Source organism: Tachysurus vachellii, chromosome 24, assembly GCF_030014155.1.
Source record: "Tachysurus vachellii isolate PV-2020 chromosome 24, HZAU_Pvac_v1, whole genome shotgun sequence".
Lineage (NCBI taxonomy): Eukaryota > Metazoa > Chordata > Actinopteri > Siluriformes > Bagridae > Tachysurus > Tachysurus vachellii.
Genome location: NC_083483.1, coordinates 11,912,178 through 11,984,266, shown reverse-complemented (window position 1 = coordinate 11,984,266; position 72,089 = coordinate 11,912,178). Strand labels below are relative to the sequence as shown.

General features: G+C 38.0%; 3 protein-coding genes and 1 long non-coding RNA gene across 5 annotated transcripts; all 4 read left to right on the top strand.

Annotated features, from left to right (window-relative positions):
- The first annotated feature begins 22,215 nt into the window (after positions 1-22,215).
- Positions 22,216-29,364, top strand: LOC132839847 (cytolytic toxin-alpha-like). The gene is made up of 12 exons (XM_060861044.1): positions 22,216-22,272; positions 22,992-23,087; positions 23,813-25,302; positions 25,610-25,729; positions 26,074-26,162; positions 26,476-26,662; positions 26,744-26,857; positions 27,246-27,347; positions 27,464-27,552; positions 27,687-27,885; positions 27,967-28,080; positions 28,283-29,364. Exons 2-12 carry the CDS (start codon positions 22,997-22,999, stop codon positions 28,322-28,324), a joined length of 2,637 nt encoding a protein of 878 aa, XP_060717027.1. The 5' UTR covers positions 22,216-22,272; positions 22,992-22,996; the 3' UTR covers positions 28,325-29,364.
- A 15,485-nt stretch (positions 29,365-44,849) lies between these two features.
- LOC132839854 (uncharacterized) lies at positions 44,850-59,953 on the top strand. Its single transcript, XR_009647767.1, has 2 exons — positions 44,850-44,920; positions 59,134-59,953. It is a non-coding gene; the product is annotated as an uncharacterized LOC132839854 (long non-coding RNA).
- Positions 47,511-54,817, top strand: LOC132839848 (neoverrucotoxin subunit beta-like). Of its 2 annotated transcripts, XM_060861047.1 has the most exons (9): positions 47,511-47,575; positions 48,989-49,102; positions 50,397-52,126; positions 52,442-52,498; positions 52,772-52,801; positions 52,932-53,020; positions 53,136-53,331; positions 53,414-53,527; positions 53,830-54,817. In XM_060861047.1, exons 2-9 carry the CDS (start codon positions 49,012-49,014, stop codon positions 53,878-53,880), a joined length of 2,358 nt encoding a protein of 785 aa, XP_060717030.1. In that variant the 5' UTR covers positions 47,511-47,575; positions 48,989-49,011; the 3' UTR covers positions 53,881-54,817. The 2 variants fall into 2 exon arrangements, with proteins under 2 accessions (XP_060717030.1, XP_060717029.1); XM_060861046.1 differs by lacking the exon at positions 47,511-47,575 and having other exon boundaries at positions 48,543-49,102.
- A 4,799-nt stretch (positions 59,954-64,752) lies between the features above and the next one.
- On the top strand, positions 64,753-66,588 carry LOC132839785 (cytolytic toxin-alpha-like; the record flags this gene model as incomplete). The annotated part of the gene is given in 1 exon segment (XM_060860946.1): positions 64,753-66,588. A coding segment is annotated over 1 exon segment (1,800 nt), but the record flags the coding sequence as incomplete, so codon positions are not given.
- Between the last annotated feature and the right edge of the window lie 5,501 nt (positions 66,589-72,089).

The window sequence follows — 72,089 nt, the reverse complement described above, 5'->3', positions numbered from 1 at the left end:
CATCTTCATTTCATTTCAGAATGAATAAACAAGCTAAAGAGATTGCATTTTTATAATAATATAACCACATGATTAGATTTATCATTAAAACATGAATGATACTTAACCACAACAGGACAAAGAATATTTGGGATCAATCCCTGGAGGCTTGAGACATGGTGTGGCTTTGTTCTTCCAAGGGGTTGTTCCAGTAGATTATGTACGGTATGTTAAATGTGCTTTTATTTCATGACATTTTGAGTGAAAAGCAATATTGAATAGTTTTGAAATTAATTAGTCGATTAAATGTTAAAACTATTTCTTTCAGCTTTGAAATAAACTTGCAGACCGGGCCGAAGAACCCTCATGACATTGCTCTCCAGCTCAAACGAAGTATGAACTCTGTGGTCCTTAACAGATGCATGAATGGGACATGGGGAAATGAAGAGACGGCCCCAGGAGGCCCATTTGTTGGAGGAGCAGCTTTTGATATCATCATGGTTATTAAACCAGAATGCTATAAGGTGTGATATGGAGAAAAGCAATGAGAGGGTAAAGAATAGTAATTTGTTTTAAATAAGCTTACAATTTATTTGTTCAGGTGATGGTGAATGGCCTGGAATACTGCAAGTTCAAGCACCTTATACCGGTGGACAAAGTGACTACACTTAACATTAGTGGAGACGTCTTCATGAACACCTTCGGCATTACTAAAGTAGGTCATTTTTATCATTTTAACATGATTACCATAAAACATTTGTGTCTTTGACAATGTTATAACTAAAATGATTTACAACAATGCTTTATGATAAATATACTAAAAGGAGTTTATACTATACTAGTATACTGAAGGGAGGCAAACTCAATACATAGAACTAAATAAACCGTGTCAGCCACAGAATAGTGTGGAATCAATAGTAAAAACTTGTTAACATCAGTGATTAAACAAGAACTTTATATTTAGCTACACATTTGTAGGACATACTGCTGTAAATGCAACCCTTTTAAAATGACAAATGTCACAATTTACAAAATATATAATTGCAATATAATATTTTAGATTAACATCATAACAAACAGGAAAATTAAGAGGTGATTTCTTTTAGTAGGTGGATGATATTAATCTGAAAGTCACCAATCCTGCCAATATCTGAGGATTTGCATCTTCCCCAAAACCACTGATTGATGGATTTTTATATTCTGCTCAGGTATATCACAGTTACAACAGTTTATGGACATGATTTGTCCTTGTATTAATTTTTTTTTCCTATTGAGCATTCTTATGACAAAATCATATTTTGTTGCTTATTATTGTTAGAACGATATATATTCTTTACTACAATTCTAATGTACCGTAATTACAGTAAATGATACACATCTTTTGCATTGTATCTCTATATGAAGACATTTTGATGCAGAAATTAGAGCAGTCTATGGCTAAAATAATTGTATGATTTCTGTTTCAAATGATGAGCTGTGTACTCTTTTTATCTATATAACTATATAACTATATATATATTATAGAATAGATATATTAACAATATATCTATTCTTTTTAGATAAACCCGTTAAACAGTAACAGAGGTTTTAGACTAAAGAAAAAAACATTGTGGAAAATGAACATATGGCACTGAATGTAATGCCAAAAAGGTTTCAGCACATCCCTTTATACTATCACCAAATACAATTTTGAAGTGGACACTGTTTCCTATTTAAAGGTGGGGTGCACGATGCTTGAAAGCCAATGTTGCTGGGCAAGGGGATATTTTTATCAATAGATGAACTCAATGAGTAATACTATAGTAACACAAATGTGTTTTTGTAGTACTGTGTGTTGTACCGTGAAAGGTTTAGCTCCGTTTCACACGGAAGTAGTTCAGTTCTCTCCAGCACTGGAAAGCTGATCCTATTTTAACACGGGTCCTGCTTCTTGCCTTATTTTTTCATTTTTAAGCATTTTGTTGCTTTTCGTTTTTATCTGCAATTTCAATGTTTTACTCGCTTTCTGCTAATGTCACACATGCCCACTGTTAGCATGTACATGTTAATCATTGAGCTCTTTTTGTTAATTAATCATTTCATATTGTCTTCATCCACTTTATCATTTATATTTTATATGTTTCTCTGCAAACGTGAACTTTATTTATTGTATTTTTTTGTATATGAGTCGTATTTATTTGTTATGTTGTTTCTTTGTGTAGTTTCACGGTGCTAAGCAAACTACAGTTTAATGGCGCACTTCGCGAGCAAAATAAAGAAAGAAGCACCCGTCGGAAACTCTCTGTGTCTCTTTTATGGATACCAATGGGCAGCCACAGTGAAACTCGTCGCTTAAAGGAACCACGCATCCGTTACATCGCTGCTGTCGTCGTCTTCAAGAGGTTGCAACTCTAAAGCACGGCCATTCTTCGAGTCAGGCGGCTGGGTGTCGTGACGTCATTGGAGAGCCTTAAAGAGCAAAGGACGGCGGGTGGCGGTAATTGTCGTTTCTACGTCGCAGATGCAGCGAGAATTTGAGTTATAAGAGAGTTTAAGATCATATTGCATTCAGTTACCTGAACTGTTTTCTCCCCGATAATGGAAGCTGTGAATGCAGAGGAGGCCGTGGAAGATACTGTTGTACGAATTGTCGAACAAATAAGTGAGATGTCACTCCCAGCAGTAGAAATAAGCAACCCACCTGCGCAGCAGATCAGATCAAGTTCACGTGAAAGAAGCTTGACAGAGAAAGGTCTAGAGATGCATGAACAGGAAGCCAAGAAGCAAGAGAAAGCTTTCTATAAGGCTTATAACTTTTGGAAGGAGACTGCAAAAGAGACTAGATCTAGACTGAAAATGTTCTGTTCACGTGAGAATCTTGAAAGAATACTGCAAGACATTCAAAGCAGGCAAAACTCAGTCTATCAGCACTATGAACCAATACTGCGTAACAATGCTACATCTCCAGACATTGTCAATCGCATGGATGCTTGTGCTGCACTGACCGCTGAGATCAGTGATCTTGTGAGTAAACGGCTGGATACAATAGATGAAGATTATAACGAAGTGCTTGTGAAGGAAAGAGTGAGACAATTGCTAAATAAAGATGAGTATGGATCTGTCTTTGGATTTACAGTAACAAACACAGTCACTTCAGAGTCATCACATGGATCCTGTAATCAATCAAAGACTTCTTCCACGATCTCAAGTAAACGAGCTGATGCAGAGGCAGAACTTGCAGCAAAAAAGAGAACAAGCTAAAGCTATGCAAGAAATCCATGATCAACAATTGAAGCTTGATAAGATGGAGAGTGATTGGAAGCTTTGTGAAACTAAAATGCTTGCAGAAATAAAACAAAGGGAGATCGAAATGCAGCTAAAGCTAGAAGAGAAAAGAAAACAGTTACATCAGTTACAAGTAGACAAAGACGTAAAGGTAGCAGCAGCTCGTGTCAAGGTGTATAACGATCTCGAAGGCGTCATTCAAGGCAATAATGAAGAACTAGACACTAGCACTCACATTGGCTGTCACAGGACAGAACCCACATTTCGACTAAACCCGGAAGCTGAATTGTTCTTACCCCAGCAAGCAGTCTGTGAAGAGCATAAAGCCCAGCCATCTCAAGATAATGTTGCTCTTGCTCAAGCGATAGCAAATTCACTAAGCACACATCGACTGCCTGTTCCTGAACCCACCATCTTTGCTGGCGATCCCTTGAAATTCATAGATTGGAAAATGTCCTTCATGGCCCTTATTGATCGAAAGCCCCTCCCACCTGGTGAAAAGATGTTCTATCTTAAGAACTACCTTGTTGGAGAAGCTTGCAAAGCGGTGGAGGGATATTTTTACAGAAATTCTGAGGACGCATACCAAGGTGCCTGGAAGGTCTTGCAAGATAGATATGGGAATCCATTCATACTGCAAAGGGCTTTCCGAGACAAGTTGATGAGATGGCCCAAAATTGGGGGAAATGACCCTCTCGCTCTACGAGACTTCACAGACTTCCTTCAAGGATGTGTTGAGGCAATTCCTCACGTTAAAGGACTAGCCATTCTAAATGACTGTGAAGAAAACCACAAGCTGCTAAAGAAACTTCCCGAATGGATTATACGCAAGTGGAATCGAATTGTGGTGGAAAAGCTTGATGCGTCATGCGACTATCCAAGTTTCAAACACTTTACAGAGTTCATGCAAAAGGAAACCAGAATAGCATGCAACCCCATTACTTCCCCAGTCTTCATGAATCTGAAAAATTTAGATGAAAGGTTTCCCAAGCGAGCTAAGGCTCTCAGTACAAAGGCTGATGCGAAAGATTTCAGCTCTAAAAGGCTTGAAACATCCAGCTTTAAGCCAAAGGTGACTTCCTTCATCTGTAAAGATGAAAAACACAACATTGCTCAATGTCCTACATTTGCAGAAAGAAACATTGAAGACAAGAAAACTTAAAAAAAAAACTTCCAAAAAAGGTGAAAAATCACCTCTGCTTCGGGTGTCTCAGGAAAGGGCATATTGTTAAAGATTGCAAAAAACGACATAAATGTGGAACGTGTGGCCGAAATCACCCTACCTGCTTGCATGAAGAAAGAGATAAAGCGCCTTTGAAAGCATCAAGGAAAACTTCCACAGAAGTTCAAGCAAGTCAGGAAGTTCACAAAGTCATGGCCCATGTACTCACACAAAGTTCTTGTGCTACTTCCAGTATCGTGCCAGTCCTCATTTCTACAGTGGAAGAGCCACAAAGAGAAGTCCTTACTTATGCTCTACTGGACACGCAGAGTGATTCATCATTCATTTTGGAAGAACTTCTTGATGACTTAAATGCAATAACTCAACCAGTGCAACTTAGACTTAGCACTATGACAGCTGTTGACACCATCACTGCAAGTAAAAGGGTTCGTGGGCTGCAAATTCGAGGGCTTCAAGCAACAACTACAACTCCATTCAACTACACCAAGCATATACTAGAGACTTCATTCCTGTTGACAAGTCTTATATTCCAACCAAAAAGACAGCACTGCAATGGCCTCACCTCAGACATCTGGCCAATCAATTGCCACCTCTTCAGAACTGTGAAGTTGGACTTTTAATTGGATATGACTGCTCATCAGCTCTAGCCCCCCTCGAAGTCATAATAGGTGGTGAAAATGAACCATTTGCACAAAGAACTGAACTTGGCTGGAGTATCATAGGCCTTTCTAATCCACACCTAGACAGACAGGGAAATCAGAGATTCGTTCATAGAGTTGCGGTGAAAGAAATACCAGTCCCATTACCCAACGATGTTTTGAAGATCCTAGAGTCTGATTTCAACGAGAAAGGTTATGAAGATAAAACTGTGTCCCAAGAGGATGTTCGTTTCATACAGCATCTTAGTGCCAATATCAAACAGAAGGATAATGGACATTATGAACTTCCTCTCCCTTTCAAGTGTAATGGCCAACCCTCACTGCCAAATAACAAGCGGCTAGCAGAGGCCCGTTTGCAGCATTTGAAGAGAAGGCTCAAGTCTAACAAGCAATACTCTGATCATTACAAGGCCTTTATGGAGGAGATCATTAACAAAGGTGATGCTGAACTAGCCCCAGAGATACCTGAAGGAGAGACTGTATGGTACATTCCACACCATGGGGTGTACCACCCTCAGAAACCAGATAAGCTGAGGGTTGTGTTTGATTGTTCAGCTAAGTTTCGTGGTATATCTCTAAATGACACTCTTCTGACTGGACCTGACCTAATTAACTCTTTAGTGGGAGTACTATGTCGCTTCAGAAAGGACCTTGTGGCAGTCACTTGTGACATAGAAAGGATGTTTCATCAGTTTCTTGTCCCTCCAGACGAACGCAATTTTCTAAGGTTTCTATGGTGGGAGGGAGGAGACTTAGAGAAAGAGCCTCAAGACTATCGCATGACAGTCCATCTCTTCGGCGCTACATCATCTCCTGGGTGCGCAAATTTTGGTTTAAAGTACCTGGCACAGGAGCACAAAGCCAAACACCCATCAGCCTCAGTGTTTGTTGAAAAGAACTTCTATGTAGACGATGGTTTGACCAGTGTTCGTTCTGTCAATGAAGCCAAAGAACTGATCGTTGATGCTCAAATATTGTGCAAACGTGGAGGCTTACGGCTTCATAAATTCAACTCAAATGAGGAAGATGTTCTCTGCTGCATAGACCCATCAGAAAGGGATATCACATCTAAGCCCCTTGACTTAAACCTTGAAGCGACACCAACAGGACGTGTACTTGGAATTCAGTGGTCAACAAAAGATGACACTTTCAGATTCAACATCAACTTTAAAGATCAGCCGTCAACTCGCCGTGGTATCTTATCTGTCATTGCTTCCCTGTACGATCCACTAGGGTTTGTTTCACCATTCATTCTGCGGGGAAAGTGTATCCTGCAAGAATTGTGTAGAAGAGGCAAAGGATGGGATGATCAGCTTCCAGATGAATTATGTTCACGGTGGGAGGATTGGAAAGATGGTCTTCAAAGGCTTAAGGAAGTTGCCATACCAAGATGTTATCACCCAACTGCTTTCAATAAAATCATCAGATCGGAACTGCACTATTTCTCCGATGCAAGTAATGCCGGATATGGAGTTTGCTCTTATCTCCGTTTCAAAAATGACAAGAATGAAGTGCATTGCAGTTTGGTGATGGCAAAGTCCAGAGTTGCACCTACAAAAATCACAAGTATACCGAGATTGGAACTTGCAGCAGCTGTCGTGTCTGCAAGAATGAGTGTCATGCTGAAAACAGAGCTTGGCATGAAGATTGACCAAGAGTTCTTCTGGACAGATTCACAGGTTGTTCTGGCATACATTAATAATGAAGCACGAAGGTTTCATGTATTTGTTGCTAACCGTGTGCAGCTCATAAGAGACATTACGGATCTGAGTTACTGGCCTTATGTTAATACAACAGAAAACCCAGCTGATCACGCCTCTAGAGGGCTTCACGCCTCTGACATCTCTTCATCGAATTGGTTATCAGGACCCTAATTTCTGTGGGAACAAGAAGTAAGTCCAACACCGTACACATCTGTCAACCTGCTTGTTGGTGACCCTGAAGTTAAATCACTCCAAACATTTGTGACCACAATCAGCAACAGTACGGACATTCTTAGTCGTTTCAGCCGATTTTCTTCTTGGTCAATGCTTCTAAAGGTTGTTGCAAGGATAAAAAGGCTGGGATCAAAACAGAAATTCCCCAGCGATCATGTGACTGTCGAGGAGCGTCAGAAAGCTGCTGAAGCAGTGATTAAGCTTGTGCAGCAGGAAGCATTCTCCAAAGAAACAAGAATGATTGAGAAGGGGAACTTTCTTCCAAGTTCTAGTGCATTATACCACCTAGATCCTATTTTCGACAAAGGTCTTCTTCGTGTAGGCGGAAGACTGAAAAGGTCATCACTCAGTCCAGAACTAAAACATCCGGTGGTTCTCCCAAAGGAGAGTTACATCACCAATCTAATTCTGTCACATTACCACACCAAAGTTTGTCATCAGGTTCGAAACCAAACTCAAATGGAGCTTAGAATGAATGGATTTTGGATCATTGGAGGCAGTAAGTCAGTTGCTAAGCTGATACACAAGTGTGTGCAATGCCGAAAACTTAGACGACCAACAGAAGAACAGCGAATGGCAGAACTTCCCAAAGAACATGTTGAAGTATCTGCTCCCTTCACATTCTGCGGCATGGATTGTTTTGGGCCATTTGTCATAAAGAGAACTCGCAAGGAATACGAGATACGGCCTAATATTTACTTGTCTATCATCTCGCGCAGTTCATATTGAGATGATTGAAGATTTGTCCACAGATGCTTTTATTAATGCCTTGAGGTGCTTTATCAGTCTTAGAGGAGCAGTACGCAAACTTCAGTGTGACCATGGTACCAACTTTGTGGGAGCCAGAAATGAGCTCAAAGAATCAATGAAACAATTTGACCCCAAAGCTCTGGAAGTGTTTCTCTCTGATAAACAATGCGAGTTTGTATTTAATGCTCCCTCTGCATCTCATGCTGGAGGCATCTGGGAGCTTCAAATTCATACAGTGCGAAATGTACTCAATGCCACACTTGCTCAGTGCCCAGGTAGGCTTGATGATGCTTCACTCAAAACATTGTTCTATGAAGCAATGGCCATAGTTAATAGTCGTCCACTAACGGTGAATAGCATTAATGATCCAAATTCACTTGAACCTCTGATCCCAAACCATTTAATATTGATGAAGGCTGATGTTGCACTTCCACCTCCAGGAAAATTTGTCAAAGAAGACATGTATGCTACGAAACGATGGCATGCTACATGTATGCTACGAAACGATAGAGTCCAATACTTGGTCGAGCAGTTTTGGAGTCGCTGGAAGAAGGAGTATCTTCTTAACATTTCAACACGCCAAAAGTGGCATACTCCTCGCCGAAACCTCAGAATAAATGATGTTGTAATCATCAAAGAAGATATGCTCCCAAGAAGTCAGTGGCAGTTAGGCAGAGTGATTGAAACTGTCAAGGAGAGTGATGGATTTGTTAGGCGAGTGAAGGTACAAGTAGGAGCAAGAAAACGTGATCAACCATCCAAGCCCACAATCATTGAAAGGCCCATCCAGATATTGGTGGTGCTTCTTGAAGAAGAGTGACTGTTAATGGTTTAGGTGATGACCTCACATCAGACCAAGTAATTATTTCTAAAATGCTTTCTAGTCATTACATACATTCATGAAACTGAATAGAGGTCATGTAAAGGTCCAGAATCATGTTCTGATTCATTTTCAGTTTGTTCTGTTGATTCATCATTCCATGATTGGTGGGAGTGTAAATGGCCGTATATGGTTGTGTCACTTTAAATTTTTCTTGAGGAAGTTACATGTTTCAGCGTGTTTTTTGTTAGGTTATGCAGTAGGGAGAGTAACGCAGAAAAGGTAATTAGATCAGCGGAGAGGGAGGAGCGAAGATTTATGTTCATGTACAGTCCATGTGCATATATGTGTTTTCCAGTGAGCAGAGACTAAATTTTGCTTAATTTCATCTTAGTTCCCTTTGGTAAAGCGGAGCGAGGTATGTGATGTCGACATATGTTAAGTGTTATAGTTTATTTCAAAGTCCTATGAGCGTGTTAGCATGTACATGTTAATCATTGAGCTCTTTTTGTTAATTAATCATTTCATATTGTCTTCATCCACTTTATCATTTATATTTTATATGTTTCTCTGCAAACGTGAACTTTATTTATTGTATTTTTTTGTATATGAGTCGTATTTATTTGTTATGTTGTTTCTTTGTGTAGTTTCACGGTGCTACGCAAACTACAGTTTAATGGCGCACTTCGCGAGCAAAATAAAGAAAGAAGCACCCGTCGGAAACTCTCTGTGTCTTTTTTATGGATACCAATGGGCAGCTACAATGTTGGCTTTGTAGAAATCTATACGGATACAGATACAGATAATGTTGTACTCGCTCATCCCTAATAAAGAATATACCAATACAAATGTTAAGATAAAATAGACAGAGAAGTTGATCATATGGAAAAGTATTTGAATCATTAAATAGAACATGATTGTCTTTTGTTTTGGTGTTTCGTTTAAATATTGACCGTGGTCTATTTTAGTTATAATAAATACACAGGGGCGGTTCTAGAGGTGGTGTCAGCGAACGCGGGATAAAAACGGACCCAAATGCAGGACAGCTTAACAAAAACAGGGATTTAATAAATAAAAGACACAAAACAGGGCACAGACAAAACCAGACAGGAGACAATAGGATTCCGCGCTGCACGAGGCAACGCGGCTCACTTAAATAATACAGCTAATCATTAAACATAAGGGACAGGAGTGCAGAGGCGGGGCAGAAAAGACAAGGGCGGGGCAGACACGTGAACATGAAAACATAAACAAAAGGCACATGGCCAAAGTCCAGGCAGAGTCCTGACAGAACCCCCCCCTCAAGGCGCGGCTCCCGACGCGCCAAACCGTCCTGATTATTCAACTGGACATTGAGAGGAGGGTCCGTCAGGCCACATCTGGGCAAGCCACTCCCAGCAATTGTCCTGCAAACAGACTTTTTGTTCCCAATAATCTACGGTCCCAGGTTCTCCAGGGGTGTCATTGCTCGCCTTTGTTTTGTCACCCCGGTGTGTCCCGTACCCTGGCAACCATTCAACAGCGTTTCTGGTGGCCCACCCTCCGTCGGGACGTCCGCCAGTTTGTGGGTTCATGCACCACCTGTGCTCAACATAAGAGCTCTCATACTCCACCAGCTGGGTTCCTTCGTCCTCTTCCTGTCCCTCGACGACCATGGTCTCACATTGCAGTGGATTTTATTACTGGACTACCTCCCTCAGCTGGGCAGACCACCATCCTCTCTGTAATGGATCGGTTCTCTAAGATGGTGCACTTTATATCATTGCCCAAGCTCCCTACTGCCAAGGAGACTGCTCTGCTCCTCCTCCAGCATGTCTTTCGACTGCATGGCTTGCCTAGAGACATTGTCTCTGATCGTGGACCCCAGTTCACATCAGGATTTTGGCGGGAATTTTGTCGGCTGCTGGGAGCCTCAGTCAGCCTGTCATCGGGATTCCACCCCCAGACCAATGGTCAAGTTGAACGCTGTAATCAGGATTTGGAGGCAGGTCTTCGCATCTTATGTGCTGAGCAACCTGAGTCCTGGTCCACCAAGTTGGTATGGGTGGAGTACGCCCATAACTCCTTGCCCTCCTCAGCCACAGGCATGTCCCCGTTCCAGGCTGCTTATGGCTACCAACCACCCCTTTTTACTTCCCAAGAATTCGAGGCTTCTGTCCCCTCTGCTCTCGCCCTAGCCAAGCGTTGTCGTCACACCTGGAGAAGAGCCCGTGAGGTGCTTCTTAAGTCCTCGCAGAACTATGCCCGGTGGGCTAACAGAAACCGGCGTCCGGCACCTAAGTACCGTGTCGGCCAAAAGGTATGGCTATGCACCAAGGACCTCCCCATCAAGGGGTCTTGCCGCAAGCTCACACCTCGATTTGTCGGCCCATTTCCCATCTCCAGGATACTCAACTCAGTCGCTGTACGTCTTAAGCTTCCTAGGAACTTACGGATACATCCCACCTTCCATGTGTCTCGCCTCAAGCCCGTTCAGGCCTGTTCTTTGGTTCCCTCCTCCAGACCCCCTCCACCCGCCCGGTTCGTTGACGGGGGCCCTGCATTCACTGTCCGTCGCCTCCTACGTTCCAGGCGTCGTGGGAGGGAAATACAGTACCTGGTCGGAGGGCTATGGTCCTGAGGAGCGTTCTTGGGTACCGGCTCGTCACATCCTTGACCCTGACCTCATCGCCGAGTTCCACAGATTGCATCCCGACCAGCCTGGTCGGTCGTCGTGAGACGCCCATAGGAGGGAGGGTACTGTCATATTCTGCCTGCTCACTCGGCTGTGTACAGCCACTTCCGGGGCGGCAGCCATCTTGGCTGTGGCACTTCCGGGTTAATACCTCTTTATACTCCGGCAGACTATTTAAGCACGCAGCCAGCGGACACTCTTTGCCAGATTGTCTCATCGTGTAATTATGTTACCGCTCGAGCATGCCTTTTGCTACCTGTAAGTTTCAGTTTTGTTTTGACCAATTTCGTGTCGGATTTCGGCCGGGTGTGTCCCAATTCGTGGATTTTTCCTTTTTTGCATTCTTTTCAGCCCAGGCTCTGGATATCTTGTTTGGATTATTTTTGGATTATCTTCGCAGGACTAAAAGACCTTGTTTGGATTATTCATTTGTTTTTTACTGTTCCTGGACTCGCCCTTCTTGATTTTTCTGTCAGGTTTGTTTTTTGTTTGTGGAGACCTGTTATCTTGTTAGGAGCATTCCTGTTTTTGCCCTGTTTTTGCTGTTAGCCCTGTGACTGATATTCTGTCTTGTATGTTCCTGCTGTTATTACCGAACATTCTGCTAATTAAAACTATTTCATTGGAAGTCGTATGCGTACTGCATTTGGGTCCATTCCCCCCTACACCCTGACAGGTGGGGCCATACTGCCAATACTGCCAAATCTAGTTACGAATTGTAAAACTATTTACCTCCTGATTAAATCATGTTCACAATATACTAATTATGCACATTGAATAAATAGTAATAAAATTAAGGTGGCACATTGTCTGAACTTTATTTTCTTGGTCAAAATAAATGCATGTTATTAAACTTAATGTCTTCTTTTTTAAATGAATTATAATATATTGAGACAAATATCTTGAAAGCCGATCATAATCCCCTGCTTATAAATCAGGCAAATCACACAAGTGAATTATGTCCTACAACAATTTATGTATTAATAAATTAATTAATTTATTTGTTTAAGGTATTTAGCAGAAGTCTTTATTCAGAGCTACTTTTATTTCTCTTTTATACAGCTTAGCAGTTGAGGGTTAATGATCTTGCTCACGGACCCAGTAGAGACAGTATGGCAGCGATGGTATTTGAACTCACAACATTCCCATCAGAAAATCAGTACCTTGACTACTGAAGATTTCTTTGAATCAGATCCCCAAAGTTTTAGATGAGCAAAAGTATAAGAACATATATATAAATTCTAGTGAATTACACTTAATATTTGGTTGCATATCCTTCGCTTGGAAGAAATTGCTGTTGGTTCCTTCCTTTGAGCCTCTTTCAGTTGTTCATTGTTTTGTTCTGAAAGGTTCAACTGAACCCCAAGATAACAGCAAAGTAAGTGTGTCTCACGCCAAATGCCACCTTTTGTTCTTGAGCCCCATGATGATTTGTGCCAGTTATGGAAAGTAACTTCCATCACGACGTAAACAAACCATACAATGCAATTTTGCTAGTCATTTATTCCTATCAAAATGTGACAAATAAGACAGCAGCATTTCCAGGGCTGTCGCCAAAACAGAATGGGGGCGTTTCATTTCCATAGGGGGTCACCTTTTTATGATCTGAGAAACAAACATTCAACTGTATTTACAGTGGCGGTTCTAGGATTTTTCTGTAACAGGGGCCATTAAGGGGCCACATGTTACATTCAGGGGCCAAGTACAGGGTACATTCAAGCACACAAAATAATTTATTCAGTACGGAGCAAATACATTTCGGCAGTCATTCCTTTTTCAAACGCTCGAGTGCCGCCAATTGTTTGGGGGTGGAATTGCATCTGTGATCGTTGTAAAAAATTCTCCGGTTGCTCTTCTCGTCGACGGATTGAGGGAACGGGGGCCAATCAGGGGCCAATCAGATTTCAGCAGGGGCCAGGGCCCCTGTGGCCCCACCTCTAGAACCGCCCCTGCGTATTTATTATAACTAAAATAGACCACGGTCAATATTTAAACAAAACACCAAAACAAAAGACAATCATGTTCTATTTAATGATTCAAATACTTTTCCATATGATCAACTTCTCTGTTTATTTTATCTTAACATTTGTATTGGTATATTCTTTACTAGGGATGAGCGAGTACAGCATTATCTGTATCTGTATCCGTATCTGTTAACCATATGAATTATCTGTATCTGTATCCGTACTCGGAGTGGGTGGGGCCTAACCCTAACCGGGACTTGTCTTGAAATGGGCGGGGTTTTAACCGGTAATAATTAATTTGTAATATTTATAACACTAGCTTACTACCTTTATGTTTTTATGAAATACAGCAAAAACGTGTCAGACACTCAGTGTCTGGTTACTGGTTAGAGACAGTTGAAGGTTTAAAAAAGAAAAAAAAGAGACGCAATGCGAGTCGCATTCTACCAAGAGCGAGACACAGCAACACAATACATCTGTGTGTGTAGGGGAGGGGCGCTGTGACTAGCCTATCACAGAACGCTGACACAATCAGCTACCCAATGATGATTTTCATTCAATCCGAGCACAGATATTGACTCGTATTACTCGTATAATGCAGAAGTGCTTTATCCGTACCGGATACTCGTTTCAGCCGAGTATCCGGTTTATCTCTATTCTTTATTACTCATTGCGTAGTATTCATCAAATAACAGTGAACACAGTGCCATCTAGTGGCTTTCTTGAGTAGTAGTATATCAATAGTATATAAGGCACAAACGATAATACTGTAATAATAAAAACAATGCTAGATTGCAAAAAAAAAAAAAAAAAGTATAGCAGTCAAGCAGTGTTGTACTAACAACACAACTGATTAAAATAGTTGAAGGTGGCGGGTCTCTATCTTTCCACTCGTGTAGACACTTGTGTGCAGGGCTCTCAAGTTTTGAAGACAGGCAAGCGTGACATCTCCTCCACAACCCCCCAATATCCAATATTATAATAGTAATAATAATAATAGTGGAGTTGTAGTATATTAAGAATCACTGACCGCAATTTAACCAAATACAAATTATTTGTTTAATTTCCATTTATTAATTTGTGTGTGCGCGCGCGCGCGTGTGAGTGTGTGTGTGTGTGTGAGAGAGAGAGAGAGAGAGAGAGAGAGAGAGAGAGAGAGAGAGATTATGACTGATGTTTATTGTAAGTGTTTGTTGCCTTTTTGGACTCCTTTATCATTCGTAATGTTGCTCCCATTTAAAACAGTTCAGCACAAGCCCAGACATTTTTAGGGTCATGATTGAGGACAATGTCCCGTCCAGAGACAAGCTGTTGAGGTTTTGTTCAAACCGACCATCGAAAATACCCTCTCTAATGAATATGTGGGGTTTTTTTTCATTGGTTGTTGCGTTAAATCTTACCCAGATAGTGCTATTTTCTGATTGGCTATTGTGTAGCCTCTTTTTTTTTGATTAGCTGATACTGTAAGTGTCAGGCTTGACTAAGAACTGAGACGCGCTTGATTCCTGCCCGTTTCCATAGAGACAGCGGTGCGGACTGATACATTTTGGGCGCTGCGGCTTATTAAATATACGATAAATAGTCAAAAAGTTTTTCTGCGTGAGAAATATGATGTGTGGTGGGAGAGCGTGACAAAAGACCAAAATGAGTGACTGTCACTCTCAATGCATGATACTTGACAGCCCTGCTTGCCTGTGAGGTCCTTCTTGAATGCCAACTGTACGTGTGTGACTACGTGTGTGGCGCAAAAAACCTTTGTGGTCTGTGAATACATGGTTGATTTCTCCAAGATGTGTGTCAAGTGCACTGTATTAAATCCGTCGTAGATCTAACTTCTAATTGTCCTTTTGTCCTGTTGTTTCTTTAACAAAGTACTGGTGTAAGTTCTTATTTTACTGTGCGCTTATTTACTGTACTCACACACTCGGTAGCACTCAGAACTATATATCGATTCTAATTCTACATGTCATCATGTACACACACATCCTTTAGCTGGCAGACTAAAGGACTCTCACACACACACACACACACACACACACACACACACACACACACACACACACACACACACTCAGTCACTAAGTAATGAGTTGACGAGTTCTCTAGTCTAGTTTAATATTTAAATACATACATACATATGCACATGTATACAATACATAATTTTTTGGTGCAGGGTTTAAAGAAAATTTGTAACTGTGAAATGTTTTAAAATCCATTTGTTTACACTTACTACTAAATTCTTATCAGCTATGTTTTAAAGTAGTTTGTATTTATTTACATTTTTTACTGGGAAGTTTTTTTTATTTTAACTTTTTTTTTCCATTATTTTAACAATATTATGTTGCCTTTTTAACTGTATTGTATTACTTTTTCTACTACAATTTGTGTATAATAGGTTAATAAAATATAATTAATTCAAAGTATTTTTAGTTTAAAATGTAGTTATTTTCAAAATATTACTGTTAATTTACATTATTTTGATGTCATGATTTTATGGCAATTTCAGTGTTAATATTATGGACTTGAAAGTGTAACTGGTTTACAATAATACTACATGAATCATGGAGCAGGGACTTGAAGTAGTCTACAATCTGACTCCCCAGAACTTGGGTTGTTACTGATGTCTGATGAAAATTTCATGTCAACAGACCTTTAGAAATATATTTAAAGAGGAAAATGCTGATGTGTTCAATACTCCTACAGTATTACCCACTGTACATTTCATGTGTTTTCCCCTTTTTAAGCTTTGTTGGATACGTTTTTTCAGCCTTAATTTTTCCAATCACATTGTTGAGCACATGGCATTCGTTGCAAACATTCTTTGACTTGCAAGTTTTCTATTCTTACCTTTGCAAATTTTCGTTATTTCCAAAAAGGTCCAGGTTTCCTCTCCTTGCTTTTGCATTAGATGATAGTTTCTCTACTTTACAAAGCCTATAGCTTGTCTATAACTTATTTCACTCTGAATGTTATGAAGCTTCATAAGTAGGCCTGCTAAGTGCACTGTGAAACCTTGTAAAAAGATTTTTACATGCATCTTATCATAAATGTGTTTATTCTGATTGTTTGTACTTTCTCTCTTCCTTTTGGCCTAAAAATTAGACCATTGCTTCCTTAATGGTTTTAGGCTTTTTCCACTGACTGTCTGCCTGGGGTAGCTGCAAGAACATTCTCAATATGCTTCACTTTCTGCAGTCAGTCTGAGGGGCTTATAGCTTTTGTTCAAAAATTTTCTTCTACTTGTTTATAGCATTTTTTCATTTGTAGCATTTTTCCCCCTAATTGTTTAGTTTAGGTCAATTTCTGTTGCAAAGGAATAACACACAAAGATCTTATCTTCAAATATTAGAAGCCAAACAGCTCCAGAAGTGTTTAACTATCTGTAAATGTGCTGCACAGACTTCCTATTTTACATACACATGAACATGATAGAGACAATGTTTTTGCTGATCTGGTACACACTCAGCAACACATCTCTTCACAAGAAAACTGTGGAAAAAAACATGAAAGTTGCAAAAATCATTTGCTATCAATGTTAAGGAAAAACGCATTGTCTTGTTATTGTGGATGCATAATCTTGGTAAAAAGAAGCCTTTCCCAGTGTAATGATAGACACACCGATGGCCGAGGTAAGTAAAACAGAATGGATAATTATTGAAGTAGATGAACATATAGTGGAATAGGAGACGAAACAAAGAACTGAATCGTTGCAACACACACAGGGAAAGTCACAGGATTCCGAGGAATAGTAAATCCTTATCTCGAAGAAGTAGATCTTGGAGCAAATACAGCTGACCAGGAGCCGATGACGATGAGAAGGACGTAGATTGCTGGAGAACAAACAGAAGCGGTCTGGAAAGGAATGTCTGCTGAGAACCCTAGTTAGCACATACAAGACCAGACAATGAGTGAGTGAATGAGAGTGGCTTATACTGTATAGTGTGTGGTGATTGGTGAATGAGGAACAGGTGGTGCTGATTAGTATTCTGGTGAGTGTGATTGCTGGTGAGTGAGGGAAGGACCTGCTGACTCCGTGACACCCAGTGGGAAAAGTAGATTCAAAGAGTGTATTTAAAATCATGGCAAATGAAATCATTCCTTGATGGGATACCTACAAAATATTTAGTGATAATGGTCCCATTTCAGCAATAGCATCCTAGACAGTTTGTGAAAGTGACTTGGTATAGATATGAGAACACATATCACTCAAGAACCAAAGGTATGCAAAAAACTAAACTTGTGCTCCACAGCAGGAAAGGCAGTACATCTCACAGGGGGAGAACTGGTAAAAATGGATGGAAATTTGACCAGGGTTCGAGAGATTGTTTGCCATCATTGATGAAAGATTACAGCAGATATGTGAATTACCTTAACATTTGTCCTTATTCCTTTTGGAATTAAAAAGTGACACTTTAAACGTTATATTGAAACATGGATTATACAATTTTATTCCCACGTCATCTCTTTCTGCATGAATTAGTTATTTCTTTACTTTTAAATTAGTAATTTAATGTAGACATGTCACAAAAATCTAGAATATATCTTTGACTTATATCTGACCAGCTAGTTTCCTTTATTAGTCCCTGTACTATTTCTCCTGCCCTCTAACTGATCAACCCTGTATGAAGCTTGAAAGGGGTACTGGCAAGCAGCCCTCTCATTGGATGCCAAGTCCAAAAGCACCTTTAGTACCTCCAGCAGCCACTGACAATACCAGGTACTTCACTTTGGGCCTACATGCAGGGTCCACAATATTCTAGAGCCTCATGGACATCGTCCACAAGCCCTATTGGCCCTTTGCAGTGGCCTGTCTCGATGATGTCATTATCTACTCCTCCACATAGTCCGACCACCTGTTCCATCTCAGGGAGGTTCTTTTTGGCCTCCGGGAAGCCGGGCTGACAGCAAATCCCAGCAAGTGAATACCCATGGCCTACCACAAAGAAACGGGTAAATACCTTTCTTGGTTTGGTGGGGTACTATCGCTGTTTTCGTTCCTAACTTGGCTATAGCTTCCTTCTATAGCTTCCCTCCTTTCAGCCCTAACAAAGAAAGGTCAACTGGACTGGGTGCAGTGGACCAGGAAAACCGAGCAGGTGTTCCTCCAGCTTAAAGAAGCCCTCACCAGCCAGCCAGTCCTGCGGAACCACGACTTCAGCCTCCACTTCACCCACCACACAGATGCATTCGAGACAGGGCTACGGGCCCAGGAGTTCGATAGGGAGGAGCACCTGGTCCTCTTCATATCAAAGAAACTGACCCCTGCTGAGAAGAACTACTCAGTAGTCGAATGAGAAACCTTGGCGATAAAGTGGGCTGTTGAGGAACTCCGCTATTACCTGTCAGGGCGGCACTTCACCTTGGTCACCGATTATGCTCCAAAAACACCAATGCCTGGGTAACTCGATGGTTACATGAATTCTCCTTCCAGGTCCAGCACAGAGCCAGGAACCTTTCACAGAATCTGCTGGATGAACGGAAGCCTCATTCTGACTGCAGCTTGACAGCCACACTCCTGGGTCTTCTCTAAGACAGCCACAGCCTCCAGCGCCTGCCGGTCGCCTATCTCTTCCGCCACTGAATCCTGCAGAACCAGTGCCGCCTAAATCTAAATAAAGATTTTCATTTTAATTATTCCCTGTGCTGTTCTGTGTTCTTCTGCTCAGAACACTACTAATATATATATATATATATAATTACACACACACACACACACACACACACAAACATGGAAGGGCTCATAAAGTTGCATACCCTGAAAAAATTATTGAACTTTTTTTTATGACTGATATTAAGGATAGTGGTCATAAGAAGTCATTATCACATAATTGTTTGATCTCATCTTACAAGCATTAGAAGCCAAACAGCTAAAGAAGTTTTCAGCTGTCTGTAAATGTGCTGCACAAACATATCACAGTAACATGTAAAGCCTGATGATGATGATGATGTTACAGTTACTGTTACCACTCTAAGGCTGAATATGTATGAATATTTAATAACCATATGATTTTGAATTTTGAATGAAAAGCAATATTCAAAACTATTGAATATTGCTTTTCATTCAAAATTCAAAATCATATGGTTAAGGACCACAGAGTTCATACTTCATTTGAGCATGAACTCTGTGGTCCTTAACAGATGCAAGAATGTGACATGGGGAAATGAAGAGAAGGCCCCAGGAGGCCCATTTCTTGATGGAGCAGCTTTTGATATCATCATGGTTATTAAACCAAAATGCTATGAGGTGTGATATGGAGAAATGAAATGAGAGGGTAAAGACTTTAATAATTTGTTTTAAATAACCTTACATGTTATTTGTTCAGGTGATGGTGAATAGCCTGAAATACTGCAAGTTCGAGCATCGTATATCTGTGTACAAAGTGACTACACTTAACATTAGTGGAGACGTCTTCATGAACACCTTCGGCATTACTAAAGTAGGTCATTTTTATAATTTTAACATGATTACCATAAAACACTTGTGTGTTTGACAATGTTATAACTAAAATGATTTACAACAATGCTTTATGATGAATATATTAAAGGAATTTAGTATTGTACCTTACCGTAATTACAGTAAACTATACATGTCTTTTGCATTGTATTTCTATTTTAAGACATTTTGATGTAGAAATTCAAGCAGTGAGCAGAGCATGATTTCTGTTTCAAATGATGAGCTGTGTACTCTTTTTAGATAAACCCAATAAACAGTAACAGAGGTTTTAAATAAATAAATAAATAAATAAATAAATAAATATATATATATATGTATATATATATATATATACATATAGTGGAAAATGAACATGGCACTGAATGTAATGCCATAAGAGGTTGTCCTTTGTCCAATCACATTTCAGGCCACGTAGCATTCGTTGCAAACACATTCTTTGACTTGTTACTTTTCTATTCTGGCCTTTGCAAGTTTTCTTTATCTCCAAAAAAGGTCCAGGTTTCTGCTCTTCGCTTCTGCATTAGATGATAGTTTCTGTACATTGCGAAGCCCATAGCTTGGCTATTCCTTTTTCTTAATTTCTCTCTGAAGATTTATTTCACTCTGAATATAATGAAGCTTCATAAGTCAGCCTGCTAAGATTGTTGTTTTTTTTTACATGCATCTTATCATAATAAATGTTTATTCTGATTGTTTTTACTTTATTTCATGCATGTCCTCTCTTCCTTTTGGCCTAAAAATGAAACCATTGCTTCCTTAATTTTTCCACTGACTGTCTGACTGGGGTAGCTGCAAGAACTTTCTCAAAATGCCTCACTTTCTGCAGTCAGTCTGAGGGGCTTATAGCTTTTGTTCAATAATTTTCTTTTTTTTTTTTAAATTGTTTAATTTAGATCAATTTCTGTTGCAAACCAATAACACAAAAAGATCTTATCTTACAAGTATTAGAAGCCAAACAGCTGCAGAAGTGTTTAGATGTCGGTAAATGTGCTGCACAGTCTTCCCTTTTACACACATGAACATAATAGAGACAATGTCTTTTGCTGATCTGGTACATGCTCAGCAACACATCTCTTCACAAGAAAACTGTGAAAGAAAAAGGTCAGTGCCGCCTGAGTTTGATGTCTTTTTCCTCTTCCTAAACTGTTAAAAAAATTGTTGAACTTTTTCAATATTGAAACCTAATGATAACTGAAATCACATAAACAACCCTGATCAAAATATTACATATCCTTAAATGTTTGGCCACATTATAAACACACAGGTTGACACATAGAGGTTTAAATGACTATTAAAGGGAAATTTCCACACCTGTGACTTATTGTAATTAGTGTCTGTGCATAAATAGTCAGTGAGTTTCTCAGCTCATGAGGTGATGACTCACTGACTTGGCTGGATACTGCACCATGGGGAAGACAAAAGAACTATAAAGTTCAACTACCTTATTACTAATTATTAATTATTATAATAATTATTAATAGGGACGTTGAACTTTATAAAGCAGGAAAATGATATAAAAAGATCTCAACACTTAATAATGCCAGTCAGTATTGTTCAAACTCAGATAAAGAGGGAGAAAATAAGTGGTTCTGTTTATTCTAAGCCATGGTCAGCTAGCCCACGAAAGATTTCACCGTCTACTGGCAGTTGCAAAGAAAAACCCACAAACAACTTCGAGAGAAATACAGGCTCTGGAAAAAAGTGTTGTTGTTGTTTTAAGGAGCACAATAAGGAGGTACTTGAACACAAATGACCCGCATGGTCAAGTTGCCAGGAGAAATTGCAGTTACTGCACCCATGCCACGAAAAGGCCCACCTTCAGTATGCCAGACAGCACCTAGACAAGCCTTACTGCTTCTGGAGCAGAGACAATTTGAGTGATGAAACCAAAATTTAACTTTCTAGTCACAACCACACACGCTGTGTTTGGAAAGACATAAACAAGGCCTACGGTGAAAAGTACTAGAGACATTTTGCCAAGAAGAATGGGCAGTTATACCACCTGAGAGAATTAAGGACCTCATGCACATTTATTACAAAAGACTGCATGCCATCATTGATGCTAAAGGGGTTAATACACGATATTAAGAACTAAAGGTATGCAAACTTCTGAACAGGGATTATTTCCTTATTTTCCTTTTTGTTATGTTTTGTTTGACGATTGTGCCATTCTGTTATGCCTTTCATATATATATATATATATATATATATATATATATATATATATATATATATATATATATATATATATATACATATATGTGTGTGTGCGTGTGTGTGTATACTATATTCACATTTTATTCACATATTCACAGTTGTGCTCAACTGGACAAAAAACAGTTGTCTAAAAGAATGTTTGAAAGAATGCTTTGTATGCAGAAATAGTAAGATCTGTGACATGTATCACCATGTCTGTTTTACACATTACCATAAATGGCTTTGCATATGTCCAGTAAGAAAAAAGCAGAGGCAGCGATATTTCCCTATAAAAGCCACTCCCATGCAATGTGTACAGCTCAACTGCACCTTTACAAACATCTGATAACTTAAACCCTGTAAGAAGACGGAGAGAGACTTCGTTGTGAAACGTAAGTTTTTGTGCACAGAAACTATTTGATTGACATGTCTAAAATAGCTATTATTTAGTCATTTTTTAATGAAAATATAGCCTAGGTCAGTCAATTTTAATGAAATCTGAAATATTATATAGGAAGAGAGTTACATATGTTGAATTGAGCAAGAAACTTAATTATTAACTCTCTTAATAATTTACCCAGTTCTCTGTATTCCAAAAGTAAAAACATATCAGTATGACAGTATGAGATTTTTACAGTGAAAAAATACTGCATTTTTAAAACTGGATTTGATTATTCTTTTTCCAATATTCTAACATTTTTAAGGCATAAAATCCAGTCCACTCCAATCTAATACCAGTCTCAAACTCAGTGAAATTGTTTCTACATTACATTAAATGTTTTACTGCTGCTCTTTCAGCACCTGTGTGGAAGCTGAGTGAGGAGCATTTTTCTGCTGCTTGTGGGCAGTGGTGTGGGTGCTGCTGTCACATTCTATAGAAACAAATCTGCTTGCTAAAGTTTATCACTGCCATGCTGTAATTACCAAGTAATTTGAAAGCCTTCTTGAGCTGGGATATATTTTGCTCAGCTGTCACTCTAGTTAAAAATTAATGAAATAACAAATTGTCACTTTTAAATACATAATGCAATAGACTTGTCATCACTGACAGTTTTATGCATTTTCAGATCTTCTCTTTTTTCTTCTAATTTTCTGGATTTTTCTCTTGCAGCAGTCATGGATTCCAGATGCATGGAAATAGCTGCCCTGGGAAGACCTCTGTATCCTGGCATGTTGTATGATTGCCGGAACGACTCCTTTATCCCAGGTGCAGTTTACATAATCATCATTTAATTGTCTATTTGCAGACTTAAGACTGTGCTGAATAAAAGAGACATCAGTCACTCAAGATATACAGGAAGTATGTCTGCGGCAGTAGAAAGTTGATTTGTTGATTCCTGCTTTATTTAGGTGTGTTTAGACATCATCTAAACGTATGATATGATATCATGGCATTTGAATGTCCTTCCTCAAAGTAGAACTGAAGGAATTACATTCTTAGAAATACAAATATATATGTTTGTTTAAATTGTTTAAAGTGAATGCAGAACTCAACAAGTTAGATCAACAGTTTCCTACTTGTATATGTTTGAGTAACAGATGTCTCATCCAATCAGCATCAAAAATTCCATTCTTAAAAAATTTTACCTGTTTTTTTCTGTTCAGTTTATCTGAATTGTCATTATGTTTTCTGTTATTTTGTTTTGCACTTCACTGCCTCTGTAGGGATAGTGATGATAACAGAAGTGTTTTTATACCTTTCCTAAATAAATAAGACTTGAATATCATTAAGCAGGATGAGGTGAACCTGTGTTGGAATTCAACAGATACTAAAATGGAATGTCTGTAATACATGTAGAGATGCTGGTTTAAGATAAATTTGAAGAGGTCTTATAATTTTGTTCAGAGCTGTAAATGTTGTCATTAGAAATATTTGATAAATCAGATATATTTGTAAAACAGTTGTCAATTCTCATCACTTTCCTGATTCAGGTGTTACTTTATGGGATAAGAAAGCCTTGAGTGATGACCTTGATGTGCATCAGAAGCCTAAATCACATCTGAAATTTGCAGCCTCTGATAGTCTCAGTGATAAGGCAAACCTTCTAGACATAAGTGCTTCCCTTAAAGCCAGTTTCCTAAGTGGATTGGTGGAGGTTGGAGGATCGGCCAAGTACCTGCAAGATACAAGATCATCAGCACATCAGTCTAGAGTTACTATGCAGTACAGCCAGACAACAACATTTGAACAGTTCACTATGAAGGAGCTCGGTAATATCACCTACCCACAAGTATTTGACCAGAAAACAGCCACTCATGTAGTTACAGCTGTACTGTATGGAGCTCAGGTTTTCATGGTGTTTGATTATACAAGTGCAGAAAATGAGAACAAACAGGAAATTGAAGGAAACCTTCGTGCAGTGGTCAAGAAGATTCCTTCCCTTTCCATTGAGGGGCAAGCATCGCTTAACATGACTGAAGATGAAAAAAATATGGCTGAGAATATTAGTGTCACATTTTATGGTGACATTAAACTTGAAGAAAACCCCACCACATATAAGGATGCCCTGGAAGTGTACAAGAAGGTGCCTGATCTGATGAAGCAACAAGGTAAAGGTGTGCCTCTGACAGTGTGGCTGTATCCTCTCTATCTTTTGGATGATAAGGCTGCAAAGTTGGTGAGAGAAATCAATTTGAGCCTGTTGTGTGAAACAGAAAGTTTGTTGGAGGAACTCTGTAAAAAGGAGAGACTATGCAATGATTTGATCAAAAGACAAATAACAGATGATTTCCCTGATCTAAAAGACAGGTTGCTAAAGTTTCAGGCATTACACAGAAATTATATAAGTTTGTTAAAGAAGGCACTATGCAGAGTGCTGCCAGCTATTCGTGATGGTACACAAGAGGACAAGACACTGGGGGACATCCTGAGCATCCATGACAAATCACCCTTCAATGTTAACATCATGAACAAATGGTTAGATGACATTACAACTGAATTAAATATTCTGAGCTCCTATACAGTTGGGTTGAAGGACATCACAGTTGTGAAATCATCAGGGTCACTCAATTCTATCTGCCTTCATCCTGATGTTGATGTGGTGGTATGTTTGTCATTTACATCTCCAAAGCATGATGACTCCTACCTAGCAGCTCTACAGGACTTTAACAAATCTGAAGAATTTAAAATGTTGGGGCAAACAAGTGAGAGAGATTCCATTCTCCAAGCAGCACAGCCTTGGTTCACTTCTCCTGGCATTCCTGCAAGGATGAAGCAGAATCTTTCTCTCTTTACTTCATTTTTAAAGGCCAATAAAAATGAGAAGAGAATCAAATTCATCATTGCCTCCATATCTGATCCCAGCAATCCAGGATCCTCAATCCAACTTTATCAGAATGGCTCTCTGACAGATCCTAAGTTCCAGCCTGTATCCATCTCTGTCCCCTTCACCTTTCATTGGCAGCTCACTGTAGACCAATGGGTCAGTTATGATATATATAAATTCTTCATCATGCATATTTACGAGTTTAATTAGATTTTTATTAGCTGTAATGTAAAATATTATTTCAAAAATATCTAGAATCTATTTTTTTTTTAAATCTGAATGAAATGGAAATTAATTTTTAATTCTTTGTATTACAATGCAGATCAGACTAGACTGTCCTAATACACAAATATGGATAAAGTAAAAAAAAAAAAAAAAAGAAACAAACAAATTAATATTTGTGTGCAATATGTAAATATGTATTTTCATGTATTTATTTTGCACAAAATGTCTTTTGCCACAGAACTTCTCCATGCCTTCTCTCATTACTGAACTCAGGACTGAAATAATGACCACTATCGGCATGTCACGATGGTCTTCATCTACTATCAAGTCAGAGGTTACAAATATTGTCAACAATCCTGTGAGTAACAAAAGTTCAAAATGAAACTGTTAAATTACATAAAACACACAGAATTTAAGAAATTCATTAATTATTCATTATAAAATGCACCATGGTGCCAAAGTCAAACCTGGTAGACTGACATTTACAGGTAAATTTTTATTATTTTTAAAGACTTTTTAAAGTCCTTTTTACTTAAATAAATACACAAATTATGTATCTACATGTCTTGCTGGGTACTAGTCTTAAAAATGAAAATTTAATATTGTATATGATAAGGTCCTGTTCAGATAACTTGTGTGTGTTTGATTTCTATTAAAACATTTATCCCCTATCCATTTATACAATATGCTTACACTCCACAGACCCTTCTTTACACTGAGAAAATCCCTGGAGGGCTGAGAGAAGGAAAGGCTTTTTACTTCCAAGGGGTTGTTTTTTCAAACAGTAAATCGTATGTATTCACTTTATTTATCCACTTTATGTATTCACTTTATTTAATGTTAGTACCAGAAACACTAATACACTATTAGTAAATGTATTCTACTAATATGTTAGTAGATTTTAGACATTTAATACATTTAGAGCAGACACCCTTATACAGAGCAATTTACATTTATTTATTTATTAATATAACTTAGGGCCTTGATCAAGGGCCCAGCAGCAGTAGCTTGGTGGACCTGGTATTAAAATTCATAACCTTCCATTCATTAGGCCTTAATTGCATTACTTTAATTTGACATGGATTTTCTACTTTTTACAAACAGGTTTACACTGGATTTTGAAACCAATGAGAGCGACATCGCTTTTCACTTTAGGCCCTGGTTCAATAAATATATTTGCTGCAACAGTTTTGTGAATAAAAACTGGCAGACTGAAGAACATGTACAGTGTAACTTTTCCAAAGGATCGGCATTTGACATTTTTGTTGTGATCAAAACAGCAGGCTATGAGGTATGGGAATTAAAAGAATAAGAGAATGCACATAATGTAAATGTGTTTAAAAGAATTACCTACACTGTCTGTTCTTTCCAGGTGTATGTAAATGGACAGAAGTCTCTCCTGTTCAATCATCGCATACCAATGGCCAAAGTGAATGTAGTTATGATTCATGGAGATGTCAAAATGAACATTGTTGGTATTGTTGCAGTAAGTTGGATGCATAGTAATATTAGTATTTTTCAGATTATTTGTTTTTAAAGTTCTTTTATTTCCTTTATTTAGGACCTTTATTTTACATATGAAAAGACTAAAAAATATTTTACATCCTTTCACTGACAAACTTAATTATATTTGTTAAATATGAACAAATGTAGAAATTGATTTCTGTATTACACTCAGAAAAATTGGAACAGAGGCATTTTTATTTTAATTATACTTTTTAGAAGTTCTAATTTATTTTTATTTTTAGTGCTTTGTGCTGTTTTTAGTTGAGGTACATTTCTGTGATTGACCTCTTACTCAAGTTTAGCCATACAAACACGTTTCAAAAGTATTTATACGTTGGTTTGAATTTGTATACCTCTGCTGTCTCAAGAACTGGAGCAAATCTACGTTTGGTAAGGAACTAAACACTGGCATCTCACGCACCAAGCTTTCAGACATCCAGTCTAATGTCCCACATCCAGTCTGCAACCCTGTGAGTAACATCATTTAATTTCAAAATGAATGAACAAGCCAAAAGATTGTATTATTATGGTAATCACATGATTAGAGATTTATCATTATAACATGAATGACGCTTTAATTCAACAGAGCAAGCCATATTTGAGATCAATCCCTGGAGGCTTGAGACCTGGTCTGGCTTTGTTCTTCCAAGGGGTTGTTCCATCAGATTGTAAACGGTATGTTAAATGCATATTTATTTCATGACAGTTTGAATGAAATATGGAATCGATTAGTTTGATTTTTTTCAAGATAATGTGGTACAGTCAGTAATATGGTAATAAATAATAAATGTGAAAACAATTTCTTTCAGCTTTGAAATAAATTTGAAGACCGGCCTGTCTGACCAAGATGACATCGCTTTCCACTTCAACCCCCGTATGTCCTCTGTGGTCCTTAATAGCCGCAGGAATGGGACATGGGACAAGAATTTGGTGGAGACACCAGGTGGCCCATTTGTCTGTGGAGCAGTTTTTGATATCATCGTGGTTATTAAACCAGAATGCTATGAGGTGTGATATTATGGGGAAAAGAAATGAGAGGGTAAATACTTTAATAATTTGTTTTAATAAGCTTAAACTTTATTTGTTCAGGTGATGGTAAATGGCCAGGTGTCCTACACGTTCGAGCACCGTATACCGGTGGACAAAGTGACTACACTTAACATTGATGGAGACGTCTTCATGAACAGCTTTGCCCTTACTGAAGTAGGTCATATTTATTATTTTTTTTAATAGTTACAGAGTCTTTAATAAATAGGGTCTAAACAGTATAAAACTAAGCAAACAACCTCAGAAGAGTGTGGACTCAGTAAAGGCTTAGTAATATCCGTGATTAACCATGTGATATGTTTAGCTACATCCAGCCTGCATCAGGAATGTTAAGAGATGCTTTCTTTTTTTTTAATAGGTGGATGTGAAAGTCACCGTCACCAATCCTGACAATATCTGAGACTTTGCAACTGCTCCATAATCTCTGCCTGTTTTTTATTTTTTTTTATTTTTATATTCTGTATACAGTATCAAAAGAATAACACAGTTTGTGGACATGGTATGTCTAATTTTATTAATCAGACTTTTTTCCCTACTGAGCATTCTTATGTGATTTTTCTTGCTTATTATTGTTAGAAACAATTTCTATATATTATTTGTTATACTTATTATACCTTTGTTACAGTAAATGATACAGGTCATTTGTATTAGCTGTCTAGATAAAGACATCCTTGAAGCATTAATTAGCATTAGCACATTAGAGCAATTAGTTCATGGATAACATACTGTACAGAAAATTTGTAGGATTTCTGTTTCAAATGATGAGATGTGTACTCTGTCAAAAGACATATCCTTTTAAATAGATCCATTTTACATTAAAGAGGAACCGACAACTTAAATATGAAACTCTGTCCACTTCCACCTTGTATTTGGTGTTAGAATGGAGGGATTATTTTTGTTTTATTATTATAAGAACAATTAACTAGTAAACTAGTTGTTCTAATAGCTAATTCTCAACTAAATTTGCTAAACCTCTGTTTAACTGAATTTATGTTTATAGTCTCTTAAATACTGATGTAATTCCTTATATCACCTGTAGAGAGCGCTCATTGCTCATTTCTAAAAGCATGATCCACGTGCAGTATTGTAAAGAACAACTGTTTTGACTAATTATACCTCTTACCCAAATGTATTATGGTGTGTTTTATGAATTGCTTGCTTTGTTATTACAAATTGATAAACTATTTACTTCTTCATTAAAGCATTTCAACAATGTACTGATTATAAGTATAATAATTCTAATCACCACTGCACTAGTCAGTAAAACACCCTTTTTAAAGTGCACCATTTGATTAATGTGTAGCTTTGTTGTGCATTTAGAAAATCATGACATGACTTAAGGAACAGGGGCAAATAAATCAGCATGTGCTTTAATTATTTGTTTTTTTTTTTTCTTTATTTCATGGCTCAAAATAAATTAATCATGTGTCAAATAAAAAACTGATTTATGGCTTCTTCCTTAAAGGTATCATAAAATATCATATAAAATGAGAAGAGAGAGAGCACTAATGAACAGAAAGGTGATCACAGGATCACAATTCACAATAATTCACTGGCTACATTAGGTTTACATGTGTATACAGATATAAACAGTGTTATTTGTGACAAAGTGAGAGATCACTTATGGTATGTTGATCAGCCAAAAGTATGAAAATGTGTTTTATGAATAAATAACATCATGACTTCCCAACTCTGCTGCTGCAGTGATTAGTTTCAGCCATAATCTAAAACACCTACATCACTTAACCTTCATGTTGTCCCTGGGTCTTTTTGACCCCGCTGGAAGAATTTAATGTGTCATAACTTTGGTTTTCTTCCACATATTTGCCTGAAATTTACCAGGATTGTTCCAAATTATGAACTTTGCAAGCAAAATTAATTTTGTCTATTTTCGTTGAACTATGTGTTCAGAACAGTATACACTACGCGTTTGTGATCCTCTTGGGTCATTTTGATTCGGCCACATTTAGTGGGGCAATAGGTCACACTTTTGCCCTTTTCAGCGCAATGAACATACATACAGACACAAAAATGCACACGTAAAATGTCCACTAACACACGGACCCAAAACATACACACACACCCCACACACACACATGCACACACACACATGCACACACACACACACACAAACACACACACAAATTGGGCATTGCATTTCATTAGGCCTCCAGAAAAAAAAAAGTCAAACATTTGTAAATATTTCACACTTTTGATATGCCTTCGCCTAGCAGAGGGCAAAATATGATCTACCAAAATGATGCTACACACACGCACACACACACACACAAGCATTGGGCATTGCAATTCATTAGGCCTCCAGAAAAAAACAAAAGCTACTCATTTGTAAATATTTCACACTTGTCAGATGCATTTGTCCAGCTGGGGGCAAAATCTGATCTACCAAGAAGCTTCACAAACACACACACACACACACACACACACACACACACACACACACACACACACACACAAACACACACACACACAAACACACACACACACACACACACACACACACACAGTCAAACACTGTTCAAAGCATTGGACATTGCATTTCAGTTGGCCTCTAGACAAAACAAAGCCTACGTATTTTTACACATTTCACACACACACACACACACACACACACACACACACACACACACACACACACACACACATTCATATTTCTATAAAGAAGTTCAAAAATAAATTACATGCGTTTTGTAAATCATATTTGTTTCCTCTCTCTTATTTATACATTTAGTTGCATCAGTAAGCTTTGGCCTAGAGATATGGTGAGTACTGTTTGACATTCATCAGTCAGTGGTTATCCAAAATAATATTGAATAATTTCTGCTTATTTTACTCAAAACGTGGCATAATTTTATAAGGTTTATCGTTCATAAATTAAGTGTAATAAAAAACAGAGTGTAAAAGAAGTTTTATTCACATGAAATTATGCCATGTTTTTGAGTGTGTGTGTGTGTGTGTGTGTGTGTGTGTGTGTGTGTGTGTGTGTGTGTGTGTGTGTGTGGCCTGTTTTTGGTTGATCAGATGACATCAGGTGAGTAAAATAGATATTACAAGTGTAAAATAGATATTACACACAGAATGGTGATAATTGTAGAATTTTTGATTTATAAACATTCAAGTCAATTTGGCCTGGAAAAAAAAACAGGTTTTATTATTTGCTGACATTAAAAATGGTCAAAATGGTTTCAAAACAATCTCCTGCCCTTGAAATATACCAGCCTGTAATTGTGCATTAACTTTTGTGCCTCTATAGTGAAAATAATTAAAAATTTCAGTTTTTTTTTACTAAAAAATGAGGCATTTTTGCATATTAATGAGGTTTATTATACGAAATATGACACATTTTTTTGCAAAATATATGTTAATATGTTGGAAACAAGTTAGACTAAAAAGGAAAAAAAAAAAAAAAAAAAAAAAGGCTATCATATATAGTTCATTTTTTATAAGCAGTCAAAACAGACAAGGTCAAGTTGACTCAGCGCTCCTAATTTGTATACAATACAAGGGTTAATCTTTGTCTTCAGTTACTGAATAATACATTGTGGTGTGTTGTGATGGAAATATAACAGATGAAACTATTAAACAGTAAACATAAGATCTGTATAAATTCTTCAAGTCTAAATCTGTCTACGTTTGTTTAAATATGTTTTTGGTTAACATCTGAAACTCTTAGTATTTGTTATTTTCCAAGAAAAAAAGTTTAAAAGCTTCCACTTCAGAATTCAGAGTGTCGCGGAACGTCGGCGCCATCTGGTGGTTGTTGTAGAGAATAAAACTATTTTCGAAAAAAAAAAAAAACGACAACAGGTTCAGGTCGTGAAAGAATTAGTGCGGGGAAAAGTGTAAATATGTAGATGATTTGATTTGATTTGATTGATTTACAATTCGATTTTAAATAGCATGGCCCTCACAGCATATAGCCACTGTGTGTGTGTGTGTGTGTGGAGAGAGAGAGAGAGAGAGAGAGAGAGAGAGAGAGAGAGAGAGAGAGAGATGCATCTGCTTTAGTTTTGTTTTAACAGGTCAGATAATCTGTGATCTCTGGATCCTTTAATCAATGGTAAGAAACACTATTAATATTACGTGATGAAATCGTATAGATGTGTGTGTTTGGATTAAAGCTAATTAAATCATACTGTAGCGTATAACTTAGTTCCAAAGAATAAGGCAGAGAGTTTTTCACTGATGCTTGAACGATTATTTTTGAGGCAATAAACCTTTTCTTTGCATCAGTTTGCATTAACAGTTTCCATGCATCCTTTCTTACTTGCAGTGTATTAAACTTTACGCTCCACACTTCATTGCACCGTAAAACTAACTACAGAAAGACAAATAACAAAAATAAACAACATTATCACATTAACATAAACATCATAAACAAATACATAACCACAATATAAATCTGTTTAGAACATATCACGGTAATATTTAGAACCATGTGCAGAGTTCAATCTGCCTTAATCAGAGTTTATCGTCATAAATACCTATAAATGAACATGAACTATATCACAACATACCTTGTTCCGCACTCCTAAGAGGAAACTAAACCATTAATATGTAAACTTATCTATCGTTCTCTCTGCATTTTGAGCATCTGCTAACTTGTGAACATTGTGCTACAAATCATTGACCTCTGACCTCATTTTCCCCAACATAATGATGGCTTAAAGAGAGGGAACGGGGCGGTCATTACAAATACTCTGCATTGTTTTTTTTTTATTAATATATTTTTTATATAATATTATTATTACTTATTTTTTTCATTAATATACTTAATAATTACCAGATTTACCTATATTCAGTCGGAATATTTCTAAACTGAAATGTTATGGCTTTTATTCGAAAAGGGGAAAAAAAAATCACTTCATTGTTGCTGTAGTCATTATTATGACATAGTCATGGGTTCCTGCTGCATGCTATTAGGTGACTGGGAAGAATCACCACCCGTCATGATGGATGAATGTGGCAGTGACTCCTTCATTCCAGGTAGAGTTTATATGATTGTCAGCGTTTCCTCATTAGTCTAGTTAACGTTAGGATCCTGATTATTTGTTCAATATCAGTGGAATAAATATATATCACACTAACTAGTTAGACATTATGATCTTCCGGACCTTTTCGCCAAGAAATTTTCTCTTACTGGACCTCTTTAAATTTTAGTTGAATACCTCACAATTTCTAAAATATATAATTTAAATAAGTTTTAGGTATGCATTATAACAAACAGGAATGTTAACAGATGCTTTCATTTTTTTTATTTAATAGGTGGATGATGTTAATCTGAATGTCAGCGTCTCCAGTCCTGGCAACATTTGAGGATTCAAATCTTCTCCATTACCAATGACATTACTTTTGGTATATTTCTGCTCAGTTATATTAGAATTACAACAGTTTATGGGTATGATTTGTCTTTTTATTAATCAGTAATATGTTAAATCAGCAACTACTGAGCATTTTTATGAGATTTTTGTTGTTTATTAGTGTTAGAAATGCATACTATATATTTTTATTAGACTTTTTTTCTTAAATACAGTCAAAAATACAGGTCATTTGCAATATCTAAATAGATAGATAGGTACTTTATTAATTCCCCCTGAGGTAAGTGGCAGCCGAACATAACCATACAATACAAAGGATAAAATATATAGAATTACATTAGATACAATAGATACAAAAATTACACTGTACAAAAGTACACAGAATATGCACAAAAAATGTATTCATCCACTGATACACAAAATGTACCCAATATATAAACAGATGCAGAATATGTATGAATTGTCCTTCAGTTTTAATGGAATTAATGTGGCAATGTAGTTCATCTTCTACCGCTTATCCGAACTACCTCGGGTCACGGGGAGCCTGTGCCTATCTCAGGCGTCATCGGGCATCAAGGCAGGATACACCCTGGACGGAGTGCCAACCCATCGCAGGGCACACACACTCTCATTCACTCACGCAATCACACACTCCGGACAATTTTCCAGAGCTGCCAATCAACCTACCATGCATGTCTTTGGACCGGGGGAGGAAACCGGAGTACCCGGAGGAAACCACCGAGGCACGGGGAGAACATGCAAACTCCACACACACAAGGTGGAGGCGGGAATCGAACCCCCAACCCTGGAGGTGTGAGGTGAACGTGCAAACGGTAGTTCAATAAAAAAAAAACTAAAAAGTTGAAAAGTGCCTTTTCACACGAGGGATGTATTTTACAGTCACTGACAGAACTGTATTTAGCCGGTTAGCATCACTCGCTTTTGCAGCGGTGCCCAAGCACACCACAGCCTAGAAAAGGAAGCTGGCCAACACAGACTGAATACCACATTTCACCAGTAGAGAGCGCTCATTATTCTTTTCTAAAAATGTGCACTATTATAAAATACAAATAAATTGACTAATTATTACTCTAGCCCGAATGTATTATGGTGTGTTTTGCGATTTTCTTGCTTTGTAATTACAAATTGATTCAATCATTTTATCAATGTACTGATTCATCTTCTTCATCTTCTACCGCTTATCCGAACTACCTCGGGTCACGGGGAGCCTGTGCCTATCTCAGGCGTCATCGGGCATCAAGGCAGGATTCACCCTGGACGGAGTGCCAACCCATCGCAGGGCACACACACACTCTCATTCACTCACGCAATCACACACTAGGGACAATTTTCCAGAGATGCCAATCAACCTACCATGCATGTCTTTGGACCGGGGGAGGAAACCGGAGTACCCGGAGGAAACCCCCGAGGCACGGGGAGAACATGCAAACTCCACACACACAAGGCGGAGGCGGGAATCGAACCCCCAACCCTGGAGGTGTGAGGTGAACGTGCAAACGGTAGTTCAATAAAAAAAAAACTAAAAAGTTGAAAAGTGCCTTTTCACATGAGGGATGTATTTTACAGTCACTGACAGAACTGTATTTAGCCGGTTAGCATCACTCGCTTTTGCAGCAGTGCCCAAGCACACCACAGCCTAGAAAAGGAAGCTGGCCAACACAGACTGAATACCACATTTCACCAGTAGAGAGCGCTCATTATTCTTTTCTAAAAATGTGCACTATTATAAAATACAAATAAATTGACTAATTATTACTCTAGCCCGAATGTATTATGGTGTGTTTTGCGATTTTCTTGCTTTGTAATTACAAATTGATTCAATCATTTTATCAATGTACTGATTATAATCATTAAATAAATGGTGATAAAATTAAGGTTTGTCACATTGTCTGAACTTTATTTTCTTTGGCTAAAATAATATAATTAAACCTAATGTGTTTTCTCTCTTGAAGGTATCATAATATATTAAGACCAAATATCCTAAAAAAAAAGGCTTAGATTTATCTCATTTACACAGCAGAGCAGTTGTGTGTTAAGGGCCTTGTGTGAGAGCATGTGTTCAGTTATTTTACAGAGAATTGACTGCATTTAGTCTTATTAGGCATGTGACATATTTGTTTGTTTGTTACTTTATTTTCTGGGGAAATATATATATATATATATATATATATATATATATATATATATATATATATATATATATATATATATATATATATATATATTAATCATTCATATAAATACAGATTTATGGCTTCTCCATCTAATATATAAAATGAGAAGTGAGAGAGCAAATAAACAAAAAATGTGATCAAAGGAGCACAATTCAGACCTAAATGTAATTTTGAGTTATCAGTTCATCTACCAGCATGTTTTTGGAGGTAGCGGAAATCAGAGAACCAAAAGCCACCCATATGAACTTACAACCACCCGGAGACTCTGAACTGTTCAAATGTCAAATGGCAGGTATAAATAGGGCAACACATTAGGGATAATAATGAACAGGGGACTGAACACATGAAATGAACACATGACACTAAACAAGGATTAGCAATCCACCTGCAAACACTCCCTCTGGTGGACTGGCAGTGAATTGTCCCAATAGTTCCTTACAACTTGCTTTATTGTATGAAAATAATAAACACAAGAGAACTTTTTAAAGTAAATGAAAGAAAACATTTGAGTTTTTTGCAACCTAAATCCAAAAGAGAAACAATGAATAGAGTTGTGTGTGAAAGTCAAGATGGTTTTCAAAGACTACATACTGATTCTATTCCCATTTTATTTATTCATGTGACCCCAAGGATTTGAAGTGTGACCTTCCTGTGAAAGGCAAAGTTGTTTCTTTTTGTGTCTGAATTCCACTGCTGCTTTTAAACAAGCTTGTCTGCTTGTCTACTAACTTCAGGAACAGCTGAAAGTCTTACATATATTAGAATAACAGTCAGAATACAGCTATGAATTAATCCTTAACCACGTTATTTGTAAAAATAAAAAACAGTCACAAGACTGAGACACGGGAGAAGGAGAGGAACATGTGAGGTTCTTGTGCTAAGACTTTGCATTCTTATGAGTTCATGTGGGAGTTAATGCCAACACGCTGTGAAACAAAATGATCCATTAGATTAGACATGCTATCATCATGGATTCAACATACTTCAGGTCCAAATCTCTAGAATTTGTTTTTGGATAATTTAACATACAGTATGATAACAATATCATAATGAAAAATATCCCACTGATTCATATAATTCATTCAGCAAATAAACTTCATTCTTAGAGCACAGCACTATTAAAATTTCATGTGTTCGGTTAGAAGGTGGCTATAACATCAGCTCTGACCATAGTGGCATTTGCAAAGCAAAGTAGATGATGATAAGGATTTGCTCATTCCAGTACATTATCAAGGATGTGTATAGCAGAGTCTCCAGATAAACTAGTAGTTTAGTAGAATAGTAGTTCTTTTAGTGAGGTTTTTATTTAGCATTTGTAGAAGTAGTCTCCACTGTCAGTGCTATGAAACAGTCAGAGGTAAAACTGTATATTTACATTTAGAGAAAGGTCTTCAGGACAGAGACATTTGCTCTTTCTCAAGATCATGACAAGCTGATTTCCTGATCTGTACTCTAGCCTGGGCTTTCCTGACGTTCCAGCACTTACACCATAAGATGACATCATTAATGGCGCCTGTATAAAGCTGGGACAGAAGGCCATACCAGGAGCTTCTATGCTTACTTGGCGTGTTGTGATGTATTGTATTCCGTTTCGTGTTTTGCTGTTGCTACTCTGGTTCTAGTCCTTGCCTTCCTCGTCTAGGAGTTCTGTCCATTCTTGATTTGGTTTTGGCTGCCTTGTTTGTAATATCATTCTGTTGTAACTATTGATACCATATACTGTATATGTCACTGGTAGTAGGGGTGTAACTGCCATTTATGTTGGGGAGTAGGAGTTGTAATATTTTCTTAATAATGGAGGTTAGGGAAGGCAATTGTCATTTTGCTAGTTTTTGTTTTGTGTGTATAGGTCAGTTAGTCCTTAATCCAGAGTTTTTCTGTTTGTTCACTGTGCTGTATATACCACAATCACATTAGATCAACTTGATTTCACTGCTATGTTAGGTGTGTCATTGCTGCTAACTCTGGGGCATCATATTCATGTTCAGTCCATCTCCTACATAACCCCATGCCATTCCTCATGCTGTACTTCCCAACTGGGATTGTAACACATGTCCAGTGTGTGTCAATGGACAGCACAGCATATGAGAAGGCTAAGAATGATAACTGGAAATTTTACATGTTTGTTTAAGGACTTTCTTTGAAATGTGATCAATGTTGTGTAAAAAGCAGAACCACAGTTGTAGCAGGAGGTATTGTTGTAATGTAGTCAATGATTGAGAATGTTTTCCTTTCTGCAGTTTCTGTTTGAAACATGCTTATAAAATCTCAATGTAATGAATGATCTGGGCCATTCCTTTTTCATGCTACATGAGGAGCGTTGGGTCCAGTTGCACAGCAGCACAAATAAATTGTGAACCTCTTTACTCTTGCCCGTGCCTACCAATGTGCTATTTTTCAAAACTTCCACAACAGTTGTTTGACAAAAATATTAGTATAAAATATAAGAAGATCTCAAATGCAATAAAAAGAGGTGTGTCTCATTTGTCTCTCAGACTAAAATAATTCTGCATATGCTTGGAGCCACTGGTCACGTTTCAGAAACCACTGAAAAAATATTGATTTTCTATGAAAACTAAATAGAAAAAAATACATTTTCATAAAAATATTGATATGAAATATAAGTCTCTCTCAAATGCAATCATCTTTGATTTGATAAACGTTTATGAAATAATGATATTATGAACAGACACATTGTGCAGTTTGTACAGCCATAAGGCATCCAGGATCTGGACCTCGAGGATTCATACACATGTATGAATTCTGTTCATAGGCTTTAGTTCAGGATTCTAAATTCCCGCAACCTTCGTTCATTATTCCCCGTCGTTGGAGATTCAACATAATTCAACAGCATCTTGCCATCGATTCACTCATCAGGAAACTGTAGTAAGGATAGCGTTGCTAAACGTAAGATCAATCTCAAACAAGACATTTGCCATTAATGAACAAATTTTATCTCAGGAGTTGGACCTTCTTTTTATGACTGAGATGTGGCTAAATGCCAGTGAACTTGGCCCACTCTCTGAAGCTTGTCCTAAAGATTATAACTTTTTTAGCAGGTCAAGGTCAGTTGGTCGCGGTGGGGGCTTAGCTACTATTTATAGAAATAATTTAAAATACCGTCTACTTGCTTCGGAATTGTTTTCTAGTTTTGAAGTCCAGATATTTAAGTTGGACGGCCCGCAACCCACTGTTATGTATACTTGTTTATAGACCCCCAAGTACAATAAGGATTTTATATGTGAGATTTCGTGTTTTTTATCTTCTGTTGTGCCAAATGCAGATAGGCTTTTGATATTGGGCAATTTTAACATACATGTCTGTTGTCCTTCAAAGCCTATGGTAAAAGAATTTCTCCAAGTTATGGACACTTTTAACCTTATACAATCTGTTGTTGGTCCCACTCATAACCAAGGGCACACACTTGATTTAATTTTATCCTATGGTCTTTTAGTAAGTGATGTAGGCATCAAAGAATTTTTCCTGCCTGATCATAAGTCTATTATTTTTAACATAGCTGTTCCTAATTTGGTACCACATACGGTCTTGGTGGGTCGGTATGACGTTCTTTTAATTCATCTACATCTAAAAAATTCTTAGATGCTTATTCTATTTCCTCTAAAATTCATCAAATTGAGTCTAACTGTCCTGGTGCTAATCCCGATGAGTTAGTTAATAAGTTTGATGGGCTATGTTCAAATATACTTGATGCTGTTGCACCTTTTAAATTGAAAAGACCTAGAAGTTTTGTACATCCTTGGTTTAATGATGAAACTGATGGAGGAAAGCAGAAAGAAAGTGGAAGAGGGATAGATTACAAGTATCGTATGATTGCGTTAAAGAGTGTATGATTCACTACCAAAAAACTGTTAAAATTGCAAAGGCAAATTACTTCTCTGATCTCATTGCTAAGAACGTTTATAGCCCAAAAATATTATTTAATACCATCAATAGCGTTCTAAATCCGATGTCTAATTTATATCCAGATCTCCTATGGCCTGTGAAAACTTTCTTAAGTTTTTTACTGACAAAATCAATGGTATAAGATCATGTATTGTTCCCTCCTCTCTGGACTTCCCTCAGTCCATATGTATTGTTCCCTCCTCTCTGGACTTCCCTCAGTCCACATCAAATACCATATATCTATCTGAATTTACTCCAGTGTCTCACAGTTGTTTGGTGCAGGTCATCCATAAATCGAAGTCCACCGTTTGTTCGTCGGATGTGTCCCTCCTCGTCTTTTATTAGAGACACGATTAGTTATTTATTAGAGTCTCTATTAGTCCTAGTTTACAGTCAATAATTAATAGCAGTTTAATCAGTTGGATAGTCCCATCCTATTTTAAACATGCCACCGTACAGCCACTACTTAAAAAACCAACTCTTGATTCAACAGATCTAAATAATTACCGTCCATTTCTAAATTACCATTTTTATCAAAGGTTTTGGAGAAGGTTGTGTTTAATCAGCTTTCTTCCTTTCTACAGGAAAATGGTGATTTCAATAAATATCAGTCTGGCTTTAGACCTCAACACAGTACGGAATCTGCATTGCTGAAAGTTTTAAATGACTTTTAAATGTGCGGTTTTAATCCTGCTGGACCTTAGTGCGGCATTTGACACACTCAATCATGGCATTCTTTTAAACCGCTTACAGCAAATTGGGATTCAAGGACGTATTTTAGATTGGTTTGTATCCTATTTAAAGGATCGAACCCTCTCTGTAGAGACTGGTAAATATTCAACATCTTGTGCATCAGTTTTGTATGGGGTCCCGCAGGGCTCAATTTTGGGTTCTGCTCTATTTTCTATATACATGCTTCCTTTGTATGCAATATTTAGGAGGCACAATGTTTCATACCACTGTTACTCAGCTGATACTCAGTGTTATGTTCCCGTGCACCCAAAGGACGTCTCCAGTTTACAGTGTCTGTCTGATTGTCTGAGAGAGGTCAAAGAGTGGATGTCTGCCAACTTCCTTCAGTTAAATGAGTCTAAGACTGAGGTCTTAATCTTTGGCTCCCCTGCTTCTACGGAGGTAGTGGCTAGTAAACTGGGACCTCTATCTAATAATCATCATTCACATGCCAGAAATTTAGGCATTACTTTTGATTCTGCCTTGACTTTTGATAAACAGATCAATGCTGTGGTTAGAAGTTGTTTTTATCAGCTAAAGAACATTGCAAAGATGAAGTCATTCTTAACATCAAAAGACATGGAGACTGTAATACATGCTTTTATTTCATCCAGATTAGATTATTGTAATTATTGTACTGTACTTGGGTGTTTCACAATCTCTATTGTCTCGTCTTCGACTTGTCCAAAATGCTGCTGCTCGATTGTTAACTGGAACAAGCAAGAGGGAACATATTTCACCAGTGATGATCTCTCTTCACTGGCTTCCAATTAAATTCCGTATTCATTTTAAGACACTGCTGTTTGTCTATAAGGGTCTCCATGGATTGGCTCCATCCTATATCTCTGATCTCCTTCTGTTACAATGTAATTTCTCTAGGGAACTTCGGGCAACTGGTAGTCTTCAGTTGACTGTTCCTAGGACTCGACTGAAATCGAAAGGTGATCGCGCCTTTTCAGTGGCTGCTCCACAGTTATGGCACAAGTTACCACCCTATATAAGAACAGCACCAACATACGCAGATTTTAAGTCTTATTAAAACTTATCTTTTTACTGTTGCGTATGATCATAGGTAAGCTCACTGGTATAACCTTAGTCTATTATCTGTTGTTGTGTCCTATTTTGACTTTTACATTTTGTATCTTGTTTTGTATTTTATTATATGCTTAAATTCTGTACAGCACTTTGGCCAACAGCTGTTGTTTTTAAATGTGCTCTATAAATAAAGTTGACTTGACTTGACTTGACTAAACAATAATTCCTCAGCACCTGTTTGATATGCTGAACCTGATCGGCCTGACCTCCCTTGGTGCTTGATGTAGAGCCAACAACCTGTCTGTGAAATGTGACAAACCTAAAGAGATGTTTGTTGACTTCAGAAGAGAACAGAGGGTGACCTCTCTCTGCTGAACATCAATGGATCCTCCGTGGAGATCATCAAGGGCACCAAATTCCAGAGATGGGGGACTCGAGTCATATGACTTGACTCGAGTCGGACTTAAGTCTCACATTTGAGACTTGAGACTTGCTTGACAAATATTAAAAAAAGACTCGACTTGACTTTGACTTGACATTCATGACTTGAGACTTGACTCGGACTTGAGTTAAATGACTCGAAATAACTTGTTTTTTGTTTTTGTTTTATCTTTTTTGTCTATTTTGTTTTTAAATCTGTTTTTAAACGCACGCAAGAGCGTAATCTAACCACGTGACGCAGCAGGCAAGCAGAGGGAGCGCGCGCACTAACTAATAAACCTTAACAGTCGTGACGAAACATGGAAGGCGCTACACCAAAAATAATTAAGTTCAGGTACCGGGATTTTGTGCAAGATTAGAAGAGAAGAACAGAAGTATGCGACCACATCGCTCACATTTGAATGACAAAGTTCTATCAAATTAATTTTTTTGCAAGCGCCATGTAGTGTAAATGGTTGGTCACTGTTCATGTGGAAATGTCAGCTTTTTTGCAATAGCACTTATAATTGGTCTTCAGTGTTAGGCTTTGAGTGAAAAGCGTATGGATCGTTTATGGGCATGCACATATATATATATATATATATATATATATATATATATATATATATATATATATATATATATATATATATATATATATGTATATATATATATATATATATATATATATATATATATATATATATATATATATATATATATATATATATATGCATATATATATATATATATATATAAACATAAATATAAAAAACTTCAGAGTTGCAAGCAGAGCTATATTCTTGTCTAGCATGCACACGCGCACATACACACACACGCACACATTCAATTTAAAGGGATAGTTCACCCAAAAATAAAAAATTCTTTTATAATTTTCTCACCCTCATGATGTTACAAACCTGTATAAATTTCTTTGTTCTGATGAACACGGAGGAAGATATTTTAAGGAATGTTTATAACTAAACCATTCATGAGCCCCATTCACTTCCATAGTATTCTTTTTTTTCACTATGGAAGTGAATGGGGCTCGTGAATGATTTGGTTACAAACACTCCTCAAAATATCTACATGTGTGTTCATCAAAACAAAGAAATTTATACAGGTTTGTAACATAATGAGGGTGAGAAAAAGATAACAGTATTTTTATTTTTAGTTGAACTATCTCATTAATTAATAAATCACACTCACTCCAATCATCTCTCTCTCTCTCTCTCTAATAGCAGGGCACACACACACACTCATTCAATCACACACTAGGGACAATTTTTCATGCAAACATGCAAACTCCGCACACACAAGGTGGAAGCAGGAATCGAACCTCGACCCTGGAGGTGTGAGGCGAACGTGCTAACCACTAAGCCACCGTGCCCCCCCTGTTGTTGTTATTCTGTTGTTAAAAAGGAAAGATCTAATTTAAGGATGTGTTCATGTCCCATTAAAAGGGAATGCCTGTTCAAAAAATGCCATTTGGTTGCATAGAAACCATTGCACCTTTTTATATCTACTTTTCCATGGTCTTCTGACATGTTTGAGGCATATTGAAACTTTTCATGCTTTTATGTTGGCCTTATTTCAGTTACATTTACATCTTATTTTTTGTAGTTTTGACTTTTATTCATTTTTAGATTTTTATTGTATTTACAACTCACCTGTATGTGGACACCTTTTAAAAATAAATGCATATAATCATTTTTGTTGCAAATAAAACTCTCATAGTCCATAAATACTGTAGATTTAACTTTGTTTAATATATACATTTAGTTAAATCATCAAACATATGTATGACTTGCCAGCGACTTGCTTGACTCAAGCTACGACTTGACTTTACTTGCTTGACATAAAGCAGTGACTTGACTTGACTTGACTCTCACAAAAAATGACTCAGACTTGCTTGAGACTTGAAGGTTAAGACTTGAGACTTACTTGTGACTTGCACATGTGTGACTTACTCCCACCTCTGCCAAATTCCTTAGTGTTTACCTGGTTGCTCAACACTGGCTCCATCAGCAAGAAAACCCAGCAGCATCTCTACTACTTACAAAAGCTGAGAAAAACGCATCTCCCTCTACACATCCTGACCGTGTTTTACAGAAAGACCATCAAGACCATACTGAGCAGCTGCCTCACTGTCTGGTTTGGGAATTGCATCGTCTTGGATCTCAAGACACTGCAGCAGATAGTGAGGACAGCCAGGAAGATCATCGGAGTCTGTCTTCCCTCCTTCACCGACATTTACACCACAGGCTGCACCCACAAAACCAACAGCATTGTGGATGAGCCACACACCCCTCACATTCACCTTTTACCCTCCAAAGCATCCGGACTCTCAAAACGAGACTGTGTAACAGTTTATCCCATAAATCTAGCACTCAGAGCTGAACTGTGCTGAACTGATACTCACACACTCATTCAATATACATTTATGTTTACAGCTGTATTCACTTTAATGCTGTTTTGCACAACACAATTCAATGCTGTTACTGTATGTAAATGCTGTATATGGTCTGTTTACAGGTTGGTGGTATTTTATGTATCTGCCCTGTAGTGTTTGCACTAGGTTGAACATGGCTGATGCACTTTAGGTGCCTTCGACAACTTAGCACTCTGTATAATTTCACTATATAGCGCATCAGTGAAAATAAACGTTTCTTGACTTGAAAAAAGGTGTGTATTTCTTTCTTGTAGTAATGCAATTCTCCTTAAGTTTGGAGTCACTGGGTCACATGACATGGAAACTGTTGAAAAAAATTTCTTTTTTTCTTAAAAAATGAATGTAAAATATGAGAATCCCTCAATTGCAATTTAAAAACTGATGGGTTTTAATTGTCGCTTGTAGTAATACAATTCTGCTTAAGTTTGGAGCCAATGGACCATGTGGCATGAAAATTATTGAAAATAAATCTGAGTTTTGTGTCATTCAATTGTACTTTCAGTAACATACCACTGAATATCGGGTAAATATCCAACCTAAAACTAATTTCACTTCTGTGGAAGGCAATTATGATGTCAACACTGGCAAAATTCCTGTGTAGAGTACATTATTTCCTGAACAAGTGTGGACCTGACTTGTGTTCACATTTATGAGAATAGCGCCATAGTCAGCTTTCACAGTAAGATTTTTATTCCTCAACTGAATTTCTGTTTAAAATCCAACCAGTCAAGTACAGTCAAGTAACATCTTCAGAACACAATGTGAATGTTTCTATAGTTCCAATTGACCTGTATGCAAGATAAATTGGTTACTTCTTGTATCCTGTACTGCGTTCTTGAAATTATTTCTGTATTCTCAGCTTCCAAGCAGCGAGGAAATTCAGACTTGAACTGGTTAGTGTGTCAGTGCTACAGTTGCTGATTGTGCAGTATGTCAACACATTTTCTTTATGTACACGCATGTCACTGCATATATTTGCTCATTTTCTTATCTGTAATTTTAACAATTGGTTGAAATGTAATATAATTTAGTTCTATGTAAAAAACTGACTACCTGGTATCATTGATTGAGCATTTGATAGATGATAACAACCTTCTGAGCCTTCCGGCAGACACAGCATGCCCCAACTGGACCATATCGATGGTCCCATTAACCACTGATAACATCTATTCAATAGTGTGATAACATTCGAAGTGGGTGACCTGACACATTATTTTAACACTGCCATGCTTTAATTTTACTCGTATTTTATTGCTTTTTGTGTTACAGTTTTTTTGTGTGTGTGTAATATGATAATAAAATATGATTATAAATATTAGAATGATTGTAAAAAATATGTGTTTTTTTGGTAGGGAGTCAGGCAAGTCCCACTGTATTTTTCTTTTCTGTCCCTTCAGGTAGGAATAGTTACCTAATTATTAGACTCTTTTTGTTTATTATTTGGGCTTGGGCCCACCCAAAATACAGGCTAGTTAGTCCATAATCCAGAGTTTTTCTGTTTGTTCACTGTGCTGTATATACCACAATCACAATAGATCAACTTGATTTCACAGTAATGTTCAGTCGTTGGTGCTATTTTATGTATCTGCCCTGTAGTGTTTGCACTAGGTTGAACATGGTTGATGCACTTTACAGTAGGTGCCTTCGACAACTTAGCACTCTGTATAATTTCACTATATAGCGCATCAGTGAAAGTAAAAGCTTCTTGACTTGAAAAGAGGTGTGTATTTCTTTATCGTAGTAATGCAATTCTGCTTAAGATTGGAGTCACTGGGTCACATGACATGGAAACTGTTGAAATAATTTTAATTTTTTCATACAAAATTAATCTAAAATATAAGAATCCAATTGCAAATAAAAACTGATGTGTTTCAATTGTCGCTTGTAGTAATACAATTCTGCTTAAGTTTGGAGCCAATGGACCATGTGGCATGAAAACTATTGAAAATAAATCTGAGTTCAATTGTCAGATTTGTCAATTGTCAAAAGTCATTCAATTGTACTTTCAGTAACATACCACTGAATATCGGGTAAATACCCAACCTAAAACTAATTTCACTTCTGTGGAAGGCAATTATGATGTCAACACTGGCAAAATTCCTGTGTAGAGTACATTATTTCCTGAACAAGTGTGGACCTGACTTGTGTTCACATTTATGAGAATAGCGCCATAGTCAGCTTTCACAGTAAGATTTTTATTCCTCAACTGAATTTCTGTTTAAAATCCAACCAGTCAAGAACACAATGTGAATGTTTCTATAGTTCCAATTGACCTGAATGCAAGATAAATTGGTTACTTCTTGTATCCTGTACTGCGTTCTTGAAATTATTTCTGTATTCTCAGCTAAAAAACTGATGTGTTTTAATTGTCGCTTATAGTAATACAATTCTGCTTAGGTTTGGAGCCAATGGACCATGTGGCATGAAAATTGTTCTTTTAAAAACATATAACTGATGATCTGTTTAATATCCAACCTAAAACTAATTTCACCTCTGTGGAAGCTAATTGTGATGTCAACAATGGCAAAATTCCTGTGTAGATTACATTATTTCCTGAACAAGTGTGGACCAGAGCTGTGTTCACATTTAGGAAAATAGCGCCACAGTCAGCTTTCACAGTACCAGTTTTTATTTTCGAAACTGCCAGTGTTAAAAGATCATAATTGTCTATAGAATCTCGCTCTTGACTTTAAGGTGAAGGATAACCATGGTTTTGGCAAGTGTGATAGCTGTAACCAGTGTTAAATAAAAATGTACTTCATAAGAATTAGTTTTGATTGATTAATTAATTAATTGATTGGTTTATAATGGTTTATATAGTGAAAGAGAAAGAGTTACATACAGCCAGGGGTACAAAATATTTACACAAATTAGCATATTTTCTTCTTTCTAATTTATTTTTAACTCTGATATTGTTTAAAGGTATTGATGAACTAAATAAAAGAAGTTTCTGAAGCATGCTTTGGCATAGGACATGTGACTGTTGATACTGAACATTGATTGATATTCCCTGTCAAACCAAAACACCCAACAGGAGATACTGGATTGTTTTCTTCATTATTGACTTGTTTATGCTGTGTGTACAGTCAAGTTTATTTGAAGTCTGAACCCTTTGTGTCAGTCCTACAGTTCCTAATTCTATATTTCAAAACACATTCGTCATGTATAAGTGAAGTAAGCAAAAAGGTCTTCAATTCTATAGAAAAATTAATTTATCCATTTTTTTGGCTTAATACATTTTAGTGCATCTTACACTAAAAACATTATTTTCCCCGTTTTTAAAATATAGAACATAATAAAAAAGCCTTTATGCACAAATACTGTGAATTGTTGTGTATTTGTTTATTTAAAATGATCGTTTTGTAATACGTTGTAGATAATTATGGAGCTGTTGTGTAAGAGTTTGTGGACTCTCCCTTTCCGCATAACCTAATAACGGTTAAGTGCACAAAAAACCGCGCCCCTGCAATTTACATGCGGCTATATTAACCGTGCTCTCTGTCCTGCTGCAGTTGCTGTGTGTGATCTTCCTCTTGTCCTGGCTAGAAGACGGAGACAGAGAGACGTCGTAGCGTGACGTAAGTGCTTGTGCACACAAATTATTTGATTTAAAGTATCTAAAATCGATACTATTCACATTCTGTACCGAAAACCTTGTCCTGTTTTCAAACCAGAGTCAAAGCATCCTATATATCTAAAATCTGCACCTTCTAAAATTTAAGGTGCAGATAAAAATGTTTATTAATAATTTTATTAATTAGTTTATGTATTTTTTTTTTTTTTACATCTCTTTATATAGTAAAAAACGTACAGATAGAAGGGAGAAGGGAAAAAGAGAAAAAAATGAATGCAAAGTATAGAGTATCAGAGGTTATATTTAATAAAACTTACTCAAAATATTTCCATAAATTATATTATATTTTTTAGCTTTGACATTGTTTAAAGTTATTGTCTTCAAGAATAAGAATAATATTATTTTCTCTGTATTTATAATTACGTATGCCAGATTCAGCCAATAGAAACAGCTTATTGCTGAAAGAAAGATTGTGCTGAAAGAAAGACAAATAGAAAAAGAAGGAAAAGACTTTCCTCCTAAATTGTTTAAAAAGACAATTTTTTTAAAGAACACAAGTCAGAATTTTTTACACCCCTTTCTGTACTTTCTTATTAGAATTAAATTGAACAAACATACCAACAAGCTGTCCAAATAAAGTAAAATTAAGGAACAATCGCATACAAACTTACAGTTTTACCTGAAATGTTTACTTACATTTTATGCTTGAATAAGTAACAATTTCTAAATTTTTTGGTATACCTCTTCATGTTGTAAAAGCATCTGGAGGGCAAGGTTAATATTGTGGACATGAGGAGTAAACTAAGATGTCATCTTATTACTCCTCCATGGCCCATTGCTTGACTGATAACAATGGGTACACTCAACCAAAAGAAGGCGTTGTAACAGGAAGCAGCTTTATGGCAGAGTTATACAGTAAGTGTGGGGGAAGCCACTGGCCTTGGTCTTGATATTCAGTGATACATAGCATTGTGAATAGTTTTTTTTTTGACTGAGATGGAGGAAAGAATAAGCTCAGGTGTGCAGAAGCAGTGGCTGAAGCAACAGATAGACCAGCAAGTGAGTTGTTTATGGTGTGCTTGCATGAAGTCATGAGCAGTACCCTGGTGTGCTTGTTGTAGAGCGAGCCAACCTACAGGTTGAAGTAGATTGGGCCCACATCACTGGCCTGAATTTTGGGAGAGCAAGTCTGTGGGAATGTTGAGGTAATGAATGGTGGCTACATCGAAGAAGTTACCCACCACCCCAGAATGGATCAGCACTGTAAAGGGATAAACAGTGTCTGAGTACTGTATCATGACATTTTAATTGAAAATAGTTTAAATGACCTTCTTAGTTCAAACGGTCTCTCTGAACAATGTTCCTGGTCTTTTGAATCAAACCAGTCCTGTTTTTCTCTGCTCTTCACATTTTCTAGCCTTCTCTTATTTCCTGCAAGTCATGGATTCCAAATGCATGGAAATAGCTGCCCTGGGAAGACCTTTGTATCCTGGCATGCTGTATGATTGCCGAAGTGACTCCTTTATTCCAGGTGCAGTTTACATAATCGTCATTTAATTACCTGTTGCATTCTAAAGATGCTGATCAGCAGTAATACCTTAGAAATGTTAGAAAAATTCAAACCTTATGACCTTATGACTCATTGTTATTGCCATATAAAGGCCAAAATGATTATCTGATACCTTTTTGAAATATTAAATGTCTAAAATTACATGAATTGGAAAAAGTATAGACATACAAACCTACTTCAGGATACTATTTTCATCAGGGCCGTGCACAGACATTTTTAGGTTGGTGGTTGCTTGTTAACACAAATTATCCAGTTATTACAAAATGTACAATTAAAAGAGAATATAGCACACGCTCAAATACATTTTAGACTTTATTGTACATGTTTTGATAGAACATAACAACAATTACACATTGCTGATAATGCTTTTAATGCATGTTTGCAGTGTTGAACTGCCTTTAGCAGCCTCCTTTCACTCTTTCTCTCTCTGTCTCTGTCTTCTTTTTTGTGAAGGCATTGTTTTTTGGTTAGTCTTTTTTGCGGGGGGGGGGGGGGTGTCTACAAAGTGTGCTAACAACAGAAAATGTAGTTGTTTGTATTAGATCTGATCGAGAGTACAATAATTTGATTAGACAAACAGCTAATTCTAAGAACGTGAATATGTTGTTAGTTGTTAGCACTAGTAGAAGACCAAGAGCAAAACATTACCGACATAAATACAAAAACTTTCGTGTCGTGTTCAGTACTAGTTTCAAGAGAGGGCCGCAGACACATACAGTACTGTGAGTGATGCTGCGCTTGCGGCGTGCGGAGCGAGCTGGAAAACCTGGAGCGGTTTAGCGGAATCAGCGGAATGTTTTGAGCGGAGCGGTGGGGGTGGGGAACAGGGGCACCTCAGTCGATGAGGGCAGAGGGGCAGTGGCTCTGGCCACCCGGCCACCCCCATGTGCACGGCCCTGATTTTCATGGTGATATTATTTGCCAGTTGTGGTTTAGAGAGTTTCTTCAGTGAGGAAGAATTCACCTGGTAGTGTGATGTTATAGGAAAACATGGGGTGGTGTGTTGGAGCTTAATGTTGAGGATGGAGTTACTGTTTCCACTACAAAGTTGATTGTTTTATAAGCAGATGACATGAAAATGTATTATTTTTGTTGTTATGTAAGTTATAAGGTTGAATCATTTTCAATTGTAGTTGCATTTAGTAATATTTTGTCATCCGATTTATCCATTTTTTTCTATATATCATTGGAAATGTTTGAAAGATAACAAATATTTGTAAAATCATTCTCATTTTTAATCACTTTCCTGATTCAGGTGTTACTTTATGGGATAAAAATGCATTGAGTGATGACCTTGATGTGCATCAGAAGCCTAAAACACATCTGAAACTTGCAGCCTCTGATAGTCTCAGTGATAAGGCAAACCTCCTAGACATAAGTGCTTCCCTTAAAGCCAGTTTCCTAAGTGGATTGGTGGAGGTTGGAGGATCGGCCAAGTACCTGCAAGATACCAAATCTTCAGCACATCAGTCCAGAGTTACTATGCAGTACAGCCAGACAACAACATTTGAACAGCTCACTATGAAGGAGCTCGGTAATATCACCTACCCACAAGTATTTGACCAGAAAACAGCCACTCATGTAGTTACAGCTGTACAGTATGGAGCTCAGGTTTTCATGGTGTTTGATTATAAGAGAACAGAAAATGAGAGCAAACAGAAAATTGAAGGAAACCTTCATGCAGTGGTCAAGAAGATCCCTACCATTTCCATTGAGGGGCAAGCATCCCTTAACATGACTGAAGATGAAAAAAAAATGGCTGAGAATATTAGTGTCACATTTTATGGTGACATTAAACTTGAAGAAAACCCCACCACATATAAGGATGCCCTGGAAGTGTACAAAAAGGTGCCTGCTCTGATGAAGCAACAAGGTAAAGGTGTGCCTCTGACAGTGTGGCTGTATCCTCTCAATCTTTTGAATGATAAGGCTGCAAAGTTGGTGAGAGAAATTAATTTGAGCCCGTTGTATGAAGCAGAAAGTTTGCTTGAGGAATTTGGTGAAATGGAGAGAATATGCAATGATTTGATCAAAAGACAAATAACGGATAATTTCCCTGATCTAAAAGACAGGTTGCTAAAGTTTCAGGCATTACACAGAAAGTATACAAGTTTGTTTAAGATCGCACTATGCAGAGTTCTACCAGCGATTCGTGGTGGGACAAAAGAGGACAAGGCACTAGGGGACATCCTGAGCATCCATTACACATCACCCTTCAGTGTAAGCATCATTAACAAATGGTTGGATGACATTACAACTGAATTAAATATACTGAGCTCCTATACTGTTGGGTTGAAAGACATCACAGTTGTGAAATCATCAGGGTCATTAAATTCCATTTGTTTTCACCCTGATGTTGATGTGGTGGTATGTTTGTCATTTACCTCTCTAAAATATGAAGACTCATACCTAGCAGCCTTACAGGACTTTGAGAACACTGAATCATTTAAAATGTTGGGGAAAGCAGCACAGCCTTGGTTCACTTCTCCTGACATTCCTGCAAGGATGAAGCAGAATCTTTCTCTCTTTACCTCTTTTTTAAAGGGCAATAAAAATGAGAAGAGAATCAAATTCATCATTGCCTCCATATCAGATCCCAGCAATCCAGGATCCTCAATCCAACTTTATCAGAATGGCTCTCTGACAGATCCTAAGTTCCAGCCTGTATCCAAACCTCCCAAACCTGAAGTGGAGACCAGTGATGGGAAAGTTACCCTGAAGCTTTCAAAATCCCCAACTGGAAAGACTGTACACTTCAGAGTCGAGTACAGGATGACACCTTCAAATGATTCAGCAGCTGATGTTGAGGGATGGACAGTCAAAGACACGTCAAATGCACAGGACACCTTCACATTGACTGGACTAAAGCCAACAGAAAAATACTGGGTCCGATACAGAGCTGTTAGTGATGTGGGAGTGAGTGAAGCAAGCAACTCTGTCCCCTTCACCATTATTGGAAAGCTCACTGTGACAGTAGACCAATGGGTGAGTTAAGATGATATATTATATACAATTCCTGTTCATCCATGCATATAGGCTGGTTTTAATTTTTTAATAGCTAAATGTAATATAAAAAAAAAATAGACTTTAATAGACTTTTAATTTTATTTATATATCTTTTTATTTTAGAGTTTTTAAGTCCTAGTATTTCACTACACATATTTTCTACACATATTTGTCTTATTATTGGTATAGAAGTAAAAAATATTAAATACATAAATTGAATGATTAATATTTGTGAGCAATATGTAGACGTGTATTTTTATTTATTTTTGTTGTACATAATTTCTTTTCCCACAGAACCTCTCTGTACCTCAACTCATTTATAACCTAAGGACTAAAATAATGAACAGTCCTGTAAGTAATAACAGTTCAAAACAAATCCTTAAATCATATTATATACATGGATCAAAACAAATTATTTCTATATTCATTAACATTTACATTGATATTTACAGGTAAATTTTTGATATAATATGGAAAGAAATCCGCAAATCAGGCAGCAAATATCTTGCAAGTTTTTTTGCTATGACAGCTCTCCCCAATGTTAACTTTATAGAATTATAGGTTTGTCATAAATGGGGAGAAAACATGTTCTTCATATGTTCTTTGATTTTTTCTGACATCCAGCCTGATGTACCACGTCCAGTCTGCAACCCTGTGGGTAACATCTTCATGTCATCTTCAAAATGAATGAACAAGCTAAACGATTGCAGGTTTATGCATTTTTATAAAATTACCACAGTTAAAGATTCATTGTTATAACATGAATGATGCTTAACCATAACAGAGCAATCCGTATTTGGGATCAATCCCTGGAGGCTTGAGACCTGGTGTGGCTTTGTTCTTTCAAGGGAAAGTTCCATCAAATTTTAATTGGTATGATGAATATATTTTCTTTTAATGACATTTTCATTAAAAAAAAAAAAAAAGGAAAAAGAAAATTTACTCAAATCTGGTACAGTCTATTAAATGTTGAAATAATTTCTTTCAGCTTTGCAATAAATTTGCAGACTGGACCGAAGTACCTTCATGACGTCGCTTTCCACTTCAACCCCCGTATATCCTCTGTGGTCCTTGACAGCTGCAGGAATGAGACATGGGATAATGTAGAGTTGCTACCAGCAGGCCCATTTGTCAAAGAAGCAGCTTTTGATATCATCATGGTTATTAACCCAGAATGCTATAAGGTGAGATATTAAGGAGAAAATAATTTAAAGGGTAAAGACTATAAGCATTTGTTTTAAATAAGCTCACACTTTATATTTTCAGGTGCTGGTGAATGGCCTGGAATACTGCACGTTCAAGCACCGTAGACCGTTGGATAAAGTGACTGCAATTTTTATTAAAGGAGACATCTTCATGAACACCATTGCCATTATCAAAGTAAGTCATGTAAAAAAACAGAGTCTCTAGTTTTTAGCAGGGTCTGTATCTAACAGTTCCAAAATTCACCAACAAAATCCCAGAATAGTGTGAACTCAATAGTAGGTTTAGCCTTGGTAACCTCAGTAATTAACCAAGACCTATATGTTTAGCTGCATCCTGCCTTTAAATTGTACATTTTGGGAAATCTGTAAATACAAAATCAAGTCACAATTTCTAAAATATATCATTTAAATAAGTTTTAGGTATACATTATAACAAACAGGAATGTCAACAGATGCTTTCATTTTTTTATTTAATAGGTGGATGATGTTAATCTGAACGTCAGCGTCTCCAGTCCTGGCAACATTTAAGGATTCAAATCTTCTCCATTACCAATGACATTTATTTTGGTATATTTCTGCTCAGTTATTTTAGAATTACAACAGTTTATGGGTATGATTTGTCTTTTTATTAATCAGTAATATGTTAAATCAGCAACTACTGAGCATTTTTATGAGATTTTTGTTAGAAATGCATACTATATATTTTTTATTAGACTTTTTTCTTAAATACAGTCAAAAATATAGGTCATTTGCAATAGCTAAATAGATAGATAGGTACTTTATTAATTCCCCCTGAGGAAAGTGGCAGCCGAACATAACCATACAATACAAAGGATAAAATATATAGAATTACAGTAGATACAGAAATTACACTGTACAAAAGTACATAGAATATACACAAAAAATGTATTCATCCACTGATACACAAAATGTACCCAATATATAAACAGATGCAGAATATGTATGAATTGTCCTTCATTTTTAATGGAATGTAGTTCACTAAAAAAACTGAAAAAGTTCAAAAGTGCCTCTGCACATGAGGGATGTATTTTACAGTCACTGACAGAACTGTATTTAGCCGGTTAGCATCACTCGCTTTTGCAGCGGTGCCCAAGCACACCACAGCCTAGAAAAGGAAGCTGGCCACCACAGACTGAGAGAAGTCTAGTTAAAAGTCTTCAATGATTAAAATGATGCTCTGTGGAAATCTCCAAAATCTCTTATTTGAGTCTCCTATTTCGGCTCCTCCTTAAATACTGAAGTAAATTTCACCAGTAGAGAGCGCTCATTATTCTTTTCTAAAAATGTGCACTATTATAAAGTATAAATAAATTGACTAATTATTACTCTAGCCCGAATGTATTATGGTGTGTTTTGCGATTTTCTTGCTTTGTAATTACAAATTGATTCAATCATTTTATCAATGTACTGCTTATAATCATTAAATAAATGGTGATAAAATTAAGGTTAAGGTTTGTCACACTGTCTGAACTTTATTTTCTTTGGCTAAAATAATATCATTAAACCTAATGTGTTTTCTCTCTTGAAGGTATCATAATATATTAAGACCTAATATCCTAAAAAAAAAAAAGGCTTAGATTTATCTCATTTACACAGCAGAGCAGTTGTGTGTTAAGGGCCTTGTGTGAGAGCATGTGTTCAGTTATTATACAGAGAATTGACTGCATTTAGTCTTATTAGGCATGTGACATATTTGTTTGTTTGTTACTTTATTTTCTGGGGAAATATATATATATTAATCATTCATATAAATACAGATTTATGGCTTCTCCATCTAATATATAAAATGAGAAGTGAGAGAGCAAATAAACAAAAAATGTGATCAAAGGAGCACAATTCAGACCTAAATGTAATTTTGAGTTATCAGTTCATCTACCAGCATGTTTTTGGAGGTAGCAGAAATCAGAGAACCAAAAGCCACCCATATGAACTTACAACCACCCGGAGACTCTGAACTGTTCAAATGTCAAATGGCAGGTATAAATAGGGCAACACATTAGGGATAATAATGAACAGGGGACTGAACACATGAAATGAACACATGACACTAAACAAGGATTAGCAATCCACCTGCAAACACTCCCTCTGGTGGACTGGCAGTGAATTGTCCCAATAGTTCCTTACAACTTGCTTTATTGTATGAAAATAATAAACACAAGAGAACTTTTTAAAGTAAATGAAAGAAAACATTTGAGTTTTTTGCAACCTAAATCCAAAAGAGAAACAATGAATAGAGTTGTGTGAGAAAGTCAAGATGGTTTTCTAAGACTACACACTGATTCTATTCCCATTTTATTTATTCATGTGACCCCAAGGATTTGAAGTGTGACCTTCCTGTGAAAGGCAAAGTTGTTTCTTTTTGTGTCTGAACCCCCTGCTGCTTTTAAACAAGCTTGTCTGCTTGTCTACTAACTTCAGGAACAGCTGAAAGTCTTACATATATTAGAATAACAGTCAGAATACAGCTATGAATTAATCCCTAACCACGTTATTTGTAAAAATAAAAAACAGTCACAAGACTGAGACACGGGAGAAGGAGAGGAACATGTGAGGTTCTTGTGCTAAGACTTTGCATTCTTATGAGTTCATGTGGGAGTTAATGCCAACACGCTGTGAAACAAAATGATCCATTAGATTAGACATGCTATCATCATGGATTCAACATACTTCAGGTCCAAATCTCTAGAATTTGTTTTTGGATAATTTAACATACAGTATGATAACAATATCATAATGAAAAATATTCCACTGATTCATATAATTCATTCAGCAAATAAACTTCATTCTTAGAGCACAGCACTATTAAAATTTCATGTGTTCGGTTAGAAGGTGGCTATAACAGCAGCTCTGACCATAGTGGCATTTGCAAAGCAAAGTAGATGATGATAAGGATTTGCTCATTCCAGTACATTATCAAGGATGTGTATAGCAGAGTCTCCAGATAAACTAGTAGTTTAGTAGAATAGTAGTTATTTTAGTGAGGTTTTTATTTAGCATTTGTAGAAGTAGTCTCCACTGTCAGTGCTATGAAACAGTCAGAGGTAAAACTGTATATTTACATTTAGAGAAAGGTCTTCAGGACAGAGACATTTGCTCTTTCTCAAGATCATGACAAGCTGATTTCCTGATCTGTACTCTAGCCTGGGCTTTCCTGACGTTCCAGCACTTACACCATAAGATGACATCGTTAATGGCACCTGTATAAAGCTGAGACAGAAGGCCATACCAGGAGCTTCTATGCTTACTTGGTGTTGTGATGTATTGTATTCCGTTTCGTGTTTTGCTGTTGCTACTCTGGTTCTAGTCCTTGCCTTCCTCGTCTAGGAGTTCTGTCCATTCTTGATTTGGTTTTGGCTGCCTTGTTTGTAATATCATTGTGTTGAATCTATTGATATTATATACAGTATATATCACTGGTAGTAGGGGTGTAACTGACATTTTTGTTGGGGAGTAGGAGTTGTATCATTTTCTTAATAATGGAGGTTAGGGAAGGCATTTGTCATTTTGCTAGTTTTTGTTTTGTGTGTACATTAGATTAGATCAACACACATTAGATCAACTTGATTTCACTGCTATGTTAGGTGTGTCATTGCTGCTAACTCTGACTTAGGGTGAACCGCACTCTTAGCTCATATTAACTATTTTAATTATAGTGATAACACTATAATTGATACAAATAAAACAATGAAAAGACTCTCCAGACCTGGATGAGAATGAGCAAACTTCTTTATTGCAGTCAATCAGCCAACACTTCCATTGAGCTCAAGGAAAAATCTCTAAGTCAAAAGCAATCAAATGAAAAACCCAAAAGACCTCCACCTGCAACCCAAAAGGTTCTACCTCTCCCCAGAAAATCTCCTCAATATATACCCTGGCACCTCTAGGTGCCTCCTAGACATTCAGGTAACTTCTCATTATTTCCATATTTCATCATTTACATGTCCTTTCTAAATTCCCCTTATTTTACAGAATTACCTCCTACGCCTCCTACTGTAAGTGACCTTTCCTGACTTCCCTATATTTCCCAGAATCAAGGTATGCCCTTTACTCATATGCCCATATATGGATTTTCCTTTTAATTTCCTATTATTTTCGACCTACTTGCTCAAGAGACCTTCACTTCCTTGTTCTTGAGTCATTTGCCACTCAATCTTCCGTAACACAGACGTCATGTTGATTAAGCCTCTTTTGCAGCTACAATGAGTAAGTTTCCTCATTTCTTTTCTTGCTATTCTATACTGTATATGATTTCTACTGATTATATAATTGATTGATTATATGTTAACGTTATGAGTTTGAGTTATGATAAAAGTTCTTACTTATATTGGTTATGTTGTATTGCTATTTTTGCTAAGCCCTTGCTGTTTATAATGTTGCTTTGTATATAAGTGGAGTTCTATGTTGACTCCTTAAGCGTGCTGAACTTATGAATTTTGTTATGATCTCAGTATTGCACATGCATATTTTAAGCCTTAGTTCCTCTATTTCTACTAAATGTCAGGTTCCCCTTTTCCCTTAGATCCTCAATCTCAGAGTAAGCAGGTTTGTCCAGTTGGTCGAATGATTCAGATGTCTCACCCTACTCCCTGCATGAGGCCTGTTTCAGGTGACTGGTTACCATCGCTTTCAGCTGTCTCATATAACACATGATCTTTCTAAGTTCATGGAACAGCTCCTGAACTCCCTGAGCGTCCTTTCACAACATCAGTAGTGTCAGTAGTCTTCCAACCAAACCCCTTTGTCTGATCTTGTTGATCAGAGAACTCAGACTGACGGCTGTCCTCATGCTGAATCTTGCTGCCCTGAGCTTGGAACTCATGCTTCTCCTCCATCTCCTCCTTTTCCCCTATATTCGCCCTCTCTCCCCTGCTTCAGCATCTTCTCCCTCTGAGTCTGAACCTGGATCCCCAGATTACACTCCTACTTCTCCTAGGCCTGATAGCACTGAGCCTGGCTACTTTTACTATGTTTATGATTACAATACACTTCTTTTCTTGTTAACACTTTGACTCAAGTGTGGTTATATGTGTATATGTATATATGTTAATCATATACAGTATTACCTTAAAACTATTACAACATCTGGCCTATTCCCATATGTCTTATGACATCAATTGTAATATTTTGTAAGGCATAATACTTTACTTTGGGGCACATTCTTGAGTTTCAAGACTTTTCACAACACTGCTATTGTATGTAAATGCTGTGTATGGTCTGTTTACAGGTTGGTGGTATTTTATGTATCTGCCCTGTAGTGTTTGCACTAGGTTGAACATGGTTGATGCACTCTAGGTGCCAAGGACAACTTAGCCCTCTGTTGTTATTTGTTGTACCATTGTTCTGGAGAAACATTGTTCAATTCCACTATATACTACATCAGCGATTTCTGGTCAAAATGAAAATAAAAGCTTCTTAGTAATGCAGTTCTGCTTAAGATTGGAGTCACTGGGTCACATGACATGGAAAGTGTTGAAAAAAAATGTTATTTTTTCATAGAAAATGAATCTAAAATATAAGAATCCCTCAACTGCAATTAAAAACTGATGTGTTTCAGATTCGGTTGCTGATTGTAAGTCAACACACGTTCTTTATGTACACGAATATCACTGCATATATTTGCACATTTTCTGATCTGTAATTTTAACAATTGGTTGAAATGTAATATAATTTAGTTCCATGTAAAAAAACTAACTACCTGACATTATTTTCACACTGCCATGCTTTAATTTTACTTGTATTTTATTGCTTTTTGCGTTACAGTTTTTATTTTTGGGTAATGATTGTCAGCGGTGCGGGATAAAAACAGACCCAAATGCAGGATAGCTAAAATAAGCAGGTTTATTAAATAAAAAAAAACACACAAAACAAGGACACCGACAAAACAAGACGCGACCAAGGACGTGACCAAGGACGAGGATTCCGCGCCGCCACAGGCAACGCGGCACAGCTAAATACACATGACAATCAACACATAAGGAACAGGTGTGCAGAGGCGGGGAGGAAGAGACAAGGTCGGGGCAGACACATGACACAGAACATAAACAAAAGCACATGGCCAAAGTCCTGGCTGGATCCTGACAATGATTATAAATATTATAATGATTATAATAAAATATTTGTGTTTTTTTGGTAGGGAGTCAAGAACGTCCCACTGTATTTTTCTTTTCTTTCCCTTCAGGAAAGAATAATTACCTAATTATTAGACTCATTTTGTTCATTATTTGGACTAGGGCCCACCCTGAAGAGATGCCATTGTACCATTCTTTGTATGTGTTTTTTCTAAGAATGATAACTGGAAATGTCACATGTTTGTTTAAGGACTTTCTTTGAAATGTGATCAATGTTGTGTAAAAAAATGAAAAAGGTTTACTTGTGAAACAGAACCACAGTTGTAGTAGGAGATATTGTTGTAATGTAGTCAATGATTGAGAATGTTTTCCTTTCTGCAGTTTCTGTTTGAAACATGCTTATAAAATCTCAATGTAATGAATGATCTGGTCCGTTCCTTTTTCATGCTACATGAGGAGCGTTGGGTCCAGTTGCACAGCAGCACAAATAAATTGTGAACCTCTTTACTCTTGCCCGTGCCTACCAATGTGCTATTATTTAAAACTTTCACAACAGTTCTTTGACAAAAGTATTAACATAAAATATAAGAAGATCTCAAATGCAATAAAAAGAGGTGTGTCTCATTTGTCTCTCAGACTAAAATAATTCTGCATATGCTTGGAGCCACTGGGTCACATGGTTCAGAAACCACTGAAAAAGTATTGATTTTTCATGAAAACTGAATAAAAAAACCCCATTTTCATAACAATATTGAAAAAATATATAAGACTCTCTCAAATGCAATCATCTTTGATTTTATGAACTTTTATGAAATTTCTGTTTAATATCTAACCAGTCAAGTACAGTCATGGTTCATCTTCAGAACACAATGTGAATGTTTATATATTTTCATTCAACCTGTATGGAACATAAACTGGTTACTTGTATCCTGTACTGCATTCTTGAAATTATTTCCTTATTCTCAGCTTCCAAGCAGCAAGAAAATTCAGTTTTGTGTCATTCAATTGTACTTTTAATAACATACAACTGAATTTCTGTTGAATATCCAACCTAAACCTAATCTCACCTCTGTGGAAGGTAATTGTGATGTCAACAATGGCAAACTTTCTGTGTAGATTACATTATTTTCTAACAAGTGTGGACATGAGCTGTGTTCACATTTAGGGAAATAGCGCCACAGCTTTCACAATACCACTTTTTTTCCTCAAGTGCCAGTGTTAAAACATCATAATTGTCTATAAACTCGCTCTTGACTTTAAAGGCAGGGTCTCCGATTTTTGTAAGCCAATGTTGACATATGAAATCACCAAAACAAACATGCCCCTAACCCAAATGGGTCCCACCCCTGTATTGATAGCTCCGCCCACACATACATACGCAACCCAGGCAACTAATGGAAAGAAATGTGTCTTTATCATACTGTAGCTGAAGGGAAGAACAATATGATTGCAGATAAACAAACAAGCAAAAATGACACACAAGCATAATCATGCAAAGGACGGCATATATTAGTTCTGTGAAACAAAGCAAAACCAACATCACTCACCTATCGAGAAGGAAAAAAGCAATCTCGGCATCTTAAGTAAAGTTGAATTTCCCGAGTCAATAACTCCTGAGCTAAACGCTGTTACTCAGTGGCGGTTCTAGGATTTTTCTGTAACAGGGGCCATTAATGGGCCACATGTTATATTCAGGGGCCAAGTACAGGGTACATTCAAGCACACAAAATAATTTATTCAGCACGGTGCAAATACGTTTCGGCAGTCATTCCTTTTTCAAACGCTCGGGTGCCGCCAATTGTTTGGGGGTGGAATTGCATCTGTGATCGTTGTGAAAAATTCTTTCGGTTGCTCTTATCGTCGACGATTGATGGAACGGGGGCCAATCAGGGGCCAGTCAGATTTCAGCAGGGGCCAGGGCCCCTGTGGCCCACCTCTAGAACCGCCCCTACTGTTACTACACAAAACGCGGTTGTAGCTGCCTCTCTACATTACTACAATAGAAAAGAGGAATATTGGGTAATATTAGGAATATTGAGATATGAGAACTTGGAAGAACATCTGACCCCACCCTAACTGACTCTTCAGAGATTTCTCTGTTGCATCTGGACTCTTGTGCAGCAAGCCAATGCAAGTAACCGTTTCCTCTACCAATCAATTTAGTTGCGTATTTTAAGTATGAACCTTGTATTGAATCTTAAGGGGAATTTAAGTTTCTGTGACGATTTCCCAGTTAGGGTGTGATTAATTTTTGAGCCTAAGTGTCAGGGATCAGCGCGGGCTTTTGGACACGTGCGGTTGTTGTTGTTATTGTCACGTGTCTGCCCCGCCTTCATCTGCTCCTCCCTGTCTCCACACCTGTTCCCAATCATGTGATTGACTTGTGTGTGTATATATACAGTATGTGAGCCGCGTTGCCGATGGCAGCACGGATTCATTAGTTTTGTTACGTTAGTTCCCAGTGTCGTGTGGATATGTTTGTTTGTCTTCCTTATGTATTAAACCCCATTCATTTGAAGCTATCCTGTGAACGGGTCTGTCTCCATCCTTCCATAACCGGGGGGGGGGGGCTGACAGAATGAATCCGCCTTTAGAACCAGCAGACCCAGCAGGATAGCTTCCAGCTCGGACCGGTCTTTTTTTTATTTATTTTTTTTCCGGGGAAGGACACTGCTCCGTTTCCGGTTTCTCAGAGGAGGACGTCGCTTCACTTCCCCCCCTGGACTGTTCCGTCAGTCCTTCTGGCCCTTTTTCCAGTGACATCGCTCCGCATTTCTCGGGTGAGGGACGCCACTCCGTTTCCGGTTTCTCCGAGGAGGACGTTGCTTCACTTTTTCCGCGGGGGGTGCTGCAGGCCCGAGGCGGAGGATTCTTCCCGCCCTCCCGCCCTTTTTCTCAGTTTGTCGAGGCGGGAATTTGGCCGCGGTGCGTCGGGGGATGCTGCTCTGCCTTTCAGCTCGGCGGTGGACATCGATCGGCGGCCCTACTGCTCGGCTGTGGACTTCGCTCGGCCCTTCAGCTCTGATGTGGATGTCGCCTCGGCCCTCCAGCTCGGCTGTGGACGTCGCTCGGCCCTCTCTGGCTGCGCCGCCGTGTGCCCTGCTCCCCCCACCTGCCTCGCCATGTGACTTGGCTCCCCTTCGCCTACCTTTCCATGGTCCTTGCTCCCCCTACTGGTCTTGCCGTCGTCCTTGCTCCCCTCAACCGCCAATCGCTGTGGGCCTCGCCCCCCCTCCTGGACCTTGTCAGGTTTTGGCACTTTGGGAGCCTCGCCTTAAAGGGGGGGATCTGTCAGGGATCAACGCGGACTTTTGGACACGTGCGGTTGTTGTTGTTATTGTCACGTGTCTGCCCCGCCTTCGTCTGCTCCTCCCTGTCTCCACACCTGTTCCCCATCGTGTGATTGACTTGTGTGTGTGTATATATGTGAGCTGCATTGTCGATGGCAGCGCGGATTCATTAGTTTTGTTACGTTAGTTCCCCGTGTCGTGTGGATATGTTTGTTTGTCTTCCTTATGTATTAAACCCCTTTCATTTGAAGCTATCCTGCGAACGGGTCTGTCTCCTTCCTTCCGTATCCCGGGGCCTGACACTAAGCTTGCCATTCCTTTCCTTCCTTTCTAATTTTTTCTTTTCCAGTCTCTTCCTCCCTTTCCCCAATTTCAATTTCTTTTGTGTATTTTATTTTCATCTTTGTTTTCTCTATTTCTTTTGTTTGTTTGTGTAGTTAGCTTTATGTTGTGTTTGTCTCATTCATTAAACGCCATATTTTTGTTCCACAAGTGATCGTCTCTGAGTATCGCTCACAAACTTAAGGTACCTGCAACATCTGGTCTGAACTACATGCTCTATTAAGTTAATTTAATGTAAATTACGGTATAATGTAAAAGGGAAGTGAGTCTTTCTTGGCCGGGAAGATACCTCCTTCATAGAATTAATAAAGATCACACGGTCTGTTCGGCGGTCGGCGGACGAACAGACCAAATAAGTGTAACGTTAATTCCATTACCGTCAATTTCAACTTAGGTTAAAATATTTAGGAGTCACTATAACACGTTATAATTACTTATAAATATTTACCTTGCATCACGAGCCAAAATCGCTACAAGAGCAAGGTTAATATTGTGAACATGAGGAGCAAACTAAGATGTCACATATATACACACAGTAATTGTACACATATATACACACAGTAATTACTCCTCCATGGCCCATTGCTTGGCTGATAACAATGGGTACACTCAACCAAAATAAGGCACTGTAACGGGAAGCAGCTTTATGGCACAGTCATACAGCAAGTGTGGGGTGAAGCCACTGGCCTTGGTCTTCTTAAACCTCTTTGAGATCCTGATATTCAGTGGTACATAGCATTGTGAATAGTTTTTTTGTTTTGACTGAGATGGAGGCTAGAATAAGCTCAGGTGTGCAAAAGCAGTGGCTGAAGCCAGCAAGTGAGTTGTTTTTGGTGTGCTTGCATGATGTCATGAGCAGTACCCTGGTGTGCTTGTTGTAGAGCGAGCCAACCTACTGGTTGAGGTAGATTGGGCCCACATCACTGGCCTGAATTTTGGTAGTCTGTGGGAATGTCAAGGTATTGAATGGTGGCTCCATCAAAGAAGTTACCCACCACCCCAGAATGGATCAGCACTGTAAAGGGATAAACAGTGTCTGAGTACTGTATCATGACATTTTAATTAAAAATAGTTTAGATGACCTTCTTAGTTCAAATGGTCTCTCAGAACAACGTTCCTGGTCTTTTGAATCAAACCAGTCCTGTTTATCTCTGCTCTTCACATTTTCTAGCCTTTTCTTATTTGCTGCAAGTCATGGATTCCAGATGCACGGAAATAGCTGCCCTTGGAAGACCTTTGTATCCTGGCATGCTGTATGATTGCCGAAGTGACTCCTTTATTCTAGGTGCATTTTACATGATCATCATTTAATTACCTGTTGCATTCTAAAGATGCTGATCAGCAATAATACCTCAGAAATGTTAGAAAAAGTCAAACTTTATGACCTTTTGACTCATTGTTATTGCCTAACCCTAACCCTAACCCTAATGTTGATGATGGAGTTACTGTTACAGTACCACTACAAAGTTGATTGTTTTATAAGCAGATGACATATGAAAGTTTATTATTTTTTTTGTTATGTAAGTTACAAGATTGAATCATTTTCACTTGTAGTTGCATTTACTAATATTTGTCTTTCCACAGCCTATTTATCCCTTTTTTCTATATATCATTGGAAATGTTATTTATATTATTTATATTATTGAAAAATAACAAATATTTGTAAAACAACTCTCTTTTCTCATCACTTTCCTTTTTCAGGTGTTACTTTATGGGATAAAAATGCATTGTGTGATGACCTTGACGTTCATCAGAAGCCTAAAACACATCTGAAATTTGCGGCCTCTGATAGTCTCAGTGATAAGGCAAACCTCCTAGACATAAGTGCTTCCCTTAAAGCCAGTTTCTTATGTGGATTGGTGGAGGTTGGAGGATCGGCCAAGTACCTGCAAGATACCAAATCTTCAGCACATCAGTCCAGAGTTACAATGCAGTACAGCCAGACAACAACATTTGAACAGCTCACTATGAAGGAGCTCGGTAATATCACCTACCCACAAGTATTTGACCAGAAAACAGCCACTCATGTAGTTACAGCTGTACTGTATGGAGCTCAGGTTTTCATGGTGTTTGATTATAAGAGAACAGAAAATGAGAGCAAACAGAAAATTGAAGGAAACCTTCATGCAGTGGTCAAGAAGATCCCTACCATTTCCATTGAGGGGCAAGCATCCCTTAACATGACTGAAGATGAAAAAAAAATGGCTGAGAATATTAGTGTCACATTTTATGGTGACATTAAACTTGAAGAAAACCCCACCACATATAAGGAAGCTCTGGATGTGTACAAGAAGGTGCCTGATCTGATGAAGCAACAAGGTAAAGGTGTGCCTCTGACAGTGTGGCTGTATCCTCTCAATCTTTTGGATGATAAGGCTGCAAAGTTGGTGAGAGAAATTAATTTGAGCCTGTTGTATAATGCAGAAAGTTTGCTTGAGGAATTTGGTGAAAAGGAGAGAATATGCAATGATTTGATCAAAAGACAAATAACGGATGATTTCCCTGATATAAAAGACAGGTTGGAAAAGTTTCAGGCATTACACAGAAAGTATACAAGTTTCTTTAAGAACGCACTATGCAGAGTGCTACCAGCTATTCGTGGTGGGACAAAAGAGGACAAGGCACTGGGGGACATCCTGAGCATCCATTACACATCACCCTTCAATGTAAGCATCATGAAAAAGTGGCTAGATGACATTACAACTGAATTAAATATACTGAGCTCCTATACAGTTGGGTTGAAAGACATCACAGTTGTGAAATCATCAGGGTCACTCAATTCTATCTGCCTTCGTCCTGATGTTGATGTGGTGGTATGTTTGTCATTTACATCTCTAAAGCATGATGACGCCTACCTAGCAGCTTTACAGGACTTTGAGAACTCTGAAGAATTTAAAATGTTGGGGCAAACAAGTGAGAGAGTTTCCATTCTCCAAGCAGCACAGTCTTGGATCACTTCTACTGACATTCCTAGAAGGATGAGGCAGAATCTTTCTCTCTTTACCTCATTTTTAAAGGGCAATAAAAATGAGAAGAGAATCAAATTCATCATTGCCTCCATATCAGATCCCAGCAATCCAGGAACCTCCATCCAACTTTATCAGAATGGCTCTCTGGCAGATCCTAAGTTCCAGCCTGTATCCAAACCACCCAAACCTGAAGCGGAGACCAGTGATGGGAAAGTCACACTGAAGCTTTCAAAATCCCCAACTGGAGAGACTGTACACTTCAGAGTCGATTATAGGATGACACATTCGAATGATTGAGCAGCTGACGTTGAGGAATGGACAGTCATAGACACGTCAAATGCACAGAACACCTTCACATTGACTGGACTAAAGCCAACAGAACAATACTGGGTCCAATACAGAGCTGTTAGTGATGTGGGAGTGAGTGAAGCCAGCGACTCTGTCCTCTTCACCTTTCAAGGGAAGCTCACTGTCACAGTAGGCCAATGGGTCAGTTATGATGATATATAATATATAATTATACAAAGTTCCTGTTCATCCATGCATGTAGGCTGGTTTTAATTTTTTAATAGCTAAATGTAAAATAAAACAAAAAATAGAATTTAATAGTCTTTAATTTTTCTTTCTTTTTAAGTCCTAGTATTTCACTTCACATATTTTCTACACACATTTGTGTTATTATTGGTATAGAATCAATTAAATACACAAATTTAAAGATTAATATTTGTGAGCAATATGTAGATGTAACCGGTCACGTTCGGTTCTGACCGGTGCTCGCGTTCTCTGCGTTGTGTTGTGAAATAACTAGTCTTTACAACTTTGCTGCAGCAGTACTGGAGAGTTTATTGTCACCAACACTCAACAATTCTGGATGGAATACAGAAAGAAACAAAATAACCGTGGCTGCTTGGTCAGCTTTACCACCTCTCCTCAGTATGCACAAAGTAAACTAATAAAACAGAAATACAAATTTAATTAAACAAATTATAAAACATTAGAAGTTACTGTACCTGGATGGAATACAGAAAGAAACAAAATAACCGTGGCTGCTTGGTCAGCTTTACCACCTGCACAAGTCAAATTGCAGCCATTAACTCACTAGCATCACTAAGCCTAGCCAATGCACATGCTTATTTGCTCGCTGTACTTATTGAATAAGACGCTTAATCCTCCCCATCCATCCACAAATCACCTTACATATCACATATTACATTAATAACACTTAACAATAATATTTGAACATGTTATGAGTGAAATTCAAATGTGTAAAACTCAATTTTACAAGTAATCCCGGAAGAGCACCGCTAACAGCTTACCTCTCCTCAGTATGCACAAAGTAAACTGAGGAGCAGCGCGCACTTCCCGAATGACGTCATGACATAACACAGCTTAATCGCAAAAGAAAACACTTCCGCCAAAAATAGAACTAATTAATTTAAACATGACATAAAACATATTAAACAAATAAAACAAATAGAATCAGATTCACAAGCAAAACTTACTTGTAGTTCAACATACTATGTTACCCGCTTAACAGGTTAGAATAATCCAAGGTTGGTCTAGTCCTGGACATCTTTAGAAAGTCATACTGCCTTTTACAGTATTCATTAACCTGATCTATTATTCTCTATAAACTCCACATCGTGCACATCTATTCGCAACACTATGCCAAAGAAAAGAAAGTAAAAACCCTCCTTAAAACTGAGAAAGAAACGATCCTGCCCTCTTCACAACTGGTGACTTCTGTGTCATAGACTCAATCAAACGACTAACCTTTTTGACCACCCTCCCTGCACGAGTCCTAAAACTCTGTGTATCATCTGATGTGTGTGCTGGCATGTCAGTAATATGATTAGTATTGGAGTCATTTACAGCCCTTACTTGCTGGTCTAAGGTACTAGAGTAGGATTCACCATCTTCATCATTCATTCGATCAGAACAATCTCCAGCAACCTCATTTGGACTACAACATTCTGCTGAATAATCAGATTCCAAATCACCACAAACAGACTCTTGGCCCTCGACTTCTCCCTGTTCATCAGACACCCATGCTCCCATCCTGTCATCAGAACCACCCCCATCAGTTGGATCGAACAGATCCGACATGCAAGGTTTGGTCTCCACATTCCCAGCACTTGACAGAACATCCTCATCTTGGGTTGGTTCAATAGGTAGAAAGCTGATGTCCAGAATTAGGTTGCGATGCACCACTTTTGACTTACCCTTTCCATCAATCACTTTGTATATGTTAGCCCTAAGATCCCGGTCCTTTACCGTATGGACATTTGGATCCCACCTATCAGCAAGTTTTTTCTTTCCTCTCTCACCCTTGTTGGCGAGCAACACTCTATCTCCAACGTTCAAACATAACCCCTTAACCTTCCGATTATAGAAGTTGGCCTGTTTTCTCTGCTCCTTTTCAGTGTGTTTCTGAGCTATGTATGCTGCTTCTTTGAGGTGAGACATTAGCGTTTGCACATAGTTACTATGATCAACAACCATAGGGTCATGGAACACCTGCCCAAAAATGACATCAACTGGCAACTTTGGGATACGACCAAACATTAACTGAAATGGGGCGTAACCAGTGGTCTCATGCACCGTGGCATTATACGCAAATGTCAGAGCCTGTATCTGCTCGGGCCATTTTTGTTTCTCCTTAAGAGGCAAGGAGCGTAGCATACTGCCCAAAGTTCGATTGAACCGCTCTGTTACACCATTCCCCATCGGGTGGTATGCTGTAGTGTGAGACTTCTCAACACCAGCCAATTTAAGCAATTCTGCAATGAGTGCACTTTCGAAGTTAGCCCCTTGGTCGGTATGAATACGTGTCGGAAAACCATAGACGCAAAAAACATGATCCCACAACTTCTTGGCTATCTGTTTCGCTTTCTGGTTTGCGCACGGAAAAGCATGAGCCAACTTAGTAAAATGATCAGTAACAACTAATACATCCACGGATCGTTGCTTGCTATCCTCAGCACACCAAAAATCCAAACACACCAACTCCATCGGTACCGAAGTCTTAATGCTCTCAAGAGGGGCTAGAGCAGATGGCTCTGGTGTTTTGGCCAATACACACCTCTGACAACACTTGACATACTCCCTAATATCATACTCCATCCTAGGCCAGTAAAAACGTTGTCGAGCTAACTGGAGGGTTCTTGACTGTCCCTGATGTCCAGCAAGATCATGTACACCATTTAAAGCCTTAGCCTTAAGACTTGATGGAATTACAAGTTGGAGCCTTTTGTGATTGCTTAACGGATCTTTCGAGACGCGATAAACTACTCCGTTTTGCAATTTCAACCTATCCCATTGCTTAAGAAGAAATAAAGTTCCAGCACCCATTCCAATCATCTCTCTCCTTGATGGTCGTTTTTTCTGAGTCAAAAAAGGAATCACTTTCGAGATTGCTAAATCTGACTCTTGATCCTGCCTGATTTTCTCTAAAGGGATTGCTGAGATGGTATCACACCCGGGCGCTACCATATTCTGAATCGATTGGATTGTCTGCATGGCTCTCAGCTCGGTTACCCTTTCCCACTGATCATGAAGACCTAAGAGGGTTCTGACTGTATCATGATTGTATGACGCTGTATTAGCCAAGGGCGTTACATGGAGACTGTTCACTTGCAACCGAAAAGTGTCCTGAACCCCATCCTCATCAACACGGTCAGCTTCAGCAAGTAAGTTGCTGTATCTCTCTGTGATAAGCCTATGACTCACTGTTTTTGGAAAAGGATCACGGCTCAAGGCATCAGCTACAATGTTCTTGCTCCCAGCAATATGCTTAAGATCGAAAGTGTAAGCAGCAAGCTTGGATACCCAGCGTTGTTCACAAGCATCGAGTTTAGCTTTAGTTAGTATATAAGTGAGAGGGTTATTGTCTGTCCATACCGTGAACATGTGTCCTTTTAACCAATGGCTAAATTTTTCACACACACTCCACTTCAGGGCTAGAAACTCAAGCTTATGTGCTGGGTACCTCTTTTGAGAGTTACTTAGAGTCTTGCTTGCAAATGCAATGGGGCGTGCTTTCTCCTCCCCAGCCGGTATCTGTGATAGCACAGCCCCGAGTCCATCTAGAGATGCATCAGTTGACAAAATTAATGGAAGAGAGAAATCAGGATGTGCTAGAACCACGCTCTTCAATAAGCTCTCTTTCAGTTTAGAAAGGGCCACATCACACTCGGGAGTCCAATCGGTTGATTTCAACTTCCTATAAGTGCCTGCCCTAGTCCCAGTTTTGACCTTTGTCTTTCTTTTCTGTCCAGCTGTCAAAGAAAACAACGGTTTGGCTATTGAGGAACAACTTGGGATGAAATGCTGATAATAGAGAATCATGCCCAAAACAGACTTAATCCTTCGGACAGATGGAGTACACCCATCCTCTTCCATGAGGTCCTCTTTTGACAATTTGGCTATGGCTTCAACCTTCGAAGGATCAACAGATACACCATTCCCGTCAATTATATGACCTAAAAATTTAACAGATGTTTGCATGAAATGGCACTTTTTTGGACTTAACTTGAGGTTGTAATCCCTCAACCGTTGAAAGACTATCTCCAGCCTGTCCAACGCTGCCTCCTCATCAGGTGCAAACACCAATAAGTCGTCCAAATAACACAACAAGCTACTGAAATTCAAGTCCCCAAAGATACTCAGCATCATGCGCATAAAAGATGCTGGACTGTTACACAGTCCCTGTGGCATCCTATTATACTCATGAAGGCCCACTGGAGTTGCAAACGCAGTGTACTTTTTATCTTCTTCAGACATGGGGATGTTATAGAAACCTGATGTCAGATCCATAGTGCTGAAGAGAGCGTTTCCTCCTAAAGCAGCAAGGCAGTCTGATTGATGAGGAAGTGGGTGAGCATCCTTGATGGTTCTAGCATTCAGCCATCTAAAATCCGTGCAAATTCTTAGACTACCATCTTTCTTCCATACTAAAACAAGGGGCGAAGCATATTCACTCACTGACTTACGGATTATTCCCTGCTCTTCCATTTCTGAGAGAACTTGCCGTAACTTTTGATAGTGAGCAGGTGGTATCCGACGGTACGGAAGTCGGAATGGACGCTCGTCAGTTAGGCGAATGCGGTGAACAAAACCTTTGACCTCTCCGCAATCTAAAGCATGTTTAGAGAATACATCATTATAGTTCTCAAGCAGCTGCACAAGCCTGTCTTTTGCTGCATCACTAGCAGAACACAAATCGATGTTGATGTCACCAAGGTCTGCAGCCTTTAGTCTCTGCTTAAGATCAGCAATGGCACCAGGCTGAGATATACTCTCCGGTGCAGCCACCTGAGCCTGACTATAACCCTGTAAAAGTTCAAAATCTTCCACAGCATGACATGGGAACACATCTGCCAGCTTACAGTTCTTTTTTAAAGTGATCGGTTTGTCTGAAAGGTTGATAATTTTCAAAGGTACCCATCGATCTCCCCATAAAGGTGTAACGACACAGCCAATGATAATGTTCCGAGGCATAGTTTGGGTAGAAGTGGCCTCTACGATGACAGTGCTTCCTGGTGACATGGCAGTATTACTTGCCAACTTTCCCCAAACAAGGTGTTCTTTTTTTGCCACTAATGTGACGGCTTGAAAAAGCTTAACAGTCCCAATCTTATCTGGTGGGTCACTACCCCTCCAACAGCAAGTATTTGCCATAACACCTAAAAAACCTTTGCATGATAAAGATGACTCAGAAGCACTGTTAGACAGAGTTCTCCAATGATCACTGTTGGCTTTCATTTGACTCATTAGAAACTTCACCACATTGGTTCCAATGATTAAATCATCCTTTTGCCCTGGTACGACCAAGATTGGTACCAAGCATCTCATACCATACACTTTAAGCTCGACTTCGTATATGCATTTTGGCCTCGTTGCTTTACCTCCACATCCCACTAACATTATTTCTTGTGTCAGTGGTGTGGGTTTCGGTAACACATTATCTCTGAGCATTCTGCTCTCTACTGCTTCGCTGAAAGTACAAGCCATGGATCCAGAGTCCAACATTCCCATCATTTGGAATT

Excerpts from the sequence above, each read along its gene's own strand:
- LOC132839847 (XM_060861044.1), top strand. The coding sequence starts at position 22,997 with ATGGATTCCAGATGCATGGAAATAGCTGCCCTGGGAAGACCTCTGTAT. Across the intron at positions 23,088-23,812 it reads GAACGACTCCTTTATCCCAG|GTGTTACTTTATGGGATAAG; the intron begins GTGCAGTTTACA and ends TTCCTGATTCAG. Across the intron at positions 26,663-26,743 it reads TCAAAACAGCAGGCTATGAG|GTGTATGTAAATGGACAGAA; the intron begins GTATGGGAATTA and ends TGTTCTTTCCAG.
- LOC132839848 (XM_060861046.1), top strand. The coding sequence starts at position 48,895 with ATGACCTTCTTAGTTCAAACGGTCTCTCTGAACAATGTTCCTGGTCTT. Across the intron at positions 49,103-50,396 it reads AAGTGACTCCTTTATTCCAG|GTGTTACTTTATGGGATAAA; the intron begins GTGCAGTTTACA and ends TTCCTGATTCAG. Across the intron at positions 52,802-52,931 it reads CACGTCCAGTCTGCAACCCT|AGCAATCCGTATTTGGGATC; the intron begins GTGGGTAACATC and ends TAACCATAACAG.